General features: G+C 35.8%; 1 protein-coding gene across 1 annotated transcript; it reads left to right on the top strand.

Annotated features, from left to right (window-relative positions):
* Window positions 1-32,393: 32,393 nt before the first annotated feature.
* LOC145693918 (uncharacterized) lies at window positions 32,394-49,121 on the top strand. The gene is made up of 3 exons (XM_081770078.1): window positions 32,394-32,515; window positions 42,246-42,419; window positions 48,858-49,121. Exons 1-3 carry the CDS (start codon window positions 32,398-32,400, stop codon window positions 48,917-48,919), a joined length of 354 nt encoding a protein of 117 aa, XP_081626204.1. The 5' UTR covers window positions 32,394-32,397; the 3' UTR covers window positions 48,920-49,121.
* Window positions 49,122-72,089: the final 22,968 nt, after the last annotated feature.

The following is a 72,089-nucleotide window of genomic DNA, read 5'->3' as shown; positions in this document are numbered from 1 at the left end:
AACACTAACGTTCTCAAGCATATTGGCTTTGCATGTAAGAGAGCCATGGTTCGATTCGCGGTGCAGATTTTGTTAACTACCTCTCCAATATAAGTTTGTAAAATATACCATTTATAACTGAAAAAAGTCTACAATGCAAGCAAGCGTACGGTTTTCCACGTGGGATAGCCCTGGTTCGAGTTCCGGCAGTATCATGGCTCCCTGCTCAATAAAACTTCCCATATACTTTCTAAATACCAGTTATACGTCTTACACAATTCATAGCTACATATAAGTAACAATACCTTCTAAGCAAAATGTTTGTCGTACGGCTTTTCACGTGGACAAGCCCTGGTTCAATTCCCGGGAGGGCATTCTGTTGACTTCGTGTTATGTCTTACACAATTCATAGCTATGTATAAGTAATAAGTTCACACTGCAAGCATACAATTTAGCGTACAGTTCTCCAAATGGGAGAATACTCATTCAATTCCCGGTGCAATCATTAATGTTGATTCCCTACATATTACATTATACTATATCTTAGTCACGTTACAATTCCATAAAAGTACACCGAGTCATATCATTTTTTCAATGCCGGAAAATCCGCAATCAATTCCCGATAAAACCAAACAGTTCCGTCCCCTTATACTCCAAACAATTACAATATGTCCCTTTCCCATATAAAAATGAACAAGTCTAATACAAGAAAACTACAACGTTATTACTTACCAATCTTCCAATCTCTCCTAGTAGTAAAATATCTTCTTCGCAAAGTTAACACTTGATGTTCTTGGTGCCCTCTTCTTTCTAAATGTACACATCATGCAAATGCATCAGTATTTATATGCCCTTCAATCTTTCCAGAAGGTTCGAGTGTGTTCTTTCCCCTATTCCAACAATAATAAGCTTAGAAAAAAGATCTGGAAGTTTCCAGTGCTTTCTTTCACACATACCAACGATCACAATTTCTAGAATGTTCTCCAGCAGCTGTTGCGTTACATGTGCTGAATATTAATGAATTACCTTGTTCTACGTGTGTGATCTGCATATTTTATTTCCGAAAAGGTCTTTTCTGTATTCTGCTTGTCCAATTAACATTTCTTTTGACCGGAAACCATTTATTATGTGTCATGTTACCTCCGGCTGCACCTGCATACATTATGTGTCATTAATATGCGAAAAAAAGGTGTATCCATTTTTCACACTGTCAACCGTCCGTGTATTACCAACTGCTACCATGTCAAAATTATCGACACTCATGAATATTTATGAATGTCGAAATAATGCCAACAAACTACTAAGCTGTTATACTTTTTCAATCGAGTGTCTTCACCGGGAATTGAGGTCGGGACCGCCTAACATTTAAGCACTCTTGTTTTATAAGCTGATTTCTAATTTTACTTAAAATGCTTATAACCAGGGCCCGGATCTTGTTGACCTATAATTTTCTAAAAAGTGACCTATAAAAAGACACTAAAATTTCTGTAAAATGACCCTAAAATTCACAAAAATTGACCTTAAAAGTTGCGTTTTCTAAAAACGTTTATTTCGTTAAATATTGACATTTTAAAAATATCTATTAGTTTTTGATTAACGTTTCTTACTCATATTCACAAAGTTTTGTTTCAGTTAGTTGCAGTCCCTTGATCAGTCCATTATACATCATTGTAAGTATTGAAAGCGTCAATTCACTCCCGAGTTGAAACTAGGAAGCACTCTTAAACAATAAAAAGTTCGCAAGTGTAGACTACATGAGAATAATAGACAAAAACTCTGTTTAAAATCCTTGTATGCCTTCTAATCCATTTTTAGTTATTCACGTGATCACATCCTTTGTGGTCAACAACCCAAAACTATCTGTTTGGCCACCTACCAACCCCCACCTTTCATCATCCCGCTACAGCTTTGTTTTCATTAGCTTGTTAAGAATGCAGTTTTTCCACCCCAATAATCAGGAAGCATAAAATGAGATTATTTAATTTCGTCTTTTTCACATCCGTAAACAGTGTTCATTTTAAGATTTACTTATGTAGAAGAAAAAGAATAAAAAGGCCATAAGTGACCTAAAAGTGACCTTAAAATAGTGAAGAATGACCTGAAACTTTAAAACGGCAAAAAGTGACCAAAGGTTGACCCTAGAAAAATATAATTTTAGAACCTAGAGTTGATGGATAACGTTTCTATTTGAACTTGCCTTGTCCTATGCGTAACAGAAAAAAGTTGACTTGTCAACAAAATCCAGGCCTTGCTTATAACCCTCTGGGAGGTGTGGGAGCAAGAGGGAATATTAGCGAGCGGAAAATGACGAGTAATGCAAAGGTTAGTGTGCTGAAGGTGTAAGGCCTAGTGCAATTTTGGTCACTTTCACTCACAGTAAGGTACAGTAGTAAATTAGAGTATCTTGTTAGTGTATAGTGGATGCATAGCTAACTTTATGAAACAATTGAGGAAATGACTAGGTGAACATTCCTTTATGTAGCCGTATATACTTTCCACTGCTTAAGTCATGTAATTGTTGTAATTACATCTACTAAAAGTTATTGTTGTGAAGGAAAATAACAATCATTTTATATATTTTCCACAAATACGCCATTTTCAGCAGTGTTGCGAACTTTTATCAATGTTTATCGTATCTCCGGAACGGTTTGAGATATCAAAGTGCTGTAAACAGAAATAATCATTTGTGTGCCAATTGAAAACGACACGAGTAACTACATAGTGCAATAGATATGAACCAAATAATGTGAAAATAATTCATGACTGGCTACAAACAGGAAATTTTTCAGCATAAAAGTACACTTGGAGGAAGTCTAAAAAACACACACTGGGACACAAGCTAGTAGTGACATCGCATGGCCGCAGTGACGTCGCAAATATGGCCGACGATCTGAAAACTTTAATTTGCCATAACTCTGAAACCATTGATCCTACGGAATTGATTCAGGCACCATTGGAACCGAAATCACAAGCTCTACAAATCATTATATAAGAGTCATATTCGTAAAATAATATCTTCATAGAGAAATTTGAATATTTTCTTTTTTTTGCATCCATTTTAGTTCATATTTTTGCATTGCAACACAAAACGGACTCACAAATCAGAATATCTCAGAAATCTTCAATTACGAACACTTCAAAAAACAATAACAAGAAAAAAAGAATAGAAAATAAGAAGGAACATATATTTAGACCAGATCTTTACCAAAACATTTTTTTCAGTGCAACATTTGCATATCTTGATTTCAGCATGCTTATACTAAACAGTGATTACTTTAACGCATAAGATAAACGTGCAACAGTATTTGGATATGAAATTACAGTTTTGTTTCGTTACGGTAACAGTCTTCTTATTTATTTACATGTAAATATTTTTTAAAAAAAAGTAGAAGTGAGATCACTTTGTTTTTATCAAGTACCGGTACACTACTCAGGGACAAGCGTCTGCAGATCGCTTTGTTCCCGTATAATACCCATTACCAGGGCCGGATCCAGGATTCTCTGAGGGGGTGCACCAATAACTACCATTACATTTTAATCAAATTTGAGTCTTTTTAAATGTCTGTGATGTGAATGAGGAATTCCTTTGGAAATGCTAAGTGTCTGGTTTCGATGAATTCTTTTCCTTCAGCATTCAGAAAATTGATTTAAACTATTGACTTTGCAAAACTTACTGCTAGCTTCTCACTTTAGGTAGTGTATATTTACAACGAAGGGGGTGCAAGGTGCACGTGCACCTTGCACCCCCCTAAATCCGGCCCTGCCAATTACCATATTTGATACAATGGGGAAAAAAGAACATCAGTTATCCTAGAGCACTGAGCATCGCATGCACAGAAGGCTGTACAAGGGAGAGAATACTTAACACACTTGCAATTTGATTACCACTGTTTCTTACAACCGCACGATATGAATTCCTGACAGAAGTGTCCTTTACTTCCTATTCTCGATAACATTTCTCCTGTGTTATAGACCAACTGTAAACTTGTTTGTCACAATTAAAACATATCATGGATTGATCTACTCATTACTCTTTTCATAACATTCTTGGAAAAGTCTTATTGTTTCTTTTGTTAGGCCATTAACTCTAGTAAATGATAATTCTTGAGTTTTCCGTACAGTCACTAACATATACCCTGTTAAGAAACTATACACCCAATCATATCCAGCCATAAAAAAGTTAGCTAACGTGCTGACGTGACAATATCAAATGCCACGGCGTCTAATTTTAGGAATTTTTTTGGGTACAATCTCCTTCTCTTGCTTTTCTGAGAACGTTGGATAACCCCCGGTCTTCTTCTTATTAGGCCTATCTACTTTGAAAATCTTGTCTTGCAGTTTGTTTTCGGACACATCAAATGCTCTAGTTAGAGGTGATAGTTGCATTCCGTTTCGAGCCTCAACGGAACTTTTCATATAATAGTTGATACTGGAAAAGTATATGGAATGAAAATCAACATTTAAAAATTGAAAGTCATGAGAATATCCCGTGAAAAAGCTCCCTTACGGGCCAGTGTAAAACAAAGAGAACTTAAAGAGAACGATAATTTCAAGCATCTGGGAAGTACTTTGACAAGAGACGCTTACTATACCAAAAAAAAAAAATCATGGTTGTTAGTAGTAGGAAATTAGTGTAGGAAGTTAGGTTAGAAATGTTTAAAAAATAGCACTAGCCAGAAGAAGAAAAGGAGGACGAGAGTTTTTGATGTGGTGAGAAACAGTTGTTGATTTTGAGTTTAGACAGATTGAAGTTTAGTTAATTGATAAACAGTAAATGGAACTTGAAAGAAGTTAGATGTAGAGAGGAATTAGATAAAAGAGAATTAGCAGAAAAGAGAAACGATTGATAGAAGTGAAGTAAGGAGTTCGTAAGAGTTGTAATTGTACTTGTATAAAAGTAACAATAATTAGCTGGAGGCAAGAAACATATGGAGTCATTGGGCGCTGGTATGTTATAAGAGATATGTTTGTAAACTATCTCAGATGATAATAATTTAGCGGGAACCTAACCTAACAGTTGTTGTGTGAATTAGAGAACTTAACCTAAATACGGATTAAAGACTAGTTAAAAGTTGTTGACACCTTTACAATAGCTAAAGAAGCATTGAACAAGAAAAGATCAGTGTTAACTAGGAAGCTTGATATTGAACAAAGGAAGAAGCTGGCCAACTGCTATACATGGAGCAATAGACTATGTGGTTCAGAGAGTTGGACATTACGAAATTTAGAGAAGAAATATTTAGAGAGCATCGAAATGTGGTGTTGGAAGAAGATGGAGAAGATAAAATGGATAGAGAAAGAAAACAATATGTTTCATAACTAGCAGGAGAGACGAGGTCGCTTTTAGCCAGCCTTCCTCGTAGAAAGGCCAATTGGATTGGGCACATCTTGGGAAGAAATTGTCTTCTTCATACCGCCATTCAAGAAAAGGGAGATATAGGAAGACGAAAAAAATCTTATCGAAGATTTGAAAAATAAAAAAATAAAATAAAATAAAATAAAAATGTTGGAAGGTAAAAGAGGATGCTGAAGATGAAGAAACGCGGAAGAAACATTTCCAAACCCGAGCATAAAGTAAATTAATAATAATAATAATTTTGAAAAGAAAAAACAAACATGAAGAGTCGCATAATCTTTTCAAAGGCAGGACACTAAATAATAATAATAATAATAATAATAATAATAATAATAATAATAATAATAATAATAGGTTGCCAACATTGTTAATCGGGTGGCATTCCCATGCAGATGTTTAAATTTGAGCAATTTAAAATTTAAGCAATTTTTGTATGTTAGTTTAAAAGTTACAAGGTTAAGGTAAACCTCTCACCTTCTATTTAAGTCTTACTTCTTGAAATCAAACGAAATCTTCTTCTTCTTTAACTTGATCATATTTTAATTTTTCTTTATAATAACCAACTAATTATAGATCAAATTCTTTAAAGTCGAACTTGATATCTTCTATTCAGTTGAAAGTTATAACACCAAATTTGATATTCCTTCTCATGAAAGATAACGTACAATGATTGCCCTAACGGAAGTGAGACTAATTTATTTGGTTGCGAAAACCACCCTTTAATGTAATCGCAAGCTCGCAAACTGGCTGTGTTTCAGAAAGTTTTCAATGGCTTCAAAACATAATTTTCATAGAAAAAAGATTTTAACAGCTTTGTTGGATGATTGAGAACTTCCTAGCGGTAGCAACATAGCACATTCTTATACTACAGAATTTATCAGTGCCATTGCCTTATTCAGTTTACAGGAGCACGAGACTCACAAAAGATTGTGCTTTGTTCCTTAAGATAGTTAATAATATTTAGAGAATTATATTAACACTCCATTGCTTTTTTTCCTTTTGCATAACATCATACGGCGAAAAATGAGGTGTTCAAACAACACAAAATGACTACCATTTTAGAGTGTTACTTGTGTGACAATTCAACGCCAAGCACATCGCCTTCAGAGATAACAGAAATACCTCCTTACTGGCTGTGAGTATTTGTATTGTTTTTTATTGTTTGGTATGAGCAAAGGAAATATATTTCGCATTTATAACAAGTAACTAATAACATTCTATGTTTTCTGTAATCGGTCACAATAATATTGTTGCAAACTGTGAATCATCTGACAAAAGTTACACAGATAGAAGTGCTTCCATCTATTTTCTTTATCTGTTACTCTTGTGTCTTAGCATGTATGAACATAAGATGGAACAACTGTTGCCTATGTACCTGTTGTCAGACGATTCACAGGTTTACAACAATAATATTGTGACCGATTCGCAAAGCTTTGCTTATATTAAACGATAAATACCAATGCAAATTCAATCAGGAAGTAAAGAGTTATTTCTGATATGCTCGGAAGGCGATGTGCTTGCTGCTGAGTTAACACATAAGTAACACGCTAAAGTTGTAGTCATTTTGTGTTGTTTCAACACCTCATTTTTTACAGTGTACAATCAATAGAAATTTTCTTTAAATTTTAAATCTACCATCACACCACGTTCACAACAGAGCTACGAGCGTGGTGTTCTACTCCGTATGTAGTGCAGAGAGGCAACGAAGCGGAGGGAGTGCGGTCTTCCGACGTTCAAAAGAGGATTTGAACGTGCAGTGTTGACAGCTGTTGTTGACTAATTTCTACTAATATGGCGCTTTAAACGGAATCGAAAAATAAACTCTTTCGGTTGAAACTTGAAGAATATAGAGATATATAACTCATTCTCTCTATCAATAATCTATATTCCGTTTTATTCTTATAAAAATAAAGTAATGGAGCCAAAAAAAAAAAAAAAAGAGCGAGGCATACTTTGTTATAGCATATAACAACCCATTTTTGCATAAATTGTAAGCAAGATGCAATGTTTTATTCTTATGGTGTACATATTTCCTGACAGATGTAATTATCAAATATTTTGTCTAGTTTATTAACTTGTTTTGGTTGTAACCAGAGATGGCTCGTGAGGAAAGTCGTAAAAAGAGTTTTTATCGCATGAAAGTGAGGGAGTAAACGCTATCTAATGTACTAGTTGTTGCATACAACAGTTGAGGCGCGTAGTATAAAAACCCGCCAAATCCATTTTTTAAACCGAAATTAACTTACATATCGCTTGTTTTATGTTAGATATAAAGGAATTCCATGAATTCTGTTTAAAAGCTTAATATTTCATACTATAAAACCAGTACAAATATGGGATTTTGTACTCGTGTATATGGAGCTTCACTGCGAGACTACTCGAAACTAAATGAAATGGATGTGGTGGAGTATGATACTAGACCCCTCAATTAATACAATAAGAAAGTTTCCCTCTCTTAGTTTCGAGTGAGGAACATTAATTTGTACTGGGGTGACTACTTCCATGAGCCAAGCTCAGGTAGTACTCTTGAAAACCCTGATAAATATACACTTATTGTTTCTCCTGTATGTTTAAAGACAAATTGTAGTAAAAGTATTCATAGTTCAAAACATAATTCGAACTCTACATACAAAATCTGTTTCCGGTCTTTAAGTAAGATCATACCGGAAACCATTTTAATGCTGAACATGGAAGTACACAGAAGTACGAAGCAACGCGATCTCATTTATGAGGTTAGTAATATTTAAAGCTCTGATTCCATCAAAATTTTAGGAATTCATTAAGTACATTTTATGTTATTCTATAGAGTTTCTAGTTCTGTGGAGTTTTGAGTTACCGTATACATTGTTTAGAAGGTGATAAACTGTAGATTAAGATACTGTTACAGTTAGTAAGGTCAAAATATCATTTCGTTTGAAAACTAATATATATCTTTTTCGAATAGAGAATCTCTGATTTCCTACACGTACTCTTTCAACTATGTGAGAAACAGATGATACAATTTGAATCAATGACAGCAGAAACTACACCAATTACTTGTACATAAGATTTAGAAACAAAGTAAGGCTTTAAAACTCACACTCTTTTATTGAAGATTCTAGTATCTAATTTTCCATTGCATTTTTCAGCCATCGAGCACTTTTACTATAGGTTTAGTATCTTAAGAGAACACACCAAGGACAAGAAAAGGATCAGGGCGAAAGGATTAAGAACAGACCAAACGGTAGCCATCCAGGGGCGTCATTTAGGGAGGGCAGGAGGGGGCAATTGCCCCCCCCAGTGAAATTCTTATGTCGGTGGTGCTCTTGCCCCCCCCCCCAAGCAAAGTCTGAAATGACGCCCCTGTAGCCATCTACGTTTTCAATCTCTTTTCTCAGTGGCCATTATACAAAATATGAAGTTCAATTATTATTGAATGTGTCATATATGAATATTTCATATTATATGAATATGATTTATCTCATTTCAATCAAGGAAGTGGTTAACTTTGTTTACAACTTGAGGAGTACTGCATATTAATAGAAACGAAATTTGCACCTGATTATTTGCAAAAGCAAGATTGAACTGTTAGTGCATTCATATGCATTTACATTAAATTGAGAAATGTTGAAAACTTGCCCTCAGCATCGCAATGTAGTAATTAATCAGATATTGCAAAGAAGTAACGCAACAGATTTATTGTTACAGTTAAAAGCTCAGAACCGATTGGATTTACTCAATTATGAACAATTAAAATCTAAATTAGTTGACTTAGGTAGACCAAATTACCTGCCTATAGGGATGAGTTTCCAGGTCCAACAGGGCGAAAATGAGTCAATTTATGCATATTTTCTAAGCAAATTGAAAGTTATACGATAAGTTCTGCCTCAGGCCACCGAGGAATAGAAAATAAATTATTTATCACTAGGAGTAAAGAAAAACTTTTTACAAAAGATCGCGTTAGAAACATTCACAACAGTTCAAGTTTTACAGACACACACAACCTGGAAAAGGCACATGACCTAATGAAAAAACCTAATTGTGTAGAGTTACAACAGGCAGTTCACTCTGCGATCACAATTCACTAGTCAGCAGTTTAAACTAATCGCCAGTCCCTGGCGCTTCCTTCCCTATACATCATCAGCTATTAACTTATCCATTATGTAATCCGCCACCTAATTGGAATCAATACCAACAACCTGCCCCAGTATTTCCTGTACCTTCAGCACCGCAGATACAGGGTGCATCACAAAATCAATTACCTCCAAATCCTCTTCCCCAAGTTGGTAATCCGAATTTCCCTCCCGATCCCCCCGTGCCTAGCACATCTGGTACTTCTAGCGCAAATAATTCATTAGACTTCACTAAATTAACTAAACAAATGTCCGAATTATCTCTTCTAGTAGCGCAAAATGCTATTAAGAATTCACAATTTAGGCGGGGCGCCGTAACAACCAGCACAGAAATGGAAAGGAAAACCATTTTAAAAATAATAATAAAAATAATGGTACTCGTAGGCCAGAAACAGTCACGTGCTATAAAAGGCCATTCTTCCAGTACGTGTTATAAGAATATTAAGCAGCGAAACGCCTAGAGGGGCCCCAGGACAAATCCTTTCAAGAACATGTTCTGAGGGTTGAAAATCAGAAAGTAAAGGATCATCAAAAAGTTGCAAGTACTAGCTCTAATAGACAGTTAATGACATCACTTTATACTGTGAATCCAGTCATCGACAGAAGAGAACACATTAAATTGTTAAATCAAGAACATGAATTGTTAATTAATATAACAATTAACAAAGAAAAGTATCCCGTTATCTTTGACACAGGTAGCTCGTTGAGCCTATGGCCCAAATCTTGCATTCCTCTGAACACAAAATTGATTCCATTTAACACCAATCTACGAGAAATTGAGAGCTCCATCGTAAATTTGCGTTATATAGCTTTAATTAAATTCAGAATTGGCTCAACAACTTTCATTATTTTCGAATTTTAGAGCACGGAGACTTTTTGCCTTTATTTGGAGAAGACATTCTAAATCGTTTACAGACCAAAATTGATTTGCAAAATAACACATTATCAGTATATAAGAAGCTACGACCACCGCCGTATCCAATTGAAGTTGACGCTCAAGAAAAGTTATCTGCAAGCGTACTTCATACAATAAAACAGCACAAATCGGCTGATGTATTTACTACTCGAAAGGTTACTATACCAGGCACGTCACATTTCTTTTTCCCCATAAATATCAAGAATCGGAAGATACAGAGTATTTTATTATCCCTCCATTTGAGAATTTATTGAATAAGTACGGGCTACATACTTTGCCTACTAAAGATCATGGACTTTTCTGTGCCAATAGTGCGGACAGACATTCAGGCCACTCCAGCGTCAACGACATTATCATGAGGGCACTAATTTCAGCAGGCGTTCCTTCTATACGCGAACCGTTGGGATGCAGTCGTGCAGACGGGAAGAGGCCAGATGGTATGACTCTAATACCGTAGAAGAAAGGAAAAGTACTTCTATGGGATTTTACTTGTTCCGATACCTTCGCCCCATTAAATCTACATTCTTCTTCAGCACAAGCTGGCAACGTGGCTGCTCGCCGTGAAACAGAAAATCGCAAGATGTACAGCAATTTACTTGACAAATATCATTTTGTCACTATAGCTATCGGATCAGGTACTTCCTGGGGTCCCGAAGGTCTTAACTTTATAAAAGAAGTCGGACACCGCATTTATTTATCGTCAGGAAAAGCTAGAGCAACCTCTTTTCTACTGAGATATAAACAGAAAGAAGTTTGAAAGAAAAGGGAAAAAAATGGTACTTTACCAACCTAAAATAAGCCTGATAAATTCAAATTCGGTTAATAAAAAGAGCGTTCCGTAGGGAAGTCCTCAGTGTAGTGTACTCACTGTTGGTGTGGTGAAAGAATCGAAACATTGAATGATTTTTTTTGAATGCCTTCTCGAATATTTCTCGAACCTTTTTTACCTTCTCTAATATTTCTAATTTCACAATTACAATGGGCACATTGATATCCTCCTTTGTCATACAAATATTTTTTGGAAGAAATTAATTGGCAAGCAATAAAACTGAGGATTAAATTTTTATTGAAGTCTAGAACTAAGCTTTAAAAACAAATGCACTTAAGTTATAAGAGAATCTTAATAATTTATTACATTGTTTAAAAACAAAAGTAAAATACAAAAAAGAAACGAGAATAAACTAATCCTTTAAATATAATTCTTCGTCATCAAAACATACTGATTCAAAGAAGTAGCATAAATATATATACAAAAGCTGGGAAAGACAAAGAATCTCAAATTTAGTTAAATAAGGGTAATATGAACAAAGAATACAAGGTAGCAAAGTACAGCCAAAACAAAAAGAATATAGTTTTACGTTCGATATAGATTACTTCGAACTTTTGTAGGCCATTATTTGTGTTATAATTACTTTATTATTGCTTTTTCTTTACATGTTAGCACACAAAGACGTCATGTCAGATGCTTTTAACGAACGCTGTTAAAACTGTGGAACAGGAACAGGAGTTTTAATCTGATGTAATAGGAAGTGTGTACTTGTATTATCAAAATGGGTTGTATGGATACTTAATTACCTTAATAACTTGCACACAAATAAGAGTTTGCTGCTTTGTGGACTATTGTTGATTTTTGACGTACGATGTAATTGTGTCTAACAGCTTGCTTTGTTTGTGAATTTAGTATTTTCAGATTAGAGGTAACACTGTGACGTTTGGCAGTGTGTAGTGTTAGTAATTTTTAATTTTCAGTGCGTTACCGATACTAACCGTTACCAGTATGTCGAAGAAAAGCACTACTTTTTTGAAACCTAAAAACAGCACTTTGAAAACGTTCACTAGCCAGATGAAACTGATAATCAGCCTCTTTATTTTGAGAGGCTGACTATTTAAAATTACATCACTATTTAAAAGTAAATTATATCACAATTTAAATTGATAAATATATAATCACACTCTGTATTTTCAAACTTAGTAAAGTCTTATATTTGTTTAGCGGTTTAGCCTCTAGTGTTTGACCCGAGAGAAAACAGTATCAATACATACAATATTTAAATCAATTAATCAGTCCAGATTTCCAAGAAAGGCTCTAAATTCCAAAATACATATTGCACTTTATTTTGTCGGAACAGCATTTTATGAAACTAGGCCTGCTGTGGCGAGATTTTTACAAACTAGCAAGAGAAGGTGAAAGCTTCCAGATGCGGAAATAAATAAGGACCAAGAATAATTATATCAAAGTTTCTTTTTCTCAAAGAAAATCCTTATCTAGTGTGAACGATAGTATCATAACTTCACATTTTGTATTTTATTGGATTTTTATTTCACTTTAAAATTAAAAATTATTGTTTCTAATGTTGTTGCATTTGCTTATTATTTTGCATAATGGCTAAGAATACGGTTTATAAAAATTATCGGTGAATATCCGTATCTGCTACGAAAGTTACTATCGTTCTTAATATGTCTTTTTTATCTTCAACGAATTTAAAACATTCGTTACTTAATTCTCTATGTTTGTATGTGTGTGTGTTTCTGTTATTCGCTAACTTTTCAATTTTGAGCCCTTCATTTGATAGAGCATCAAAAACTATCTTAAAGAAGTGATGGAATTTTTTTTTTGCGTCACTCTTACCATTCTCTAGGTATTGACCAAACAAGTTCCTACTTCGGGAGTTTTAAGGATCCATATCTCGGAAACCGTAAGTCATAGAGAGATGATATTGGTGTTGATCAATACCTAAGAGAATGGTGAACATTTTGGTACCAAATAGTAACTGGCGGATGCCGTTATATCTTCATTTTTAGTATATGGTGATAAGACGTGACAGCTAAATATAGCTAAATCAATACATCCCCTAATACACAGGTTCCAAATGGGTAGAGGGAAGATGCCAAAGATTTTATTCATAGTACAATAGGAAGAGAATAATCAGAGTTGAAGACTGAAACTTACAGGATAAGTAGTTTAGTGTGTGACGGTCTTGAAAGAACTAGATACGGTAAGTGATAGAGGGCTGGATAAGTAAACATCTCCATCTTTCCCGTAAGATGCCTATTTCGTTGTGGGCAAGATGCCACACCTTTTTTGGCATGTCTATTACCGTAATGTTGGGTAATAAAAAGATTTCTTGTTTATTGTGAGGTCTAATATGTATCCATACAATACTGAATGCAGCTTACTCTAATGTACACAAACTATATAGAATGCGTGCAAATAATACAACAATCAACACTCTGTAGGAAAGAAACACCGAACGTATAGAAAATCGTACCTTTACTACGAAAATAAAGTAATTTTGATACAGTTATAATAGATTAAGTAAATATTAAGGCAATACCAGAAAGTACAATAAACCTTTGCACAATGAATATCAGGAATGTTAAGCCGTTAGTCACTTGAAATCTTCTGGATACTATAACGTACAAACAGGCATTTGCAAATGTAATGTGGTGCTTTATTTTGGAACATAGTGTGACATGAGCGTATCTGGTCGTTAACCTGTAAGCAAACTCAAGTAGGGTCGAAGATGTCCTTAGCCTGTACGATTACAAACAACTAGGCCAGTTAGCAGGATCTTCAAAACATGTAGCATGAAAATTTCTGACAGGCAATGCACCTTATCCAGTACAGTTTAGAACCATCTGAATCAAAATAATGCAACCCACGAACACTGCAATAGTTATCCGATTATGTAGCACAAGTATTTTTCTTTCTTCCCCTGGTGTTGGTGGTTTTGGGGGAAATTCTTTCGCAGAGGTGTTTGGAACATCCAAATTCAATACAAATGCCTGTCGTTTACGTCGATCGTTTCTTGGTACGAGAACTGGTACAGGACAAATATCATTAAAAGATATTTGCGCAGACGGTTGAGTTGCAGCTTTCAACTCTGCATTTTTCGAGGACTGGTCAGAAGAAACAAAGCTTGTTGACATATCTTGATGTGAAAGCTGGTTAGGCGCTGTCTTCGTAGACCTAACATGGAACATCCGTTAAGTTTTGCACGCCTATTTCAACGAAAGTTTGCAGGTAGATATTAGACACAAAATAAAGTGACCCGTATTTTTTTCGTTTCTGCGGAAAAACGGTTTAAAGCGGCCTAAGCCCCTCCCCAAGTATTTTCAAAAAAGATCGAAATCTCCAAAAGAACATGAGCAATTTGCAGAAAAAGGCGTATACACATACTAGATAGAAAATTGAGGAATACGGTTTTTTATTTTGTGTGAAAAAACGGTTGCAGGAGGACAGCGGCCGCCATTTAAATATCTCAAAAAATAGTGACAAAGGCCAAATTCGACAAAGGAGTACAAGCGATTCCGAGAAAACAATGCATGCAGATAATAGACTTAAAAGTAAGAAATACGTTTTTTCTTATGTGTGGAAAAACTATTTGAAGAGGATTAAGCCCCTTCCGAAATATTTTGAAAAAAAGTTCTAAGTATGCAAAACCTCACAAACCATTTGCAGAAATTTCCAGCATATATTTCACATTCCCAACAAATATTTCTGGGGCAAGTATATCTTTCTATTACGAGCATATCTTAGTGTCCCACTCATTGAAAAACTACACGTAAAAGACAACTTCTGAAACGACATACGAATATCTTACTTCTCACAGACAGGAAGGTGTTAAAGCGCCATTTACTGAACAAATAATGCGAGAGATGTGTAATCGGAAGGACCATTTCATATAATTGGGCAGCAGAAGATATCAAACTGTATTTTGAAATTTACATAATGTTATCTTGCAGTAACAAGCCTACGAGGTGGTCATGCTCATCGCTGCATATGATAAGTTTGAGCCATAGTAACTTTATTTATGTGTGCAAAACATATGATCGATAACTGACAAGGCTATGTGCAATTATACTTATTTGGCCCTTGGCTTGTGCAATAACTTGTTTACTTGTGCTAATGATATATGAATGCCACAAAAGAACACTTCAAGATAGTGAGCCACACATACAAAATTATATATCAATATCTACCATGTGTACACAATATCTAATCAAGAAGTTAAGTACATTGCTTCAGACACTCATATGTGTATGATATGAATTCGTTGTTTCGTCAGCGTGTTAAAGAAGGGAAATCTACCATAAATCCACTAACATTCTGCATTTACTGTTTGTTGCTCTTAAAGTGATACATCGACCAGAGTCGCCAATAACAGCAGAGGAAAGGAATACAGCACACATATCTGCTTACTGGAATACTTTATGGAATATATGGTTAACTTGGACACAGAAGAAATATTAACATTAGCATTTGCGAAGGACGACAGGGAAAGGAATACCACCCAATATTCTCCTGTGGATGACGACATACAAGAGTGCGATGGCGGCAAAACCGTATGTACATACGCCTTTTTCTGCAAATTATTCCTGTCCTTTTCGAGATTTCGAGCTTTCTTGAAAATATTCCGGGAGAGGTTTAGGCCCTTTCAAACCGTTTTTCAGCATAAATAAAAAGAATAGTATTTATCACTTTTAAGTCTAGTATCTACGTGCATAGTTTCGGTCCATTCCTTACTCCGTTACTACGGTAATATTTACTTTTTTTTCGGAGGGGGCGTTATCCCCAAAACTGTTTTCCGCACAAACTAAAAACGCGTGTTCATTTTATTTTTGCACAAAGTTTCGTTGCAGTTCTTCATATCCTTTAGGAACTTCTAACGTACACTTATTTGAACCTTTCATATTCCGCAATTAACAGTTTAGAAGGTCAGTGCCCCACCCATTTTTTTTAAAGGAAAATACGAAACACGTATTTCCTCATTTTACGTCTACAATATCTGTGCATAGTTTCATTCACTTCGGTTCACTTCTTCTTGCCTTTCGGGCATTAACTTTGAAAAATTTTGTTTGGGGCTTTTGCCACCTAACAGCGTTTTTTCACAGAAAATAAAAAAACCCGTATTCATTTATTTTTTGCATATTGTCACTACACAAAGTTTCGTTGCAATTCGTCATTTCCTTTAGGCACTTGTGATATACTGTATTTAGCACTTTTGATATTTCGTGATCAAAGGTTTGGAGGGGTCCGTCGTGCCCCACCGAACCGTTTTCTTCCAGAAAAATAGAAAATACGTATTCTTTCATTTTATGTCTACAAAATTTGTGAACAATTTCATTCACTTCGATCCACTTGTTCTTGCCTTTCGGGCGTCAACTTTCAAAATTTTGGGTGGGTACTTTTGTCCTCTAAAACTATTTTTCTTCAGAAAATAAAAAAACACGGACTCGTTTATTTTATGTGTAGTATCTACCTGCCAAATTTGATCAAAATCGGAATGTTATCATTGGGAAGTGTTACATGTTGGTATTATATGTAAGTGAATTACAAAGAAGTTCTTCTTCTGTACGGAGAGGGTGAAGCTTTTACCTGAAACAGCACTCCCTGCTTGTGTAGTTGCTAGCGCGTGTGACTTGCACACAGGGTCTAGAGTTCCATCCCCATCGAGAGTTTATTATGAAAGTTTTCTCCTCAAATTTACGAATTCCGTTTATATTTGGCACATCTTTAAAAAAAGTAAAATTTCAAGTGTTGTGCAATTTATTAATGTTGAAAAAAGGGACTGTTTTATATAAACACATCTCCATATTAGAAATTTTAGTTTGGAGCTCATGATTCATTCCCGTTCTGCCTAAAGGCTCTCCAGCACTTTGTAGAAAATATTTTAAATGATCTTGTCTTTAGGCAGAACGGAAATTCTCGTTCTGCCTAACTTTTGGAGACAGGGAATTTTATGCTGGAAGGATTTTTAAGGAAAATATAGCACTAAAATGCTTGACTCCTGGTTTTTTTCAAATGCACATCGGAAGTCATGTAGATGCATATAATGGCTGTAGTAACGAGAGCGGGGACAAAACCCAAGCGATATAAAACCCAAGAACAATTCTGACAAGGCGGACAAAATCCTATAGACAGCATTATATGAGTATATGTTTGATTTGCCAGTGCTCGCCCTATATGATTATTTTTTCCCTTCAATTGTCACATTTTCATTCTTTTAAAATACAGAAAACCCAATAAAACTTATTCCTAAAAATATTATAATAAAAGGGTAGATTGGCTTTACTTACTTTCACACACACCCACATGAAAAGTTCTGGGTACTCTTATTTATTATACATTTAATACATTTGAAATACGAACAGCATGTTATTGTTAGACCATTGATTTTAATTGTGGAAACTAACTGTGATGTTATTTGATTATTTTTAAATCTTCATCTTCATGACGTAGCATATAGGTATCTTATTTTGAGCGTTGCATAAATATTTATTTATTTTAATCCTGAAACACTGAACAAGATTTTTTTTTTTAAGCAAAGATCCAAATGTGAAATATAGTCTGTCCTTACTACAGACGTGTTCAAATTATTAGACTCGACATTCAGTTTCTGAATATTCTACAGTTCTTACAATATTACATCAGAAAATTCTTTTCAACTTACAAGGGAAGAGAGGGAGATTATATATCGAAGTGGAAGATGGTTTATACACCAATCGAAAACACTAATGGCAACTATTACGAAATTATAATAAAAAATTTCGAATGCATATACTGTGCGAGTTATATTAATATACAGGGTGTCTAGAAAATCCGTTGGAAACCCTTGAATTTGCAAACGGTATGACAGATGTCAAAACAGGAAAACACGTGAGTCATCATTTCGAAAATATTATAGTATGATTGGAATTAGAAATATTTGTCCCAGGGTCCTCCAGAGGGTCCCAGACGGGGTCCTGCTCAAAATTTTCAAATTTCAAGGGGGGTCAAATAGAATATTGTTTGAAAGCCGTTGTTAAATGAAACAAATACATATGTATGGAAGTAGTTATTCACTGTGTATGTAAAATGAACTACGATTTAGCACTTTTGTCAAACACAAATGTCTAGAAAATCAGTTTTAGACTTTATTCAAACCATTTCCGATGCTATCTGATACAATATTCGGTGAAAATGGGAAAACTTACAATTAAACATGCATATGACTCGCACCGGACATGCATTCAGAGCAATAATAATATTACAGTTTCTTAATGAGCATAGTTAGTGCTTTCGATTAGTGTATAAACCATCTTCCACTTCAATATCTCCGCCCCTTTTTGTTTTTTGTTCTTGTCGTTTCTTTTCTTTCTTTTGTTCTTTCTTTCTTTACACATTAATGGGCCCCGAAGAGCAGAATCTCATAGTAGGCGAATTTCCTTTCTTTACGTTGCGCACATGAATTAAAGTGAAAACAAACGAACAGGACTACAGAAAAAGAACTAAAACGCAAGACGTTTGCACAGAGTTATCGTAGAACGTCCAGACTTCTTCCATCTACTTTCATTTCCCAACAGCTTTCCAACGATATTCTACTTGATCTCGTCACCATTTGCACATTTTGAGTTGAACCCCGCCTGGGTGTCCCTGGAACAACAATACTTGCTTTGATACATTGTAGTTTTAAAATGATCAAACACCTGTTTTCCTGTTTTGGCATCTGTCATACCGTTTGCGATTAATAGGGGTGGCAACGGATTTTCTAGATACCCTGTATACTAATTTAACTCTCACAGTATACGCATTCGGAACATTTTTATTACAGTTTCGTAATAGGTATCATTAGTGCTTTCGATTGGTGTATAAACCATCTTCCACTTCGATATATAATCTCCCTCTCTTCCCTTGTTAGTCCAAACTACTGATCTGTAATTCTGTTCTAATTTCTTTTGGTCATGACACTTCTGGTCATGATACTTTTCAATATCAATTAAACAAATGCGTACGTGACATTAGATATAAATAGAATAAGTGTACGTATCTAAATCGGAAATAAAATATGAAATGAAATACTTAGAAGAAAATGATGTCTCACACAAAGATTACTACTTCGTATGAAATCCGTTATTCTTTATTAAGTCTTTTATCCTTTGTGGCATGCAATACACGTATACGAGTTTAGCACATTTTGACTTCAATTCAGCATCATGATACCACAAATTGTTTATCTCCTCGATCAATTAATGTTTGTTTGTAATATGCTTCTTCTTAGCTTTTCCTTCATGAACCTCCAGGGGTTTTCAATCGGTTTCATATCAGAACTACTGCCATGCAACGGAAGAACACTAATTTCGTTGTTCTCGAAGAATTTTGTCACAGTTTTACCATGTGGCATGGTGCTCTATAATGCATAAAGATCAAGTGTGCGTCATCATACCATATTGCAGTATGGGGAAGCAGTTTTTCTTGAAGTACGTGTAGGTATTGGTCATGCTTCATTGTTCCTTCTAATATAGGGGAGCTTACCCCAGTACCGGACACCTAAGCTTTTTTTCCTATTTGCTTAAAAACCAATCAACAAATCGATATAAGAAAACACACTGACAATAATCACAGCATAACATTTTATTATAAGATTTCAACATTAAATTTTTTGATTTTCTAAAATGCTCAAAACGGCGTTGATCAAAAAACTGTTCCCAGTGCCGGACAGATTACTATAAATATCAAAGCGAGGGGTGGTTGTAAATATGCAAGCAAATGATATGTTGTAGTTATGAAATACAATTTATTTGCTATGTTAATAGTATTACATAATTCACTGCTTACAATATTAGCTGACGAGATGAGCTATACCCTCTATTAGTACTTTCGGTTTAAAAGTATGAAAATTGAGTAGAAAATTTATAACCGCTTACCGTGGTCTGTCCTCCGTTGTCCTGGCAATGAATATTTTCAGGAGACCTGGACTTACCTGGTTAAGACATTGAAGGACATCTCCAAAAAGGAATTACAGAATTATCCCCAAATTGCTCGTCGGTCTCAACAACGAGATGAGCATTAGGCACCGATAATTTCGGATGTCTCGTCTCTAAAACCTCACGGACGATCAGACGGTCACTCAGACCACAACGCACACAAACATTACTCATACACAACTGCAACAAAAACATATTGAATAAAATGCCACTCTGCTTATTTATTAAAACACTATTAAAAATAAATAATGTAGGAGAGAAAAACAGTCTCAACACTCAACACTGAATATATAATTATTTTTACTAATAAAATCACACTTCGCTTTTTCACTACACTATTATAATTAGGATTTCACTATAGATACTTTACTCACACCGTTAATGTACATGGGGAATTAGGACAGTGGGAGCGACACCGGCATAATCCCAGGAAGTAATTCCACAAAAATGACGTTAGTCTCTAGCAAAAACAATGCAGACAATTGACAAAATAGAATGAAAATGTTGGAGGGCGAGTTTGCAACTGATACGCACTGGGTTTGCGAACCCGGAACTTCACTGATTGGGGCTAGACGTAAGATACGTCCTTTACTGGCTAATTAGCTTGTGCCTCTTAACATAATGTTATGCTCGATGCCACGGACGTGGTGAGCTCCTCCGTGGCTAAGCGGTTAGCGTACGCGCCTTTGGCGTGGTAGACCCGGGTTCGATTCCCGGCGGGAGCTCATGTGGTTCGGATTCCACGTTAATCAGTAGGTCCACGTCTCATATAGCCTCGCTGCTGAAAAGGACGCTAAACTAAAATCAACTCAACTCAGCCACGGACGTGGTGTCTTCTTGGCGATACGGAGTAACACTCCTCGAACTCAGAGGTTCGAGAAACGAGCTGCGCTGGCCGACTGGTCAAAGTTGGCAGTTCATTCCAAAATCCACTCAGGTTAAATCACCTGCATGTATATACAAATAGAATATAAAAAAGAATTGACGTTAATTTTTTAGTCCATTGGCTGCGACGCACAAGACATTGCGATGTCTTGGGTGTGGGAACATTTAAATAACGAACTGGCAAAGCGATGTGGTTGTAGTCGTTCTGGAGTTAGAACATCTGGTCAGCTAATATTTCCATAAATGATTGAAGAATACATTTAATTCAGTTCCAAATAACTATAGAACATATTTTTGCATATTAATGTGTAAGAAAGAAACACTGAGAACCTTTGTCGCTCACTAAAACATTCTCACCACAAAACAACGTTTATATATATATATATATATATATATATATATGTGTGTGTGTGTGTGTGTGTGTGAGTGAACGATAAAAGACTCCTTTGTCCTGATGCGTGTGAAGAAAAACAGTTCCCATCGAAGAAAGAAGTTATTTGCGTCGCAGAATAAAGTATAAATCGTAAAATAATTACTGTTTTTACGAAATATACGAGCGTCCACAAAAAAATACTTCTACAACCCATTGATGGTTATAAATTAAAAAAAGTAAAATAAAATAGTACTTCACCGCAACAATGTTTCTATCCCTACTAAATTGTACACGAAAGTGACTACTGTTACAACCGTTGGTACAAGTAACATACTTATAAACTTCTACAATAATAATAAAACTAAGACTATAGTAACAATAATGTGTAGGAAATTAAACGAAAAGATTTTTCAAATTAAGTGTTTCATCTCAGTAATCTCACTGCCTACAATTTTCACAAATGAAGTAATCAATACACCCAACATGTGACCATCCTCGGCAACTGCAGCACTGTACTCAATCTTTCATCGAAACTTCCACAAATAAGACACTCCGTAAGAGTATTTTCCTCTGCTTTGTCCAGAAGCTCTCCGAACACTACAGTTTCCCGCTAACACACTATCCACAGCTTTCTTCATACTTTCATTATCCCATTTCCCTTTCTTGTATGTAGCCATCCTTGTACCAAGTTCCTAGAAATCAAGTCCACCCTAAATATCTTCTCAACTAAGACTAATTGGGGAATTTCTTCTGTCCGGTACTGGTAATATTCGGAGTGTCCGGTATTGGAACGACACGATCTATTAGAAAAATGTTACAACCTAAAGACCATGGGAATTTTAGTTAACGCTTCTTTAATTATTAAGAAATATTATGAGAGTAAGATATATTTAGTTAACTTACCCGAGGAAGTTGCAAATCTTCTGTAAAAGTTATAAGGAGTGCGATTTAAGTTAAGGGAACTTTGAATTTTTGTAATAACTTTTTTATTTCTTGAGAAATCACAACACATTTTAATATAATAAACAAATGATATTTGAAAAAAGAAGTAGTTTACTATTTGACACTGTAGACACCCTTGCGGCCGATTTCTCGAAGCTTGAACAGCAACTTCTGGAAAAGCGCTTGTCCACTACTTCTTGCCACTTCTTTTGATATTTCCGACCACTTTGTTTTGCATATCTTTCACATCCTTGATGAAAGTAAGCTTTTTAGCCATTTCGTGTTTAACTAGAGCCCAAAAATGCTCAATGTTTCTAGCCTGAGGAAATTCTGGCGTTCTCGTTTTTACTGACAAACCTGATACCAGCATCAGTAAGCGCGTCTCGCACTTTTTTCACATACTGCGAGGATGCCATATCGAGCCAAAACACAATGTCATGTCCGGTGAACTCTTTTTGTATCCATAGAAACAAAACCTTTTCAATGTACTCTAAATACTGGTCACCGTTGATTGTCCCACTTCGAACAAGAGCAGACGAAACTTTACCGTTTGCCGCGATAGCTTGCCAGATCAAAAACTTTTTCGTATACCTGTCTTTAGGTTTCACGAACTTGCTAGGATTAACTTTACGTTTACCAATGTACGATACATACTTGGAAACAGGTGCGAACGCTAAGTTTTGGTAATAGTAAGTTTCATCATCCATGATCACAATCTTGTTCGCGAACTTCTTGTCGGAGAGTTTGCGGCAGTTGATCTTAGCGCGCTTCTTCTGTTCGTCTGTATAAAATGGTGCACTTTTACATGTTTTAACCTTGAATCCGTATTCTTTCTTGATCTTCCTTACACTGAATTCAGAAATTTGATATTTTCGTCCTAAAAAACTGTCTGACAAGTTAGGGGTCTTCAAGAGTTCTCGTCTAATCGAACTTTTCACTTTTTGTGTACATTTTGAAATTGATCAACCAGATTTCTTCTTTCGTGATGCTTCATCAGTCTCCACATAATTTTTCAACATTCTATGCACTGTACTATAAGGATATTCACACCTAAAATGGTTTAAAGCAGCCGTAAAATCACATGTCCATTGGTTCTCGTAGAATTGGATAAGCCTCTCGCGCACAGCCTTGCCCTGTTGAGCTGTCATTCACTTCCCGTTTATGTTTACGCGCTCACACTTAGCATACACTCGTGAGATACTATGACAAGCAAAGGGTGAAACTTTCTTTGAGATCGAACGAGTGGTTTTCGTTTTATGCATGCTTTCTGCCAATAATCTTAACTTAAATCGCACTCCTTATGTGTGAGCAAAATAGCAGCAAGGATCAATGTTCAGCGATTTAGTTAAGACTGGCGCACACGACAGACAAGTGGCGCCAAACACTTACCCCTGCTCATAAATGCTACAGACACATGTAGAACAGCTACTGCTCTCTAATGCCGGAATGCTAGAATTAGTTCTGTCCGGCAATGGGAAGAGTCCGGTACTGGGGCAAGCTCCCCTATACAGTTTCTCAGGCCCAAAGACAAACATCACACCCCAGACCATGACTGAAATAAGATGCTTCACTGTTTGTTGGAAGCATTTCAACCTGAATTCCTCTAGAGGCAGACGTCGCACATAGTTTGAACATTCATCAGACACGAAGACACATGATTCATTACTGAAACTCCTATTCTCAAATCATCAGCAGTCCAATGTTCTAGGCCTCGTGCCCATTCGAGGCAATTCTTTGCAATGAATGGAGTAATTTTTGCTTTCTTTCTTGGCCTGAGTGCTTTTATTCCCTAAACACAAAGAATCCTTCGAACATTTTCAGGCGAACTGTCTACACCATATTCAGGCATTTTTATGCTTAAGTCTCTAGAAGCTGCGTTTCTGTTTCCCAGAGCCAATCTTTTTAGTTTCTTGATACCTCAATTTGGATCTATCCCACACTTCCAAAGCCTATTTTGCTGATACACTTGCTTCTTGCTCATTGCAACGGAGATCTTACTCACAGAGTTTTGCCCTACCCCAACTATAATAGTAATTTGTCGTTGTGTATATCTTCCTTCCGCCAAAAGTGTTTTGACAACTTCCACTTTACGGGAAGAAAGGTCTCTGGCTTTTCAAATTATGCCGTGATTACGGGACTTCATAGAACAAAAGATTAATACACAAAATACGACAAGATCACTTTGAACTGACCCATTTGAACTGTTGAACGCTTTGATTGTCGTAACTGCTTACAGCTGCAAGCACTATATTTCAGATTGTAACTTGTTGTTAGAAACTACAATAGCTGTATACAACTGAAATACCACTTTCAGAACTCTCTCCCCTCTACTAATGCTATCTGTTGTTCAAGGGTGATATCACCATTTTAAGTGTACAGTAAACAAATGAAGGATCCTATATTGGTGGTTTAAACCATTAAATTACATGTTCAAAAACTAGGACTGTAGCATCAATTTCGCTTTTTTCGACGGTGAGTCTAATAATTTGAACACGTCTGTATATCAGTCTTACATGTTTTATTGAGTTTTTAGTACTTTAAAAAGGTTGCTTCAATAAAGTGAAGAATTACAGATAACATTTTAGGTGCATGACATAATCATCATCATAGGTATTCTGCTATTATTGGTAGGTCACTTGCTGCAACTGAGAAGCTTCCATGCTTAATATTCTTCCGCTAACCTCTTTCTCTTCACGTACGATTTTTCTGTTTTGACATCTTCCATCAACTGTAGTCTCCTTCACCCCTCCCTCTGCCAAAGACGTGTAACAGTTGTAAAAAAGAATAACCATCCTTCTATTAGGCTGCGCCTATGATTCTGTCCCTTGATTTTAGTTCGTTTTGTCAAAATTTTCAAGGTCTTGTCCTCTTGGATTTTGTCCTGAATTCGTAATAATCTGTTTAGTAATTCTTACGAAGTCTGTAAGAAGAATAACCATATCTTCAAGTTTCATCATAAAGTTTAGATGTTATTCTGCTTGTTATTTTCGGGAAAATGACTAGGATACAGTTCTGTCATTAGCACTGTTATTCACATCTACTTTAGTAAAAATGAATGTAATTTTTTAACATCTGCAGGGTATTGGAAAACTGATTGATTCAGTTGCAGGAAAGCCGTCCGACATTGTGACTGAAACGAACGTAAAACAAATCTAATTGGCCTAATATAAAGTCATTTCACATCAAAATTTTATACAGTTTTCCAGAAGTTTATTTCCAATATGCTAAGGCTCTCAGTACGTAAAATGTGTCACAGTTCGGATCCTCCAGAGTGTTTGGCCACATATTAAGTAAACAATGCAAGAGAACGCATAAGGAGGACCTTAAGAAAGAGTCTTAGTCTTGTACATCACAACTCCTTTTTCAGCATCACCTTATCAGCTGATTTGTGTTCTATACATAATTCTATACTATATGCGATAACATATTCCCATATATATATATATATATATATTGTGAAGTATCTGTCTATTGGAAATGAAGTAACTATGTAATTGATATAAAGAAACATGAACTTTTGAAAACTTGAAAGAAAACTTTGTTTAGAAGTGTACATTCTCAGACATGTTGTAAATGCACATTTGTTAAATAAACTCGACTAGCTTCCTTCTTTCCTTTCCGCATACCTTCGAGCACAGCCTGATACTTCCCGATTAGGTCATCATTCTTGAATTGATCAAAACCACGAAGAACAGAACAACAAGGGGTATTCAATACACGATTGGGACAGGTGCAGGATCATCGGAGAGAAGCGGATCCCACCATTGGAGGACCACCGACTCCAAGTCAAAGAGTACCATTCTGTTGGTTTATCACCGCAGATTCAACAAGTTCCAGCAGTCTAGTAGAATGAAGATGTAGAAGGACATTATCGTAAAGAAGCATTATCGACGCCCCTTGCAGTTCAACAGAATTAAGATCCAGATGTTGACTGTCACCAGCTAATCCAGACTTCTCCAGATATTCATTCCAGATGACCAGGACGACACCAGCTTCGTTGGATATGTCAGGCTAGTGCTCATTCCTATTCCTTAATTATAACCTTTCTCTTTCTCTCACCCTTTCCCCCAACTAGTCATTTTCTAAATTAGAAATATTTGAATTTTATTTAAATTCAACCACAATTTTACAGTTAAGTACCGTGTTGTGCATCAGTTCCATCCCCATTTGGTTGCATTTATTTATTTCATATTCTGAGCTATAACTGATGACACAGCACCGGCACATGATGGAGATGCTGTGAGGCTTACGCCTTTGTTATGATCCTAAAATTTCGATAAATTACGATTCTAAATTTTCGGTAGATGCTTTAAGATCCCAAATTTTGAGTAATTTGTACTGTGTAATTTTAGTTTGTCGACAGAAATTACGTAGAGTTATTTTTAACCCACCCGCCCAATGTACATTTTATATATATATTTTGCCAATGTACAAATTTGTAAATAGCACCAATACAAAATATAAATATCACATATTCAAATACTTGTATGTTTTTTTATAGAGTTCCAACCAAATCAAGAGGTCAGGTAATCGAGGATAAGGGCCATCTTATGCACCCTCTTGGATTATTTGTTTAATGTATGGCCAAACAAGTCTTGGGGATGTGTAATATGATACCTTTTATTTACTGCTAACCTTAGCATATTCGACATGAATTACTGGAAAACTGAGAAAAATTTTGTTTTGAAATTACTTTATATTAGAACGAATAGTTTGTTTTATGTTTGTTTCAGTTACAATGTCAAACGACTTTCTTGCAACTGTGTCAATCAATTTTCCATTTCTCTGCAGGTATTTAAAAAATCACATTCATTTTTACTAAAATAGATGTGAATAATACTGCTAATAACAAAATTGTATCTACTCATTTTTCCGAGAAGAACAAGTAGAATAATATTTAAAGTTTATGATGAAACCTGAAGAAATAGTTATTCTTACAGAATCTCTCACAATTAAGAAGAAAAAAATTCCTAGAAGAAATCCCTCCCTGTACAGAATTCCCCACCTCCAAAGATTAGGCAGAAAGGGAATTATTGAACCTTTCGTAATCTGGAAATAAACTTTTTGTTTGCTTTTAATATCCAAAAAGCCTGCTCCCCTAGAAACTTTTGCAAGCTACACCCCTAAGTGACTATGTAGTGGTTTCTGCAAACGAATTGTATTGCATATTACATTAATAATTTAGCGTTATTTGTTGATTTTTTTGCTATACATATCAACTTTATCAAAGCACACTGTGAAATATAGTAACTGTATTGCATAATAAATGTTCTTCGTTCAATTTTAAATTTACTGTGTTCTTAATGTATACAGTTGGTATTTAATGTTCACTCGTGAAATGTCTAGTGAGCTTTTGTCCTAATTAAGTAAACTAAGGTGGATTTCTTCCTACTCTTAATGAAATACACTCTACACAGTATATATTACAATTCTGAATGTTTGCTTGGTTACAGAAGTCTGGTAAAATATGCTTTTTAAATATTTTTATTTAATTATTTATTTATTTTAGGAATTTCTCTTGAGATTCTCGTATCTCCATTTGAAAGAAACGAATTCCTTAACCAATTATATAATTAATTCTTAATATGAAATAGATTATATTATGTAATTCGTGTATAAGTGCAGAACAGATAATGAGAATAATAATCTTAGTAGTACAAATATTGTTGTTACCGTTGGAGTTAGCTACGTTCGTAACATTATCCCTACTAGTTGCTGCATCGTCGCAATTTCGTGTGGTGGTGGCGAATTTCAGAACTAAAGCAAGTGAATGAAAAAGGCACAAGACCTAAACGGCACAAGACGTAAAAATCATTTCACGGCACAAGTCTTAAAAATCATTTCGGAGCAGAAGTCCTAAACGGCAGAAGTTCTTAACGGCACAAATCTTAAAAATCATTTCGGAGCACAAGTCCTAAACGGCAGAAGTCCTAAAGTGCACAAGTCTTAAACGGCAGAAGTCCTAAACGGCACAAGTCCTAAAAATCATTTCGGAGCACAAGTTCTAAACGGCAGAAGTCCTAAAATGCACAAGTCTTAAACGATAGAAGTCCTAAACGGCACAAGACCTAAAATTTAGGTCTTGTGCCTATACTTTTAGGACTTATGCCGTTTAGGACTTATGAATGTCCCCCTGTGTTGCTTGGTTGCTTTGCCGAAACACATTTGAAACAAACAATTATGTTTTAGAGGTTAGAAATTTTAACTTCCATTTCGGTGTTGTAATTGCCTACTTTTTGAAAATGACAGGTAAGAAATATTTAAGTTATTTTGTTTCTAGCAAAGTATAAATCTTGTGGGAGCGACGCATTCACAAGTTTATTTTTGTGCGTGCTGGAGCCCCGGAGCATTAACGTAGTCTGTGCGCATGACTCCCTGTTTCATTTGCACCGTTTTCAAGATATGATTATATCTAGTAGCTTCGTTGGATAAGTATGATAAGTATTGCAACTGAGACGTACTAAAAGAGGACTTTTGCCAAATGATACACAACCCATTTTTTGACTATATTGTTGTATAATATAGCCATTACATTCAATTTTCGTTACCCCTATAGGTAAATTATCAAGTATTTCATAATTTATTAGGTCATCAGCATAAATATATGAATTAATTTTCTTATTCAACAGATGAGCTAAATAAAATATAACTAACTAACTAACTCTATGGCCTATGGAACCCGGAGGTTCAATGCCATGTTCAGAAAAGCTCTCCACCGACTTCTGTCCTTAGCCAATTGGATCCAGTTTCTACTTTGTATTCCTATCTCTGCGAGATCCATCTTAATATTCTCCTCCCATCTACGCCTAGGTCTTCCTAATGGTCGTTTTCCGATTGGTCTTCCAATGAAGACTGAAAGCGTTTCTAGTTTCTTCCATGGTAGCTACATGACCTGCCCACCTAAGTATCCTAGACTTGATGATCCTAACAATGTTGGGTAAACCGTATAAATTATGTAGTTCCTCGTTATGATGAATTTTACGCCATTCCCTATTCCCGTTCCTCTTGGGTCTGAATATTCTTCTCAGGATCTTGTTCTCAAATACTTTCAGCCTATGTTGTTCCCTCAGAGTAAGCGACCATGATTCGCTTCCATATATAACAAAAGGCATGATTATCGTTTTATATAAAATATAAACAGAGTTTTAAAAAAATACGACTTTATTTGATTCCTTGAAGTAGACCAATAGATGTACGTCTTACTTTTGAATAAGAGTGATTAATCTTTAAAAACACGATAATGAGACAATTGTGGAAGAGAACGAAATAAGTACGCTATGTTGTCCATCACAAACTCACATGTCCTGGGATCGAACCAGAGACCCTAACACTAGAGTTGATCATTGAGTCACCGCGCCCCCTTTTTTCAGCCTGAAAAGCGTAAGAATGATACACAAACATTTAATTTTTTTTTCCTTCGTCAACAATTTGATGAAGGGTTGTATCTCAAAATCTCACTTTTTCAGACATAAAGAAAGAAATAATTACGTGGACAGGAAAGCAGTAGAGATGGCCATAAGGTTTCGGTTTCGTTGGAACCAGTTCCACGAGGAACCGGTTTTGGAGATCTGATTTTCAGAACCGGTTCCAGACCTGGACCCGAAAACCCGATTCCAGAACCGGATATTAGGAACCGGTTCCAGACCTGGATCTGAAAACCCGGTTCCAGAACCGAATCTTAGATACCGGTTCCAGACCTGGATCCGAAAGCCCCCAAAGAACCGTAAAGGAGGCACAAAGTTCACCTTCAAAACACTGGAAAGGGGACCACGTGCTTGTGCCCTCTCTGCCCAGACCCGTTTGTGCCTCCCAGAAAAACAATTTGGTCCATCAGTGGGTGTTTAGCCAAATGAGTTTGCCAGTTACACAGTTTGTTTAGGCAAATGAGACAAGCAGCCGCCTGCCTGTCGCTTCCACCATTTCATCTAGCACACTGTTGAGAGCCTGCCAGCAGCTCGGGTTTAGCGTAAGGATGGCCACCGGAACCGGTTCCAAGCCTGGATCCGAAAACCCGGTTCCAGAACCGGATCTTAGAAACCGGTTCCAAATCTGAATCCGAAAACCAGGTTCCAGAACCGGATCTTCGGATCTTGGGAATCGGTTCTAGACCTGGATCCGAAAAACTGGTTCCGAAACCGAATCTTCTAGAACCGGATCCGTTCAGAGCCGAAAACCGGTTTCGCCAGGAACCGGTTCTGGCCATCCCTAGAAACCAGTTGAATACGTAATAATTCGTCACCTATTCCGGATAATAATTATGTGGAATTATTTATCAATTATTGCATAATTAACATTTTCCTTCTCTGTGGAATTATATTTCTTTCTTTATGTCTGAAAAAGTGAGATTTTGAGATACGACCTTTCGTCATGTTGTTAAGGAAACGCATCCACATCAGTTTTCCGTTTCAACGATTTACATTTCTAATCATTTCATTCAATTGTCAGATTTATTTTCAAATTTGTAATATGAATGTTTCCGTATCTTAAAAGTAGATCTCTAGTATGAAAAGCAAACTAAAGTACAAGAAATGACAAAGTAGTCCTAATTACTGTACTAACTCTTTTCATTCTGCAGGTTGTATAATGTGATATTCAGTTTTTTATGTGACCACATATACATTTCTTTCTTTAAGTGCTGAATCTGTAACGCCGACAAGAAACGAGGAATTGGCCTTCGTCACCAAACGAAGTCAATTTCTGTTGTTTTATGAGAAAAACACAATACCTTAATTTCATACAACAAATAATTTCCTAACTGAGTATTCTAGTCAAATTTCTGCCCGGAAAAAGTTTGATTTTCCAGATTTTAGAAGTTGTAAACCGAAACTACTTTTCTTTCACCATTTTAATGAAAAGTCAGCGGACGTAGGAGAGACTAGTCCTACTTTTGGATCAATACTATAAAATAATTATGCAGATGTGTCATTCGTGAAATTCCTACCTCAGAGCTTAACAGGACAGAAGAGGGAATATTGTTGAAGACCGGTGTTTTTTGCTAATTATCTAATTTCCAGAAAATATGCTGAGGTCTCATACTCCTACTCAATAGTCGAAGCGCTTTATTTCCATATACCAAAAATGTCAAATGTACCAAATGCTGTGTGTCGTAAATTCTGCGGCTAGTCTCCAGTAATATGCTGTCCAGTTCATAGTGGATTGGCATGTCTTATTAAGAACCAAAAGGGCACCTAAAAGAAAATGTGTTTTTCAAGGTAGATTGAATATAGCTAGATATATGAGATCACGAGAAAAACATTCTATAATGAAACAACAACTGTATTATGATGCTTTCTTGTAAAAATAGCTCAGTTCGGTAATAAACTTTGATTAAAGCTGCATCGCATATTAAGACAAAATTTTTCATTTCCATCATAATTTTATAATATTGTGTAGCAAACTGTGGTGCCTAAATGTGTTGCGATGTTATACCGTTTAATAACGTTTGTTGTCAGTCTGGAAATGTTAGGAATTACACGGATAAAAGATCTAGTTTGCTATAGGCAAATAATTTAAACTTCATCTGTTCCCAGTAAAATTGAAATCGAGAAGAAAACAACCTGAGATGAAATAATAATATAAAGATAATAAAAGAACACTGTTCTCACACAATAAAGTTAGAAAACATTCGTTAGAGTAATGGATAGTTAAGGACTCAATACACAGATTGCTTTAAAAATCATGTGATAGTCATCAGCAATTAGCCACAGTACATGAAAACCGATAAATTTAGCGAGTTATTTTTATGTATTTTACTCGATTTTCATGTTGTCGAGTAAAAATGGAAAAAATTCATTACGCTTGAGCACAGAATTGGTTTAACGGGAATTTAGAAACAATCATAATACAAGTGTAGTTTAATTTACATTGTCTCCTGATAATATGGATAGGAAAAAATATCTATTTACAGTATGTAATACATATTCTTGTGAAAATACCATGGAAATATCAGTTACGCATGATATATATTGGAATGTATTCTTTTTGTTACTAGAATATGGCATAAAAATATTATAGACCATGACTAAGCTATATGTGAATGCGCTGTTAATAAGGATTTGATAATTTCTAACGTTCAGAGAGCAAGTACATGCATAGACCAACGATGGCTTCCATCATAATTGGAACTACCTCCTTAATTTTGGTTTTACTGACTTTAATAATGAACATTACGGCTTCTCCACAATACTACCTTGGTCCGCCACCAGGTAATTTGCTTCATTTGTATAAGATATTTAATCATCATTATCATAAATTAATATCTTTCCGTCATTTATCTGGATAGGTATATCAGGTCCTTACCCTGGTAAAATCATTTTTCTCTTTCTTTCAATTTTCATGTAACCTAAAATTTTGTTATTTATAACTTATCAATTCAGTGAAATAATGTTTTATGTGATTTAAATTACTCTTGAAGCCCAGTAAAGTAAGCATATAAGACCAGTGGTGTTATGCACATAAGATCAGTGGTGTTATTCAAATTCTTTAACAATCTGTATATATATTAACAGACGAAAATCATATATATGAAGAAATTAAATGTCGACTAAAAGCAGGGAATACGTGTTACTATTCGATTCAAAATCTTTTGTCGTCGCGAATTCTGAAGAAGAATTTGAAGCTTAAAATGTATAAAACGATAATCATGCCTCTTGTTCTGTATGGTTGAGAAACATGGTCGCTTACTCTGAGGGAACAACATAGACTGAAAGTATTTGAGAACAAGATCCTGAGACGAATATACGGACCCAAGAGGAACGGGAATGGGGAATGGCGGATACTTCATAACGAAGAACTACATAATTTATACGGTTTACCCAACATTGTTAGGGTCGTCAAGTCTAGGAGGTGGGCAGGTGATGTAGCTAGAATGGAAGAAAGTAGAAACGCTTTCAAAGTCTTGACTGGAAGACCAATCGGAAAACGACCATTAGGAAGACCTATGCGCAGATGGGAGGACAATATTAAGATGTATTTCGCAGAGATATTAGTACAAAGTAGAAACTGGATCCAATTGGCTAAGGATAGAGGTCAGTGGAGAGTTTTGTGAACGCGGCATTGAACCTCCGGGATCCATAGGTCATAGAGTTTTATATATATATATATATATATATATATACAGAGAGAGAGAGAGAGAGAGAGAGAGAGAAAGAAACAAACTTTACAAGGCAGACAGAAAGCAAAATTTTTAGTGGATACCACAAGTGACAAACAGAGACTTCTACAGCATCCTAATGCAAGGTGGTGTGACGTAATTAGATAGAACTGCGAAAGTCTTAGAAACGAATTACCCAAGATAGATGGTTGTCAGAAAGCATTGAACAGATCTTAATCCAGCAATGGATCGAAAGTTGTTGATAATGATATGTATGCGTTTCAAATATAAATAACCCTCACCAATATACTCATGTGATCCCAGTTCTCATTCTTGATATCTGAGCACTTGAGATTAAGAAATGAACGCTTTACTTTGTTCTGAGAGATCGTGTGTTTAACCTTGTAGCTGTAAGGATTTTTTTCAAAGTTAAACTAGAATTTACTGTTCCTGGGTGTAACTGGTAAAATTTACTGTTATGTTTGGGTATAACAAACGATTCTGCGAACTCGAAATATTTTAGGAGCCGGTTGTGGTGAACCGGTGTGAACCGGCTGAGTAGCATCACTGCATTAGATAATTATAACGAGAAAGTGGGTGAGCTTTAATTGACTTTGTGCACACGTATATGTAAAGCTCTTTTAATTAACTTCGTGCACACCTGTACGCAAGTTATTCGTAAGTTATCTTGATGTTCATTCATATGAAAAGTGCTCTTTCAATTACCTTTATATATACCCAAATGAAAAGTTCTCTTTACATTAACTTAGTGCAGATCCATATCAAAAATCTCTTTTATTTACCGTTGTACAGACTCATTAGAAAAGTTCTCTTTTAATTAACTTTGTGCACAGTAATATGAAAAGAGCTCCCCTAACTTTCTGCACATCTATCTAAAAGAGCTCTTTCAAATACCTGTATGTTTACCCATATGGAAAATTCTCTTTACTTCAACTTTGTGCACATGTATATTAAAAATTTGCCGTTAATTACCTTTGTACACATTCATATGAAAAGTTCTTTCTTAATTAACTTTTTTCACACAAATATGGAAAAGCTCTTTTAACTTTGTGCACACCTATATGAAAAGCTGTTTTCCAATTAACTTTGTACATACCCATACGAAAATGTTGAATACAATGTTCTTTTTCCAATTAATTTCGTACAAACCTATATGAAAAGTTCTACCTTATATGTCTTTATTTACACTCATATTAAAATTTCTGCTCTAGTTACTTTATGTCCATCAATACGAAAATTTTGCTTTAATTATCATTCTTCATACCCATATGAAATGTTTTAGTTTAATTGTGCTTGTGCACACTGATGTGAAAAGTTCTTTCAATTACCTTTGTCCGCATCCATTTGAAAAGGTTGGCTTTATGTGTATTTGCAAATGTTAGGGTTGCCAACTGGCCGGTATTTTAAGGCTGACTGTCAGGTTTAAACTTCTAAGTACCATTGCTCTTCACCTGTTTTGAGGATTTAAGCAGATGCCGATAATTTAAATTTTCAAGTTGGAAACCCTAGTGCACACCCATATGAAACATTCTTGCTACGCTTGTGGTTATCGGAACTTTTCATGCACTACTTTCTTTGCTCAATCTGTTCGTTTTGGCGTAAGAATTACCAAACTCAACGGCTTATCCTTTCTTTTAAATTAGTGACACACCACCTGATTCTACGTACATCTACGTACATGTGTTCATTTGTAACAATAACTTGTAGAAATAGATATATGGATAATGGTCTATATGTTATGATATCATCTCCTATGGTCTGTATCGTATGGTATCATTTCCCTTTTTGTGGCCAGATATGTAGAAACTTGTTATTTCTGGATAGTTCTATATATAGTATGTGAGGAAGCCATACTGGATGTTTGTCAGTTCGTTTATGAAGAAGATTAATTATAAAAAATAATAAGTTAAATGAAGAAAATCCACGAAAAATACAGCAGTCAAATAAATTCTATTTCTTGTGTTATTATTCGAATAGTTGGTATTTGAATTATTTTTGAAATATTTACATAATTTTAATACAACAAACTCAGGGCCATTATATATCCTAAAACGTTTTACATTCAACTGAAGTTTACATGTACTTAATTACATTACAAGTTGAAGTTTGTGGCTGTATTTTGGTTATTTCACATTGAAAGTATTCCGCCACTTTCAATATTAAAATGTAGGCTGATAGTGGATGCTTGTATGGCATTAGTGGTTAGGAAGAGTATTGCTCCGTTAGCCGACACAAGGACACTAATACGCCTTGTACCATGGTTTACCTTGTGAGTCCCCCCAGCTACACCCCACCCGAGTCCACCATGCAATAGTACCGTAACTTATTGCATATTGGACCCGCGCACAGATCCACCTAAAGGCACAAACAAAGTTTACCTGTTACAACCATCTCTTGACCTATGTAATCCAGAGTCCGGGGACCAGAGTGTACTGGTGTTACGTTGTGTAAGGGCACAATATTGAGCTGTATTACCAATATATATATATTAACATAACTTATACATTATCCTTTTAGTTTCATGCACATTTGTCGTATTCTATTTTCATGTTTATGGAAAGTCACAAAAACACAAAGATATCATGCATAATTACGCATTTATATAAATATATATTAAAAAGTTTTACACGTTTTGCACAATTATGTTTTACATTAATCACATTATTTCAAGTTTGTTAAAAGACACCTTTTCTTTAGTAACGCGTCGCGAACTATTCTTCCCGGGAAAAACCCTTTCAACCTTAACTTATCTGAATTGTTTGCTTTCTGTCCATCCTCTTCATATTTAGCCATACTTTTGCAGTCTCTCTGTTTCCGTTTGTGACATTATTATTTCTTTTTCGTTAGAATTCACTTATTAAAAGTAATTAATAATTTTCTCACTGACGATTAAAATAAATCGAAGCACTAAGCCACTGTTGAACTTATATGTTACGTTCTTCCTGTTTTCTCCCAGGCTAAATGCACTTTTGCCAGTCTCTCGTCACCGAGGTGCTCCCAGCCACCAACGCAACGGAATGGATAACGTAATAGTTAAAAATAACCATGACGCATTGTGTTTAAGAATGCACAGGGAATAGATTTCCTCTTTGGGTCATATTAGTAGAAGCGAAAGGATTTTTCTGCATCGCAAAGACATACATACATATACACTTTTGTTTGTTTGCGAAGAGAAATTTCTCAGAGCTGCCTTTATACGAGGTTCACTTAGAAAGTTAAAATTTTCTTAACTAATAATAAATGAGTTATCCTTTAGTGTTATATAGGCGCTCGACAAGATATTTGTTTTGAAGGAACTGAAAATTAAACAGAACCCTGCAACATTGTTCACTTCACTGCACTAGTGTGTGAGATATTTAATCAATTCTTCAACATCATTTATCCATTGGTCTTTAAAGAGTTAAGTCATAGTCTGCTAATTTGGGTGACTTGTAAAAAATTATAAAGTTCATTCGGAAAGACGATTAAAACGGATGGGCCATTTTTGAACAATTTTCGGAACTTACGAAAGCCATAAAGTCTTTCAATGTCTTCTTTTTTAAATTATCATGGTAAACACATTAATATTCACTAATAGTTTTCATTCACATCATTTCCTACACAGCATGATATCATAAATTTAATATACTATTACTTTTATTTAATCTTATTCAATAATATTTAGTATTATTTAACATTATGTACTGTTATTTAGTATGCACTAACTCAAACACTTAAAACAATAATTAGTATATTACAAAATACTTAACACTATTACATAACACAATTACTTATACAACATTTAATTCAATTGTTATTTTTTAAATATCTATTATACAATGAATAATAATTTTCCATTATATTCATCAAGCGAAATTATTTCAATACTCTATTTGAAACAATAAAATTCGCATAACTACATGTATATATTTCATTATTTTTTAACTAAATGCAACTTTTATCAATGAAACAATATCATATTTCAAGATATTCGCAATTAAATTTAATCGACATAAAAATCAATAGCATGATACTAATACTACACGAAAATACCACATACAAATCAAATTGCAATAAAAAGACATGTAAACATTTTCAAAATATGAAATGCAACATCACACATTTTACTTACAGCTACAGCAACACTAATTAATCATAATACTCTACATTTATTACATTCCGGTTAGAAATTAACCAGGAATGGATCCAGCAGTGGATGGTTTGTCAGACCATTACACTTTTGTAGTGCTTGCCATCCTAAATTTGGAAGATACCACCCACACTCTTATTATAGTTATCTGTTTCCCGTCCTTGAGATGAGGGTTAAAGATAGAATAAAAGGTTAATATTAAGAAGAACATAGAAGGGTATACTACGAAAATAGCCTACTCCGGGCTTTAAACAAATATAAAATTACTCAAAATAGGAGGGAACCTCATCCCATGCCTTGACAAGCCACTTGGCATATTATTCCTTCTTCAATGAAAGGCATTTAAACCTTTCTAGTAATTTTTATAACGAAAATTGAATAAAACGGGTGGCAACAAGTGGGATAGGAATTATCCATTTAAAATAGCATTCAATACTCGAAATAAGATGATTTTTTTTGTCCTTAGACGTTAATCTCCGTTGTTTTGTCTTGGGTGGAAATGACTGATACAGTTAGTTTCGAAGAATATTAATAACATATAACAGTCTTATTTCATGTGTACAGATGTGGTTTTGCAGCACTTCATTAGTCTGAAGAAAAATACATGGCGACTATGAAATATCCTACTTCCGCGCTTTCTCACAAGAAACGGACAAGAACATGTCATTCGGACATTCGAATCAAACCTAGTCCATTCGATAAACATAACAAAGATGTGCTCATGCACAAAAATTAAGTGCCATGAACAACGGAATGAGTCCCTGGGTCCCATTAACCCTGTTAGTATAAAGAAAATCGTAGACCAGCCCTGCCCACGGCGAGCAGATAGTGGAAACTCTCCTCGTGAACGCTCACGAGCATTCTACGAGCAAATACCATTGTTCGTGCTTCGTGGATCTTCGGGTTTTGCCTTAGAGGAGCGGAAGTGTTGTCAACCTTGGCGGTAATCACTAGCTTACCAAAAAAAAAAAGTATGTATGGTAACTGATTGCCATTTAGTGTAAAGTGTTTTTTACAATGTGGTAACCGTTAACTATAGACAATACAAACTTGTAACAGCAATCAAATGATAAACTATGTACGTTCCTTTTCTTCTTTTTTCTTTCCTTTTGTTAAAGAGGGATGTGGGTTTGTTATATCCGAGTGTGGGTTTGTTATATTATGTTGTTTCGCTTTTTAGGAAAAGAGATAATCTGTTGATAAGAAAAAACTGTAGCACTTGTTTGTAATTATCTAAGTATATCTCCAGAAAATTAGCTTATGCATGTATGTGTGTACGAATAGGCTTAGCAAAGGGTTGGTTGTGGAGATTAGAAGCCACTATTACACTATCAATAGGAAGAATAGTATTTCTTACTCCACTTTTAAAGTTACTTTGATCGCAAAGAATCAAACAAAATATTAAGAGAGCCAAAGAGATTTTCCATTTTTAAGTGTGACCGTTAGTGACTGCAATTAGTTTTTTTTTTTTTTTTTTTAACAAGGAGTGTCTTTTTAATAAGGAAAAATGTATTGTCCCTGGCTGGTTGCTTGCCGGTGGCTTGTTAAAAGTGAAAAAGAATGTTAAATCATTTCAACGACTGAAGCTACACGCTTGTCTTTCTTCGATAGTTACTGACTGATTTTGAAAGTCACAATGTTGTAGGCCTACTGTAATAGCGTAGGCCTACTGTAATAGCGTAGGTCTACTGTAATAGCGTAAATTCGAAAGGAAACGTTCCAACTGAATGATACGAACAATTATTCCCAATGTCTTGAACATGAAACGTGGGTTGCACGGATAACGCTTAAAGTAGGCTGGACTGCACTGGAATTTCCTTCCGGCAAATTAGTGTTTGGTCGAAACTCGGTTCTTCTGTGTAATTGTCTCTTAACAACATTTGAACATTTCTTTTAGATAATAATAACTAACTAACTCTATGGTCTATGGAACCCGAAGGTTCAATGCCGCGTTTACAAAATATTTCCACTAACTTATGTCCTTAGCCAACTGGATCCAGTTTCTACTCTGTACTCTTATTTCTGCAAGATCCATCTTAATATTGTCTTCCCATCTACGCCTAGGTCTTCCTAGTGGTCTTCTTCCAATTGGGTTTTCAGTTAAAATTATGAAAGCGTTTCTAATTTCTTCCATTCTGGCTACATGGCCTGCCCACCTGAGCCTTCTACACTTCATAACCCTAATAATGTTAGGTGAGCGGTATAAACTATGCAATTCCTAGTTATGAATTTCCTCCAATCCCCATTTTCATCCCTCTTTGGTCCGAATAATAATAATAATAATAATAATAATAATAATAATAATAATAATAATAATAATAATAATAATAATAATAATAATAATAATAATAATAATGCGTATTATTATTATTATTATTATTATTATTATTATTATTATTATTTTCAACCTCCCGTCGTTCTCCTATCAATCTAGCAACGACAGGCGTTTACAACTTAGCAAACGTGAAGCGAATGACAAATTACAGACCGAGTGCTAATGTAATACAACGTCACGAATTGTGTAAGCAAGCTAAAAAGGTCTGAAACAATTCGTTTCCGATTTTTGCAGTCGTTTTTACGTCAGTAAGATGACATGTTTAATATTAGTTTCTTTCTTTCTTTCTTTCTTGTTCATTTGTTAGTTACTTCAACGCTAACTGTAACCTCTATCATGCGTCTTCCTCAACCAAAAAACGTACCAATTTTATTTCCTGCAGTGTTTTCGCGTCACTGCTTTCGAAATGGGGAGGGGGAGAGCACACCTGCACATTTCACGCTTGCGTCTGCTCAATGCATATCATCGTGCGAATTTCTGGCCAGGCTTGGCCATAGGTTTTTTGCCATCATGTGTGGTTGGCAACACTTATCGGATGCAGTGGAAGAAGCGAAGCTAGCAGCACCTGTGCTCACCTGTTCTTATCTTCGCTCGTGCCCGCTCACGCTTTGGCTCCGGGAGCCAATTCATGGACAGGCCTGTCGTAGACTCTTAGTGAAAGAGCTATTGCATCAACACTGTTAATTAGAAAGTCATGGTTTATGGTTCATTTTCTTCACAATGAAACAAACTTTTCGGAGGTGCTATCTATTGAGGACCACAACGTATTTGAACAGGGAAAATTGGGTCAATCTCGGAAAAATTCCTTCCAGAAATCTCTTCCATCAACGTTGGCCCCTCTGGAGTGGCCTTGGGTGAAAGCACACACTCCAAATGAATCTCGAAAAATAATATAGGGAACAAGAAATGGGTGTACCAAGTTTTGACGGACGGGTGTACCAAGTATTGATAGACGGAACAGATATCGGGGAAAAGCTTGTATATAAATACACGCTTTCCCCTCATGCCGTTTGCTGATTCAGTCTTGTTCCATATTTTTTTGTTAGTCTTCTGCCTGAAGTTCATAGTGTAATGACAAAAAGCACGGGCGTCAATCCTATCGGGGACGTGTTCCCTGCAATATTTGTATAAGGGTTTCATGCTTCCCGCTTCATACTTCACGTTTTATTTCAATGTAGGAACAACAACGAAAATTAGGGAGAAAGTTGAGAAATTCGTACGAGATTTTGTTGATATGAAACAGTGAACGACTATGTGGTCGGAAGTTTTTACGGGATCAACAAAAACAATCACGTAGACTGTACTCATACGAACGTAGGCGCAGGGAGTAGTGAGGGGATGGATTGGTTGTGGGAACAGGAGGAGGAGCAAGCGTATTTGTACATGTCTATGTATGCGTGTCTTTCATCATTATTTTGTTTTCGACATATTTGTTATCCTTATTTTAAGTTTAATTAAAATTGTAGAACGAAGTTGAATTTTATAGTTTCAATAAACCAACAAAGTGTAAAGTGTACGTATGTGTGTTTCTTTAGTACCACATTTTCGAAAAAGCTAGACCATCAAAGGTAAAAATGAAACAGAATTTATTTTTAGTTTTTGTTTAATTTTTAAATCAAAAATGCTTTAAAATGCACTGTACAAAGACCATTTTAAAAAATCCGGAAGATGACTCCTGTACCACTCGCTTTCTTGGGAGTATTCTATACTAACGTCCCTTCAGTACCCTGCCCCCCCCCCCAAAGTTTGTATGCTGCTGATGCTAATGTTAAAATGGAGTTGTTGGTCATAGACAACAGATAAAAATCCAACAGGTTTAAGATAAGTTTCTGTGGATACATATATTACGTATGCTTTTTATAAGATACATTTATGTGTAACAGATAGAGAAAGGCAGAGAGATAAAGAGATAGGTAGATACATAGAGAGAGATAGGAGAAAGCACGAAAGGTTAAAAAAGAATCATCCTAGCTCGTTACCGTTTTTTTTCGTAAAAATAAAAAAATATTTGAGTTGACTGTACAACGATTATGCCCATTAGGCTAACGGAGACGGAGGATGATGATGAAAGTGAATGATGAAGTGAATGCAGTGAATGGCGGGAAGTGAATGATGATGAATGAATTGGGAGAATAATAATAATACGGAAAGAAAGTACCCCGAGAAAACCCACGAACAAGATGTTGTTCACACACAAACTCACTTGGCATGGGGTGCATAGGAAAAGAAAATACAGGGTTAAATTGGTATTCAAGCCTTCTTGTCTGATAATATTAAACTTTGTGTAAAATGCTTTTTATTATAATTGGTCTCTTTTTGAATAATACTGATTACGGAATATGTTTAATTTCTTTTAAGTATGTGCCAAAAATGAGGAGTTCCGATGGGGAGTACGCTGTGAGAGGGTGTGCATTGAGAACCATGTACCGAGCTGTGAAATGGAACATGTTGAAGAATGCTTTTGCATCGCAGGCTACGTCAGGAAGTTTGATGGAGGACCATGCGTTCCTGAACACACATGCTTTTATCGGAGTAAGTTTATGGAGGTTTTCATATTTAGAATATAATAGAAAGCACGGGTGCCCAGAAGATGGAAAGTAATGACGTAAATTGCATTATTAATGATTTTGAACAAAAACATGATAGATTGAAACCACTTACCAAATTAAAATTTGGATAAAGCTTATATAAATTAGAAGGACAATGGTCTTTAATCAGTACCATACCACGAAGGATTGTATTACTTAGAGAGAACTCTGACAAAATTTAAAAGTAGATTTTGCAATTGTAGGGTCATATGTCAGAAAAATGAATATGTTGTGAATCTTGGGAGAACGGCAGTGTTGAAGAATAAAGATGTTACATTGACAAAGCAAGTCTTGAATTGGAATTTTTCCCCATGCAGAGTCTCTGAAACCGAGAGAGACCATTTCAAAAATCATGGGAGTGATATATATATATAAGGTACTGCCTTCTTCTACGTCACATCATATCCTAACGAAGAGTTTATTGCAGTTGTATCAATCTATTTTTCTCTTTCATTTTAATGCAAAATAATTCCAAGCTTTCTTATCATCTATATGTTTTAAAATTTGTCTACTCTTTCATACCTGGTTTAAGTATTTTGATTCTCATTACTCTCTCATACCAAGTGATATATGTTCCAGGTAGAAATTAGCTTTCTTATCTTCTATGTTTCTACATAAATGTTCCAGGCAGAAAATAGCTTTATCTTCTTTGTTTCTACTTAAATGTTCCGGGCAGATTAGCTTTTTTCTTCTTTGTTTCTATAGAAATATTTCAGGCCGAATTTAGCTTTCTTATCTTCTTTATTTCTACATAAATGTTCCAGGCAGAAATTATCTTTCTTATCTTCTTTATTTCAACATAAAGGTTCAATTCAGAAATTCGCTTTCTTATCTTCTTTGTTTCAACATAAGTGTTCTAGGCAGAAATTGGCTGTCTTATCTTCTTTGTTTCAGGCAGAAAATAGCTTTATCTTCTTTGTTTCTACTTAAATGTTCCAAGCAGACAATAGCTTTTTTTCGTCTTTGTTTCTACAGAAATATTTCAGGTAGAATTTACCTTTCTTATCTTCTTTATTTCTACATAAATATTCCAGGCAGAAATTGCTTTTTAATCTTATTTCTTTCTACTTTTCTCTACTTGCTTATACCTAGTGATAAACGTTTCAGATAGGAATTTGTTTTCTTATCTTCTTCGCTTTACTTCTTTCTATTCACTCCATAACTAGCAATAAATATTTTAGGTAGAAATTAGCTTGTATATCTCCACTGTTTTCACTTCTATTCTCTCTCTTATACCTAGTGATAAATGTCCGAGACAAAAATTAGTATTTCTATCTTCTTTGTGTCTTTCTACTGACGAGCACTTAGTGATAAATGTCTCAGACAACTTAGCTTTATTATCTTGTTTGTTTTTACTTTTCTCTACTTTCTCATACCCAGTGATAATTGTCTCAGACAAAAAATTCTATTTTATTTTTCTCTTTGTACTGTCTAATTCCTAGTGATAAATGTCTCAGACAGAAATTAGGAACTCTATGTTCTTTGCCTCTTTCAACTGACTAATACGAAATGATAAATGTCTCAAACAAATTAGCTTTATTATCTTGTTTGTTTTTACTTTTTCTAGTTTCTCATAGCCAGTGATAATAGTCGCAGACAAAAAAATAGTATTTCTTTTTTTCTCTTTGTACTGTCTAATGCCTAGTGATAAATGTCTCAGAAAAATTAGCTTTATTATCTTGTTTGTTTTTATTTTTCTACTTTCTCATACCCAAGGATAATTGAATCGCTCATTGCAGAAAGGCACAGGTAACATTTTGGTTGAAATTGTGGTAACAGTTGTTTCAGAATCCACGTAGGTAGGCCCGTTATTTGCCACAAAGAGATCTCAAGTTTCGCCTTCTGAAGGCAGTTATTTTGAATATCAAAACTGCCTTCAGTGCAACAATGGCACATGTGTAACACAAGTGCCCTTCTTGCACTGAAGGCAGTTCGTAACACACGCTACTACTGAATGAAACTCTTATATTGAACGCGCTGTAGACAGTCATTTGCTACACTTTTACCGCTAAATTGATTAGATTCCTTGTACGACTCAGTGCGTCGTAATAGTTAAATAGTTCGTTCGTCGTTTATGTTGGCGATTTATTGAACGTGTTCATCTTGTGTTGTGATTAGCAGTGCTGACTATGTCATGTCTAGAAGTAGCGACGATGAATCTCTACAGACCAAGAAACGGAAAGGAATTCGGCATACTGAGAAGTACTACCAGAGAAATGCCTTGAAACAAGCTAAAGTTAAAGGACTGCCACATACATCATATTCTGCCAAGTATATTCTAGATTTAAGAACAGATGATGATTGCAGGTGTAGATTAAAGTGTTTTTCAAATTTCCGAAAGTGAAGGGCTGAATTGATTTTGAGTTGATCGTCCCGTTCAGCAACGAGGCTATATGAGACGTGGACCTACTGATTAACGTGGAATCCGAACCACATGAGCTCCCGCCGGGAATCGAACCCGGGTCTCCCGCGCCAAAGGCACGTACGCTAACCGCTTAGCCACGGAGGAGCTCTAACCCGAAAGTGAAGGATCCAGTATAAGTGGCATGTTTCCTTTCATTAGAAACCAAAGATTCCCAGGATATCTATCTCCAAAGTCAGATATTCCGAGTTTTATTATAGATTGCAGCAGTGGTCAAAAACTCATGAAGATGTAAAACAACGTATGAATGACGACAGTGGGGATGAAGCGGAATGGAGAAAAAAACTTAAATCCAAAATAATGTTATTATTCTCATATTATGAATCAAACGAGTTTTGTTTCTTTTATTCGTTGTGTATTTCGAATATGTTCTCTTGACTTTCTACACGTGGCCTTATTACTATGTTTACTTAGTCGACTCGCAATGTTTTCAACTGTAAATTACACGAGTAATGAACCCATGTGAAACAAAAATCTCTACGTTTATTATTAATAATTACCTACAGTATTGTTGGTCTTACAATAACGTAGATTGGTCATTGTATTAGTGAGTGATCTTTAAAATCGTTTCTATGTTAAAGATTTATTAGAATACCTACTTTCATACCTCTACTAAATTGCCTTAGATTATGTTAAGTTAGTCTTTATTTATTTCTCAAAGCAATTCGCGCAACAGTATATTGTTCGTGCTCTTTGTAGATCATATAATATTCGTAGGTTAGTAACTAATAATAGTTTGTTGCTTCATTCTCAGTTCAGTCAGTACAGAATGATCACATGTGCAAAAATTCAAGCTTGTTTATTAGAAAAACGAACAACGATCGAGAACTATTGTTTTGCATAACATAATAGCGTACCTTCACTATTAAACCACGTGCAATGACGTTTCGGTAGCATCACACACGTACGAATTAAATGTTTTTTTATTGCCTTTTTCTTGAAAACATAGTTCTGTTACATGTGCCCTTTCTGCAATGACCAATTCAATTGTCTCAGACAAAAATTTACTATTTCTATTTTATTGTTCTCTTTGTACTGTCTAATACCTAGTGATAAATGTCTCAGGTAGAAATTAGTATCTCTATCTTCTTTGTCTCTTTCTACTAATACCTAGTGATAAGTGTCTCAGACAAATTAGCTTTATTATCTTGGTTGATGTTATACTCTTTTCTACTTTCTCATAGCCAGTGATAAATATCTCAGACTCTCATTAGTTTGCCTGCCTTCTTTGTCTCTATTTGTTTTTACTTGCTCATAGGTAGTAATCAAGGTCTCTGGCAGAAATGAACTTTACTGTCTTCTTGGTTTCTACTACCTTCTATTGTTCCGGGTAGTAAGAGGGAAGTCAATAAAAATTACGTGCAATCTGAACTGTAAGAAGTTACATTTGAAACGTTAGAGTAATAATTTCAAATTGAACTGTGGCAGCCAGTTGTCCTGCATATATAAATACAGGTAGAATGTTTATAGGGTTTACAAATTCAATCAGTTATAATTCTTTATTGCAACCACATACAGACTAGGTTTATATGCTATTATACTTAAAACATTTCAAGTTTGACTCACGTAGTGAGTATTTGCAGTGTAGACCGCATGTGGTCTAACAGTCAGTCGTTGAAAATAGAGACCTTCACTGGCGCGGAAAGAGCTAAGTGCGTTTTTTGGTTTTGGGGAAACGAAGTTAGCAACGAGTGTACAGCGTACGTTTCGCACACAATACGGCAAGTAACCACCCAGCAGACCAACAGTGTACGACTGGCAGCAGACATTTGTTGAAACAGGTTGTTCTCTGCGACATGCAAAGCCTCCAGGGCGTTCGCTAGTGACTGACGATGTGGTGGAAATAGTTAGGGAGAGTTTTGTCCGCAGTCCTAGAAAATCTACACGACGTGCATCCCAAGAAACTGTCATCCCTCATACCACTGTTTGGCGTGTATTGCGTAGACGTTTGTCCATGAAGCCATACAAACTGTCCTTAGTTCAAGCACTGAGTGAAACGGATAAAACATACCCGACATGAATTCCGAGTTACCATGTTGGATCGCATTAGTGGTGATGAGCCATTATGGAACAATGTGGTTTTCAGTGACTTTTCACCTTTCCGGCCGAGTCAATACACACAATTGTCGTATTTGGGGCACGGAAAATCCACGTGCGCACGTGGAACTGGTTCGTGACAACCCCAAAGTGAACATGCTTTGAGCATGGAACATTCTTCCTTGCTGAGAGCACCATCACCGGCATCGCCTATCTTGATATGCTCCAGGACTTCCTTGTTTCACAGTTAGATGAAGATGACCACGATGTCCACTTATGGCGGCAACAAGATGGCGCCCCGCCGTACTACCTGATAGACGTAAGGAAATTCCTTGATCAGTTTTTCCCATCTAAGTGGATAGTGGACCAATTGCTTGGCCGCCACGGTCTCCAGATTACTCGCTACTCTACTTCTTTCTGTGGGGGTTTGTGAAAGATACGGTGGAGTAACCTCCCCTACCCGATAATGTTAATGAACTGAAATATTGCATCACAACAGCCATCGCGGACGTTACACCCGAAATGCTGGCTACTGTTTGGCAGGAAATCGACTTTCATTGGGATGTGTCAAGGGTGACCGCAGGTGCACACATTGAGCCATAATGGATTTGTCACAAAACACTTGAAGTGTTTTGCAGTATAATGACATATAAAGCAGGTCTGTATGTGGTTCCAATAAAAAATTATAACTGACTGAAGTTGTAATCCCTATAAAGAATTACCCTGTAGTGTCTGGAAATAGTTCTTCTTTACCTTAGAAAATGAAATTTTAGAATAACTGTACGGTTATTTTGACTTTTCAGACCTTATTTTCAGGAAAGAAGTCTTTATTGAGTTCACTCTTACTACTCGTACTTGGGACACCTTGTGTTCTCTCTAACTGAATGAGGAGAGATATGTAGAGTTTTTTTAATGATATCACTCACGTAACATATGTTTGTTTCCTCAACACATATTTCCTATTTCCTATCCAAAACTATATTTATTTAGGGCCACAGAGTAAATTTATGGAAAACAAGGCATCCCGCATGATACTGGATTTAGAATTCAGAAGATACTAAATTCAGTACTGCATTTAGGATTAGTGAACAAGCTTGAAACGTTCGAAGGTACTGTGATATAATTTATAGTCAGAAAGAAAAGGGGAAAGGAAAACACGATATATTGAAGTGAATGATAAAGGATGTACGTAGTTGAGTAAAAACAGAGTCAAAACGGAAAAACGGTGAGAGAAAATGTACTTTAGGCTTTACTCTACAAAATTATATAGAGTAAAGAGACCTTAAGGCAAAATAATGAGACCTTAAGGCAGAATAATGAGATCTTAAGGCAGAATAATGAGACATTAAGCACGAATGATGAGACCTTAAGGCAGAAGATATATGACCTATGATCAAACGATATACCTTCTGCACTTAAGGTAAAGTATCACATCAGCGAACTACATTGCCGAACTTAATTTCTTTGAGGTATCAGGTTGTAGTAATAAGATCATGAGAAACATATTAAAGTGATATCACACAGCAAGTAATATTTTCTGTTATTGAATAAAATACTGATTTGGTGTTTCCGATATAATAAAATGTACTATTAAGTTCTGTAGGTTTTTAATGTTATAATTTTAAAGTCTCTGTTTTTTTTACTGCTACAGATATGTTTTTTACTGGTTTTATAGACTGGGAGTCTCAATGAAACAATGCGCCAAAATTGATTAAAATTTGGATACATTTTTAGAAACGTTACCGCAGAACAGAGATAGGCCTACATATTGTAGAATCGGTCTTATGTTCATTTCAACGTGTGAAAGTAAGTGAAAGAAAAATTTGAATATAGAGGGTGGGTATGTATTTCTGCCGAGGATGTCACAAAGATCTTTTCTTGTTTAGTAATTTGTTATTAATAATGATTTATTTTCCTTTCTAGGAAGACGTCCCATCAGAAGAATGATTCGTTTCCAAATGCCACAGAGATCTTTCTTTTTCTAACAACAATCAAGTGGAAAATAGAACATAAAAATATAAATACAATAAAGATGTTTTTTTGAACATTCTACGCTTCCATATGTGTTGCATGCACATATGATATTTGTTGTAACCTTAGTATATGGACATGCATGTAGTTGAATATTGAGAATGATGTATCAATATACGAAGGTCGTACGGAAAGTAACTTGCGATAGACTATAAAATAAACAACAAAGTTAATAAGACGACTTTTATTATATACTTCTTTGGTCTATTTTTCATCATAGGTTTCATAAACATTCAAGTGCTTATCATATCTCTGCACTAGGTTACAAATTCCATCACTCCTGCCTGTGCCTTGAGCCTGTAGCCTAACCTTTGTGTCACTACGTCACTACAATTTGTAACATATAACACATTCCTGAAAACTTATGGAAATACATCTGAAAGCTCCGAGATTGTGAAACGTCGAATTTCACCAAGGTTAGTAGAGAACAGGTTGCCTCTTAACCATGCTGCACGGTCATAGGCTGTCCCGGAATGACGTCACTTATAGACCCGTGAAGCGCGCAAAAACTTTGTCGTCTGTTTTTTCCCCCACTTAAGAATAAGGAAGAGAGAGGGTCTTCGCGTGAGAAGTCCCATACTGAATTAACGTTACATAGTGAAATCCTTTTTTTTTTACATGCAGAATCAAACTTAAGTGTCTGTGATTTAAAAAATAAAAAAAGTCTTTGAGTTTTACGTCCCACAGTTATGCCGGTTAGGCTAAAGGAGATGTCTGTGATTTACTAACTAACTAACTAACTCTATGGCCTATGGAACCCGGAGGTTCAGTGCCGCGTTCACAAAAGCTCTCCACTGACTTCTATTCTTAGCTAATTGCATCCAGTTTCTACTTTGTATTCCTATCTCTGCGAGATCCATCTTAATATTATCCTCCCATCTGCGCCTAGGTCTTCCTAATGGTCGTTTTCCTATGGGTCTACCAGTCAAGACTTTGAAAGCGTTTCTACTTTCTTCCATTCTAGCTACATCACCTGCCCACCTCCTAGACTTGACGACCCTAACAATGTTGGGCAAACCGTATAAACTATGTAGTTCCTCGTTATGAAGCTTCCGCCATTCCCCATTCTCGTTCCTCTTGGGTCCGAATATTCTTCTCAGGATCCTGTTCTCAAATACTTTCAGTCTATGTTCTTCCCTCAGAGTAAGCTACCATGTTTCGCAACCATACAGAACAACAGGCATGATTATCGTTTTATAAATTTTAAGTAGTCTGTGATTTACTACATAGAATAATGATCGAGAACAGAATTTATAACAATGATTGTGTTTTACGATAATATTCTATTGTTAGAAACCTTACCTCACAGGACAAGTTTCCTGAGCTTTTTCTCCCGTTTGTCCTGAAAGCTTCCTTCTCTTTTTACAGAAACTTTAACACTTTTCTGTTTTGCGAAATTATTCAAAAACTTAATTCTGGCATATGTTCTCATTCGCACAAATGTAGTCACTATTTCAGAATTCACATTAGCATTACTCCCACAAATAATCCTCTTTAGACATTTCATGGTATCTTTTCCCTTACGCACTGTTCTTTCATGCTAAAATGAAAACTGTTCTTGCATATCTTTTACATACGAAAGCACTCTTCAGTGGGCTGTGTGAGATGGCCATGAGACAAGCTTTGAATCAGAGGTGTAGCCAGCAGGTTTATCTAGGAGGGGTCCGTCATTTTTTGGAGGGGGGAAAAGACAGCTACAATTTACAAAGCCAAAAAAAAGTGTTATTGTTAGTGATTTCGAGGTCTGAAAAAACCGGAAATTTTTCGTTTCCGTCCGGAAAACTAAAAACACCTTTATTTTAAGCATTGGTTTTCGCTTTTTCCCCATGAATATTATGCACCAAGTACTTTTTATTATGCTTAACCAAGAACTACAGCTCCGAACCAAATGTTATGCCTTTGTGCATAACTATTACAATTTAAGCCCCTTTACACAGAACCTATTTACATAAGAGTGATTTTCTTCGAAATTTCGCTTAATTTCTTTAAGATTTTCTGACAAAAATATTTATTTATTATTCTTGACTAAAAGCATCATACAAATTCCGTTTTAGCATAGATTGACAATTATTTTAAAATAGGCCTATATAAAATATTTTCATGCTTCATATTGGACATGATCCGCAGAGGAGCACTAGATCAATCGATTGTAATAAATGCGGCAGCAAGCTCTGCATTTGGTCATTCCTTACACGGAAAATACACCATACTATTTTTCGATCGGTAAGGACCGGTAAATAATTTACCGATTATTATTAATTATATGTACGTTGTTATTTTTAAATGACTGAAGCAAGGTAATCTGACGATGGTGTTTTAAAAGCTGGTCATTTCGGTGGTCCAGGAGATCATTTGGGGGGTCTGGCCCCGAAGCCCTCCGTGGCTACACCACTGCTTTGAATCGATGATGGTGAAGAGTGATGAACGGAAACATTTTTATTGTACCGATTACTTAAATGAGGGTGTATTTTTGCATTTTCTTTATTATTATTATTATTATTATTATTATTATTATTATTATTATTATTATTATTATTATTATTATTATTATTATTATTATTATTATTATTATTATTATTACTGCAAGCCAACCTGCTATATACGCCAGCCCATCTTCTTCTATTGTGTCTCAATTAGTGCTTTCAACGGGTCGGGTTGAAGACCGACCCGACCCGACCCGCGACCCGAATTGACTGACCCTACCCGACCCGAGTGACCCGACCCGTGATCCGATCCGATTGACCTGACCCGACAACCCGACCCGAGCTGACCCGATTGACCCGACCCGACAACCCGACTCGAATAATCCGATCCGAGCTGACCTGACTGACCCGACCCGACAACCCGACCGTTGACCCGACCCGACCCGTTTGAGAGCACTAGTCTCAATGTAGCACACTTGACTTAAGAACACCTCTGTCTTCGGTCATTGTCTTCAGCATTTCATCAGTACATATAAGACCACATTTTAAAAGAAATTTGCTTTAAATAAATTCTTCATTTTCGACAGTATTTGTGTTTTTGTTAATTCTCAGTACGCCAGGATTATTGCCTAAAATAATCATTCTAATTCTATTCAGTGCATTTAAAACTGTAGGATGATCATAGAGTTTTCAAGTGTCTTCAAAGCGTTTGATCTACGGGTGACGTATTACGATCTCCACTGACTCTCTCCGAACGAAAACCGAAGTCTTTCGAGGCAACTTGTACTCTAGTAACCTTGGAATTTCACGACCATTTCCTCAATTTTCGGAACGAGTTTATCAGTGACCACTGATGGCCCTACCATTCCTCTCTTCCTCATGAATGTTTGTTTGTTCACTTTTACATTAACTAACCCATTCACGGACAATAACTTCACTCACCACACTTGATTCATACACGGCACAAAGTTTCCAATGAATTAGCTTCTACCGAACATTGTTTTTTCGCAAGAAAGTGTATAATAGCTTTTACCTCGCACTGTTTCCTATTGCAGCACACATTTTGGGACTCTACAAAAGTCGAAAAAGAGATCAAACAACCTTCAATTTACTACGGCTGGATGCAGACTGACCTACCGCGCATAGATTTAGGACATAGAAAAAGTAGGCTCATTATTCCTCTATAGCTAAAATTAATGTTGAGTTACAATTTTGTTTCATATATTTGTATTTCGTTATAAACAGAAATCAGAAAACTTATTTACTTATCAAAAATTTGACTCAATTCCATACCCTATCTCTGTGTATGATTGCATATAAGACATATTTTATTTAGTTCTTTTCCCTTTTCAGAAATAAATAAATATTTCTATTGTTTTGGGAAATTGCGAACGTATAGCCTATATAAATTGAATCACGCAGAAGGGATCCGAAGATCCTACTGGACACCAGCATGACTAGTGACGAACACTTTGTGTATTACAATACAATAAAACTCTGTTTCATGGATATCGCAGCATTGCACTTACGGCACACGCTTTTCTGGAGTTAGTTCTTTGTGATCGTAACCACTGCTTGAAAAGTGCCTTTGCGTTCCCACTCGTATCGCTATTTCTAAGGATATAATTAAAAAAAAATAGCTTTGAATCACCCCACTCTATTCTTCTAACGGGTTTTGTATGTGAAACAGAAGGAATTCTTTTTGTGAAATAATATTTCCCAAGACGGAACGACCTACGATTTGGATCAAAATAAGGTATTAAGAACATAATTCGTGGAATATTCATATCGTACTGAATTTTTGTACTTTTGGATTTGAATATTTCTGGACAAGTCGAGGTTATTCGCATTCTGGCACTAATTTAGGACAAGAAGAATTTTAAAAGGGGTAAACTGAAGTCCAAATTCCAAAGAAGGTACTCGAAAACTTCTTCTCAAAGATGCTTCTTCTCTTTCAAGTGTAGAGTCACTTCGAATCTGTGTTGGATGAGGAAGAGAATTTCTTTATATCGTCAACAAATGAAGTCGACTTAAGTTATTTATATCCTGTCTCACCTGCATTTTGCGGCAGTATTTTATCCTCGCCAATCATTGATGACCTAAAAGGATGGGTACGACCTTCTTGGGAAAACGACAGTATGCAATTTCGAAGACTTAAACTGGTTAATTAAACAACCTTACAGGATTAAAATAATATTACGGTTTCTCATTTTCTAATACTTTGATTTGCTTGCGAAACAAACACTAAAAATATATTGAGAATACAAACATTTTGTAATAAAAAGTTCTAAAAAGTTTAATTTTGTTGTAATAACCTTCAAAATAAGCAAAATTAGTAAAAAAAACAATCAAAATGTGTTAACGTAACAAAGTGGGAAGGGGTTCTGCCTTGCCTTACGAGGTTTGACGAGGGATAGGGAGGCGTTAAATTTAGTCAAAAAATAGCGTTACGCAACATGTGAAAGGCTTCTTATGAGGCAGTATTTTGAGTTTTACATGTAATCGCTACCATATTTGTGGCAGTGGCACATTCAAGTGTTTCACAAGTTCACTGTTAGTCAGATTTGTTATCGTTAGAGCTGTAATTGTTGTTTCACTGCAAATTTCGATTTTACTTTTGATTTCCTCCAAGGAAATCGTTAAAAAAAACAAGAATTGTTACGTTCTTTCAATCAACGTGTATACTTTTCTTTATTTGAAAGTTCTGTCTCTTTAGGAAACCAGGAAGAAAAAGTTGTATGGACATTAAAAGAGTCAGTTTGTACCTGTTTAAAACGGAATTAATTGTACGGTATTAGGAAAAATAAACGTATAGAGATTATGTGCGTTTGTAGTTTTATTTCATTTCTAACTATGATAATTATTAAGACAGAAGCGGAAAAGAGTCTTATTCAGGTGTTCAAATTACTCACTTTAGAGCTGCTTTTAAGAGTGAAAAGAATAATTGAGTATAAACCATGACGGTAGTAGTTTGTGGGCTGATATCGAGCCTTTTACACTTTGATGAAAGGATGTTCTAAAATAGAGAATCTGCACATACATTTCGTCATCCTATTAATTCAATGAAGCCATAAAACATCCGAACATCTTCACGCCTGATTGGCTACTCTCGTTTCCGGCTGAAAACATTGCGATCTTATTGAGCGGGGCGAGCAGATTGGGAGTGGCGAAACTGTGACGTAGTTCTTTACGATTTTGTTGTTTAGGTAGATCGTCTATTTTATAACATCCTTCCTTTGATGGTTCATACCTTTAAAAGCAAAAAAAGAGTGCTGTCATAGTATTGCATATATACACTAATATCGTCAAGATATAGGCATACCACCATATTAAGTTTGTTCGTTATCGTCATTATTCGTGGGATGAATTGCTGTGCATTCACTTTTACATTTCCATTTAGAGAAGAAACAATCTGTTGAAACAAGAAATATATAGCAACTGAGAGATCCGATTTTGTTAGGTACTGTTACGAAACTTGTCACGCGTTACGCATCACGTTATTCCGTTACGTTACATTACGTGCGTTACAAACATATTACTCGTAAAATAAAATAGAATTGACCGATTTCAACCGAATAAAATGATATGGTGAATGTAAAACTTCATGCGTCGTTTTAGAGAAAATTAAATAACGCTGCCTTTCTACAACATCAAGAAAGAATATTGAATGAATTAAAGAACTGAATATTTTTCTAATAAAGGTATTATTACTCAGTTCTTAAACACGTGGTGTATTACTAATTCTAGCTCAAAATGTATTTACGTTTTCCTACGCATGTTGTATCTATTTCTAACTCATTCTTTTAGTATAACTTAATAATTTGTAGTTGTCTGATCCTTCCGAACCTCAGCACAGAGATAAATAACTACTTTCCTCCTTTGCATTATAGAAACGTCTACGCGTGTTACATAACTAAGCTAGAACATTTCTTTGCATTTAACACACGGACAAATTAATTTAGAGCAGGTACATAGCCAAGGGGTGGGTCCGGGGGGTCCGGACTCCTCCTTTCGGATCCAGAAATGAAAAATATTAAGGAAGGATGAAACAAAAAGAAACAAGGAAAAAGATGAATCAGCGTCAAAAATATAAAGCTACAGCAAGTGTTTGCATACCCTTTCTTATGAGGAGCTTTGTGTGGAGGAAACCGGGAGGGAGGAGTTGAAAATTGGTATTCTTGTAACGAAGCATTCTGAATTCCATCTATCTGCATGGATAATTTAGACTCTCAGGTAGAACTTAAGAAATGTCCAGAATCACCAATAATATGAGCCATTTTGAATTTGAATGAGCACCTCTAATCCATTTTATAGGATGTCTTTACTCCCGAAAGATTATCTCGTTGCTATCCTTGATGACATTAAACGAAGATAAAAAAAGAAGAAAGAAGACAAGTAGAACCGAGTTCGAATGACCTCGGAAGTCTATATCTTTTCCAATAATTTTTTATTTTCTTTTACTTGAGATTTTTTCGTAGTCTTTCTTCTTAAAATATTAACATATCCTCATTTTATTGTCCTAGAAGACCAATGTGGGTGTGTTGCCAGTAAAATAGTTTAGATTGATCGATCCTTTGGTGTGTAAAAACAGTATTTTATGTCAGCCCCCCCTTCCACATGATTACGAAATCCTGGCTAAACGAACGAATATATGTTGTCACTAAAATAGTTTAGAATGATCGAGCCCCTGGTGTGATAACCACAGTATTTCGTCATGGACACCACCCCCTATTTCGAAATCCTGGCTACGTGCCTGATTTAGAGGCTATACATTTTGAACTGAAGGGCATGATTGATTTTAAATTATTATTGAACCCTTCATAGTAAAAATAAAGTATCGTGTACAATCTAGACTTTTAGGTCTCCTATATATAATAGTTATTTTTAATTTCTAACATTTCATGACACACCTGGTGAGATTGCTACCATATTAAATGATACGACATTTGAAAGTAATTATCTAATGCAGAGAATCTTATTATCAATATTATAAAGTTCTGCTTATAAAGGTATAGGTAGGGCAAATTATAGTCCGGAATCATTTTCTCTTACTACCAACTATTATTACAAAAATCCATTTTTCTATAAACAGTGTGTTACAAAAATTACTAGGATACAAAACTTCCTAATAGTTGAGTAAAATATATTATCCCAAGGCCAGCAGTGTAGGGAAAGATCTTGACAGATCTCCGCGCAAGCTAAGTAGAGTGGATTTAGGATCCCAAAGCTCCACGCAACCAAAGTGGTTTAAAGGCACAAAGCTCCATGTAGCTGGGAGGCTGAGGAGAGAAGTCCCACAGAGTTCTGAGGAAACTAAATGTGCAGGAAAAGGGGCCTAGAGCTCCCAGCAAACTAAATGCTTTAGGTAAGGTTCCTCTAAAAGCTCAAGGTAAGCTGAGAGAGTCGAAGTGACTAGTCGTAGACTGATAATTGTCTGTGAGATTCACCTGGTTACATAAGTGCTCCGTGTGGAGGTCTGCCGTGTCGCGACAAAACGCTGTAACTTGAGTTACATTGTTTTATCGCTATAAGCATTTTTAATTTCCCGCCACCGATATTTATGTACACCAGGCCCAGCATTGGGCTGAGTCAAATACTTTTGAAAATATATCAAAGAGAATTTCGATGTAAGTAGGAAATTAGCCGGTCTGTAGCGACTTTACGGCTCTTTTTCTCAAAACTGCTCCGCCAAAGTTACAGCGTTTTGTCGCGACAGGGCAGCAGGTGCTCCGAGTAGTGAAATGAAATGAAATCTTTAGTCTAACGTCCCACGATTATGCCGGTTAGGCTAAAGGAGACGGCGATGATGAGAGATGAGTGAAATGGTGGAATGAAGAAAGTGGGAGGAAACGGGAGAACCCCGAGAAAACCCACGAGCACGGTGTTTGTCCACCACAAAGTCCACACGGCGCGAGCTGGGAACGAACCAGGGACCCCAAGCACCGGAGGTGAACGCTCTACCACTGAGCCACCGCGCCCCCGTGCTCCGGGTAGTCCTCCATCGTCATAAGACTAGTGGTAGTGCGGTGTTCCTGTTGTCTCCCACCGTACTAAGTCATTGTAGGACAACAAAGCCAGGTGCGGGATATTACATTAAAAAAAAATACCTCATGAGCAATTGGCCGCTAAACTTGACAGCTAATTATCGATCGGCGACTGGCATACGGCAATAAAATCAACTCCTTGTCAGGTTGATGCCATGGTCATGTGGCATGGAGAGAAAGATAAAGAAAGAAAGAAAGAGAGAGAGCGAGAGAGAGGGAGAGAGAGAGAGAGAGAGAGAAATGCAGATGGAATTTTTATGTGTGGTAGAGGTGTGGGAACAGTATAGGAGCGGTATCACTTTGAACACGCAAAAGCCGACCCGCTACAGGAAATTTTAATATGTTGGTAGTGGCCGACAGTAGATCACCGATAAATTTGATGATCAGTTGCTAATGGGATCTATTTCTGTTAGGCCATTGAAACGGGATATTTTGGTTCTCAAATCATCATGTTTATAGCTTAGCAAATATTAATTGTTCACTTTTTGTTTGACTCAGGTTGTTAAATTGTATGTAATATCAATTGCACTAAGTTAAATTACATTAAGAAAAGATATTGCCTCATTCAAGAGTCGGATTTAGGTTTGGTGGGGCTATATGCTATCGAAGGTAATGGGGCCCTTTAAGTATCAAGGTTAACGTAGGCATCCTATATACTGAAATGAAGAAACTAGTGATATTTTACGAAGCAGGATAGCAGAAGGAGCTTCATTACTTACATCATATGAGTGTACACAATACGAAGCACTGTTGCTATATGTAGATTTTAATTTATTTATTATTTTTCTTTTATTTTGGAAATATACATCCAGTTGTTTTCTTTAATTTTGGGGGCCCTAAGCTGTAGCTTATTTAGCTTATACGTAAATCCGACACTGCCTCATTCGTATATAAGAATACAAGCAGAATCAACAATACCTTTTTCACAGTTGGTTTTATCATTAACAAGAATGTATGCAAAATTGCTACATGGTGAGTACAGAATATGAAAGTATAAAACAAATAACAAGTTGGCATTGGACACTGTATACAAGTATATAATTCCATACTTCTTGTTAAACATTATTGTAAAATTATTGCAGGCAGCAACTTTGTATTGTCTGTTAAATTACTGTAGAATATAGTCTGCTGATTCCACATGATTTGTTTTTAACTTTTCGGTTTCCACTAATATCATTCTCAAATGTGGATTTCAAAACGTATGTGAAAACAACAGAGAAGTTAAAACAGAAAGTAAATGCAAAAAAGCATACGTTATTCTAATTGTTTAATAAGTTCTGACGGCGCATTGGTTTTTTAAATGAGAAAGTAGTCATTTAAATTAAGTTTTGATTAGCAGAAGCATTTTTAAAGATTATATAGTGACACCTTAAAAAGAAAAACATTTCCTTAATTTTAGTTAAGGAAAAATCAAACATAAGATACTAAAATCACTGAGACAACATTTCAGGTTCTTTTATTACTTCTTGGAATAGGTTATATATATACTGTTACTGGATACCATACTTTCCTCCCGAGGTGAACTCAAGTAAGTACTTATAGTTGGTTATAATATTATTATTGTTGTCATGTTCACATGGTGTAGAATAAATTGTCAACATATCAGCAGCCATACTATGGTACCATATCATGGAATGGCGGTACCATGAATGGTCTCGAGAGAATAAATATGCTGGAGACCAGTCGTTCTTTCAGAAAAATACCGTTCCGGGGGGGGGGGGCACACGTAGTATTGCCTGGGGGCACTACTGGTACTATTTTATTTATTATTATATCGTAGACGTATTATTTTGGTCTCGTCCGGGGAGGGCACTTTCAGAGCTCTGGAATGGCAGTGGCCCCCAAAAACATGTCTGGAGGAAACACTGCTGGAGATTGATCAGATTATATTTGATAAATTTTCAAAGGGTATTTAACGCTTTAAAAAATCGTGCTGCCGGTTCCAGCGGGGTTCAATTGAATTACCAGTCACATAGGCTATCACACGGCATCAGTTTTCACCATAAAGAACCACGTAAAAGCAAAAAGCAAACGGAATTTCATCATATTTCTACCTGCAGATTCTTCATAGATAAGAAAACAGATGAACAACAATTAGCATAAGGAAATAACGTTTTATATCATTGTTGACACACAAAAAAACTTTAGTAAGAGCTCGTCACCATTATTAACATCGTAGCTATTATGAAGTCATTAGCAGGTCACTTACTGCAACTGAGAAGCTTCCATGCTCCCCGGTCTTCATCTAACCTTTCGTCTTGAAGTATGAAGTAAGAGTTATATTTATGAGCTAATAAATTATGATAGATTCTCAAAGAATTATATATATGAGCTACTTAGCTATAATACTATGTTCTAAAGAATAGTGTGTAATTTGTTAAATTATCTCCGATATTGGAAGAAATTATATTGTGAGCTTATAAGTTACCGTTTATGAAGAAATATATGTGTGGGCTAATAAATTATGATAAGATGTTGGAACGAACTGTGACTTGTAGTTAAATATAAACACGAAAATTGTTATGAAAATATTAGTAGAAATTCTTCCGTGTATCGAGAGCTTCAAATAAATTGAAATTTATACAAAGTGAAATGTTTTCAAAATATCATAAACAACATATTATATACTCGTAGAGTTATAATATGTTGATCAACTTCCAAATTAGCGTTAAAGATAAGTATCAATCTACGTGTGGAAAAAGTTTTAAACAAAAAAGTGCGGCACATTACTATACACATTAAACATTTATTACATTAAAACTTCCCAAATACGAGGGTCACTACGAAAGTTTTGAGATACGCATTGTTGTGGTACAGTATTTGAATTCCAACAATTGCGTTCAGTAGTGGTATTCAGAGCGAAGAAGCGAAGCAAATTTCAACTCGCCTCGCTTATTGGCGTGTCCGTATCGCCTTCACTTGTTTGTTGATGTGAGCAGTATTCGGCTGTCTAGAATGGAGCTCGAAAGCGAACATTTTCGGGCAATGATCCTTTACGATTTCAAAGTGGTTTGAACGAGACACAAAGCCTTGACCGTTTGCAGGGGGCATTTGGGGACCTTGGTCCTTCCCGTGCTATAATTTTTCGGTGGTTTAATGAATTCAGAAGAGGGCGGAATCGCTTAAAGATTAAGAGAGACTGGACGTCCGGCAACAGCTGTGTCAGATGAAAACATTGCCGCTGTGGAACAAATGATTCGAGAAAATCCTCGAACAACTTTCAAGGACATTGAATCTACAGTGAACATTGGATCGCCAGCAGTAACAAAAATTCTTCATGATCACCTTCGGCTCAGAAAGGTTTCATCTCGTTGGGTACCTCACACTTTGACTGAACAGCAGAAGCGCATGCGTGTGGAATGGTGTGAAGAAATGCTTGCAAGATTTGATGGATGCAATGCTCGACGCGTCACTGACATTGCTACTGGTGATGAGACTTGGATCTATCAATTTGACCCTGAAAATAAACGCAAGTCTGCAGTTTGGATATTTCCAGACGAAAATCCACCGACGAAAGTGAAGCGACCGCGAAGTGTGGGGAAGAAGATGGTCGCAACTTTCTTCTCCACATCTGGCCATGTTGCAACTGTTCCACTTGAAGAACAAAGGACTGTTACTGCTCAGTGGTACATCACTGTTTGCCTAACAAGTGTTCCAAAAGCTTCGAGAACGGCGTCCAAGAACTGGATTGCGTGGGATCGTCAACTTGGGATTGTCAACTCTTAAAGCTCGTCTCAAATGACTTCAAAGGGGATGTTTGGATGTTGCGCTAACAAAGCATCCCATCACTTACAAATCGTACTGGAATCAATCGCCTACGATTGTAAATACAAACAAGAATTATAAAAATCATGTAATAGACAAATGTGATGGAAGGTAAAAAATGGAGGTGAAAAAAGTTTTTTTAACTTAAAAGAAGGATATTTGAGCACAGTATCTTAATTATAGGTGATATCTCCTCAGATGTGGCACTCGTTTTTGCTGATGTTGTAGTTCGGTGTAGCAACATGGGCTATGGCCGGACATAAATTTTACGAATTCTCCCGGTTCCTTGAAATAGATCTATCAACTCTGTCTAGATTGTAGAGCTAGGAGTGAGCACATTGTGTTATGGAAGGTTACCCTACTTTGGATAACTGGATTCTTCTTTGCTCCCACTTCTGGGCTCTGCTTCTCTTTTGCTTTGATAACTTGATGGTTGTTCCTCTAGGCATTGCTGCCTCGACTTGGTTCTTCGTCTACCCGAAGGCCGGTTTCTCTTCAAATTTACTCTCACTTTACTGAAAGTCAATTTCTAATTGACTCAACGTGTTCAGAGTTTTTGTTCTCTTAAGAACTTTGATGTCCTGGTTTAAACCGGTTTATATAGGCACTAATAGGAAGTTTACAAAGGTTAGACAAAGGTTTTTTCCAGGTCTTACTGTGACAACACTTTAAAGGGACTTACCTATTTTTGTAGAAGTTGGGTTACCTTCTGGGTATACCTTGTAATACGTTATATTCGTAGTATTCAAGAGTAAAGATACTTGAAATGTTCATTATCTCATCTATCTTATTAACACAATTAGTGTTGTGCAAGTCTTTAAATTTTGCTTGTAATCCTGTTGCGTTCTTAGGCTCTAACTCTGAATAATAAGTGTGATATTGTAGATTTTGGTTCAACATAGAGATTTGAAATATGTAATAATATCAAGAAGTGCCACTTGAAATTTTAATATTTTACCTTGTGTTGGCAACACTCTTAATCTGGTGGTATTTCTAAGAAGATGTCTCCTTATTAATATTCACATGGTACAAAGCTTCAACATCTTGTATTAATTTGTTAAACAAGTTAGAAGGGCATATTAAGATAAATGGTCCACACCATATACGGGGGTGATTCAGAAAGTAATGCCTCCAAGGTGATAATTTTATTTATCTTTGATAGATAGCTCCGATAAGTATCAATGGAAAGCTTGCAATGCCAGCTACAAATGGTAGCATCATTTTTCAACATAGTCCCCATTACGGGCAACACGCATGCGCCAACCCGAAGCAAGGTTTTCATGTCGCTGGCGAAGAATTGTGGTGACTGCTTGCGACACCATTGTCGAACTGCTTCTTCCACCTCCGTGTCACAACTGTAGCATTCGCCCTCAAGATGATCCTTAAGTTTGGGGGAAAGCCAAAACTCTCTGGGAGGAAGATCCGGACTATAGGCAGGATGAGTTCAACAACACTTTGCTAGCAAATGGGACAACTTTGATTTTTTTGGCAGAGGAGAGGACTTGTGGCGGTACACCATCGACTGAGGCTTCGTTTCCGGTTCGTATTGGTGTATCTACGACTCATCACCGGCGATGAATGTTCCTGGACGCATAACCTTCCACGGTCAGAAATTTACAACGACAGTCCGCTATTTCAACTGGACGTCACCACAGGATGCCACGACTTGCTCCATTGCTTTGGAACGAGAAGAGATAGGCGGTTGAAACAAGTGACATTCTATAGCTTAAGCATCAGTGCATTAATGATAAACAGTTCAGAATGTTTAAAGTATTATTACCCAAGTGATGGGCTTAGAGGCATTATTTTCTGAATCACCCTCGTGTAATGCTCTTTACTCTGAGTGGTATTCTGAAAGATGATATACGTATTTGACATTGATATATTATGTGTACTCAGTTATCGTTTTGTAATTCAATTCATCTTAAACGTACCGAACAAGAATTCTTATATCACAAGGAAACAAATTATTTCAACAGTTCCTGCTGTGAATAAATAGCCAAAACAAGCAGTAATGTCCTTGTTACGTTCAATTGCCTGAAAACAAAGCGAGTCGTTATATGATAAGAAAGAAATGTAAACACAGAGCTAAACTATTTCGATTAATGTAGCGGAGTCTAATTGTTGTTGTTGTTATGTTATGGAACAGGCAGTTTGATGAAAGGAAATCGATTGATTTGTTACGTTGTAGAACGTTTATGGATAATTTAACTTATCGTAAGTAGAAGGTTAAAAGACTTGTGCACGATAATCCAGAGCATATCGTGTTTGAACACGTTTTCTTCTGTGAAGTCATTGAAAAGAAAAGTACACGTGCAAACAAACAAAAAAATTCTAAATCAAGTTGCTTGACTTGTGACAGGTTCTTAGCGTAGAGGAAAAAGAGGGTTGCGTAGCATTGCAATAAACCTTATACATGTAAATTCAACTTCACTACTAAAAGGAACGAAAATCAAAAAAACTATTCTGAAACACGTTTCAACTACGACAACATATAATAAAATGCAGCCATACAAGGTTGACCTTGAAACATTCCCGTAAGTTTTAAACTGATGTAGGAAAGTACTGACATTTTGCATGAAGTAAGCACGTTGGAACTTTGTTGCGACGAATATGGCGCTGTTTCTTTTGACGTCATACTCTCAATGCTGACGTCATGTCCTCAACATGTGTAGTAGAGTTGTAGAAAGAAGAACAAGCAAGTTTTTTCCGTATTATACGTAGAACTACGGTAGAATTCTAAGCCTTAAGATCGAATATTCAATCCGTAAGTAATAGATCTTCATTTTCTGGTTTCAATAAAAGTGTAAAGGAGATACAGAAACATTATTGTTTGGGAGGGGGCGTTAAAGGCTTATAAGAAAATTATTTTTTTTCAGCTCACTGTTTAAGCTAACGTTCTAAAGTTCAAATCGAATATGCAGCATATGCGCTATTTCTGTTTTATTAGAGACTATAATGTAGGAAATACAATATATTCTTTTGAATCCACATCTTTTATAGCATTTTCTTCCGTTTTCTAACTGATAAAAGTAAACAGACTGACGTACCAGTGTTGCCAACAAGTTGAAACAAAAAGTCGCTAAATTGGAGATGAAATGACTCCAATTTTAGGTGAAAATTCGCAAAAAAAATTTTCGATGAATTTTTTTGCGACACACACACACACACACACACACACACACACACACACACACACACACATATATATATATATATATATATATATATATATATATATATATATATATATATATATATATGTGTGTGTGTATAAGATACGTGTTCAATTGAAGCCATAGTACTATCTACGCTACAAGAACGCTCGAAATCATATATAACTAACAATGATTTCACTTTTATATATTTTAAACTTTATGATCAATTTTGCTTCAACAAAATCAAAAATGAATTTAGAAAAACGAGCAAAATTAAAAGGTCTAGAAAAAATCTTGGTCTAAAAGGTCTACTCACGCTTCTACAGATAATCTGTTTGCTATCGGTAATTTATTATTTTGCCTCTAAACGGAAGCTCTGTAAACTAAAGGACATTAAAAGCTGGAGTTCGCCCCCGTCGTTAGAAGGTAAGAGATAACAACAATCAAAGCGGGAATATAGAGATAAATGTTACGTACTTTCCCAGCTCGTCAACATCTGCACTGATTCAAATAAGCAAAAGAAAAACAAACAGTATATCTGAACTGATTCGAGTTAATAGTACTTATTTTAGGATAAATTGTTCGCAGCGCAAAAGTCGCTAGATTTGTAAGTCAGTCGCCAAATCGTCATTCCAAAATACAAAAAAAAAAAAAAAAAAAAAAAAAAAAATCGCTAATCGGAAAAATTATTTTTTGTCGCTATCCTGGAAGGCGAATCCCCTAGATTTAGCGACTTTCCCCCCAAATTGGCAACACTGTGACGTACGGAGTTCTGTAAAAGCTTCATACATATATACGTAGGAATTTGGAACTTAGAAAAAAAAAGTACACTGCAATATACGAGGTATGTTCGAAAAGTATCGGGGTAGGATTCGATTCCTGGAGGGGCTTTATGTGGTTCGCTTCCCATGTTAAACGTAGTTCCAGGTCTCATATAACCTCGCTGCTAAAAAGGACGCCAAAAGCAATACAATCCAATTCACATGGTATTTCGTCAGATTACTAATATCAAGTGTATATGTTAAATTGAAACATAATGCACGTACTATTCAGTGTTACAAACGAAGAAATTCAAAGTGTCACAGAGACGTATATTTTTGATGCCTTACAACACTAATAACGGAAGAGGGATAGAAAGGGCAATACAAAAGGAAAGTACCTAAATGTCGGATACTTCAATCATTCTTAGTAAATAGAAGGTAAGGTATAATAGATCGAACTTTCGATATTTATAAAAAGCTGTATTTTGAAAACTTGCTTAGGTAAGTACTACATTTAAGGATTTGCATTGTTTCCAAACTTTCTACATGAAAAAGAAAGTGACTTTGTATGTCGCTTCATATCTCTTGAACTACCCGATAGATGTAGATCAAATTTTCAACATAGATAAGATTTACACCTGAGATGGATTTTATCATTTCACTTTCATGGTGGAACTTACAGGTGATTGGGAGGAAGATTATACATATATATATATATATATATATATATATATATATATATATATATATATATATATATATATATATATATATATATATATATATATATAAATGATCGACAATAACCAATATTAATGTTGAGTCCATAGTTTCCGGGGTCGCTGAGATAAACAGTGACACTTCCAATGCCATTTAAATCCAAATTGAGCCCCGCAACTTGATGGAGTGGGATGACTAGGGGGAGATATATGTATAAAATAATCGAAAATGACCAACATTAGTCTAATCCATAGGTTTCAGGGTTGCTACGACGCACAGTAACACTTCCGATGTTTGTACTTTTAATCCCAAAGCAAAACGCATTCTCCTCGTGCGAAGAGCGGATATTCTGTTAATAGACAAATATTAATAATGACTGGTTAGATATTGCTACATTGCTTAAAATGACGTAATTGTGATTATTGATATTGCCCACTCTGAAAAATCCGTCCCCTGACGAAGAAGACAACTTATTTGTGACCCGAAATATTCCTCCACCAACAGCAGGAACGAAATTACTGTCTTTTCTTCAATGTTTACATTCTAACAATGCAATACTCGTAGTTTACTAAGACGTCAGGGGCGGACTGGCTATAGTGGAAATGTGGAGCTTTCCACTGGGTTGGGTGCACCACAATTTCAAGGGGCCGGTAGATCTAAGAGAGTTTCAGACAGCACAAATGACCAAATTAAAAGATGTAGGCTACATCTGTAAAACATTTTTAAAATGTAGGGCTATTGAACAGTCAAAATAATTAATTTCTTAATTTCCAATTGAAATTGATTTCTTTTCTGAGATAATCTCCACTTTCGAAATACAACAATGTACTTTATTTTGCATAATGCTCAGGCAAGGGCTGTAACGTAAAAAAAAAAAAATAAATAAATAAAATAGTGTCTATACCAATATATAATCTCGACTCAGTGGAAAGAAGGTAAACTTGGGATGGAAACGACGAAGTCCTTAGAGCATCGAGTTTCGGAGAAGAGCGACTCGGAAAAAAAAAGGTCATTTGTTAATTTGTTTACAAGTGTAGAAACTATTAGTTACTTGATGTTTAAGACGTCAAATAGGAGTGAAAATGGCTGGAGATTTGGCATCTGATGAACTTGTATCCGATTCAGAAGACGTCTATAAATATCAAGTTTCTAATATTATTGTAGACACAGTAAACACAAGCTTATAAAGGCTGTTTGATATGAACAATAGTGCTTTCTTTGCTGACCTAGCTATAGAGGTCTGCACGGGCCGGACTTTTTAGCCCGGGCCCGGCCTGGCCCGTGAATTTATAATGTGAGGCTCGACCTGAGTCCGAAATATGTTTTAGAATTTTGGCCCGAGCTCGTGTGATAGTCAAATGAGCACTAAGTAAGTCCGCATTAGAGAAACTTTATAATTAAAGGAAAATTGTATTTTTATTTACAATAATTAGAGGTCTAATTTTGCATTTTAAAAGCTTACATGATTCACAGAGAATAACGAAATAAAGGACATCGTTTACACTAACTATGTGAATCCTCTAAAGAAAATCTTCAATCATATATATTCTGTCTCCCTTAGCCTCGGGTGCTTAATTGTGGACGTTAAACTAAAATTTCATTTAATTTCATTTTATAGATTCTCATGAAATGAAATACTTCAAATATTTAAAACAAATTGTCAATGTTTGCAAATTCTTATGCAAATGGACGTATACTGGACTTACTGAGAAAGTGCTCAAAGCAATCATTATCGATTGCTGTGAAGAAAAAGAATGGAATTCACACTCTGGTCGCTCAAACTTTCACTTACAGATTAACTCTGTTACCTTTAGTTTTTATCTCCACTACACAATAAGCTTTACTCTCAATTGCACAATAATAATCAGATTTTTAGTGTGGGCGTCTCAAGTCACAAATTTACATGTGCTTGAAAAGTTATCCAGATAGAATGATCCGATAAATATCGTTCTACATATATTTACAAAGTTATTCCCGAAAAAGCCTGAGAAATATGGTTGTATATTTAAAACTTTACGGCCCGAACCCGGCCCGAACCTGAAGTGATTTATACTTTGTAGGGCCCAACCCGACCCACAGCCTAGTTCGGGTTTAAGCCCGTGGGTTCTGTATGAACCCGTGCAGACCTCTGCTTAGCTAGTATTCTTGATCCAAAATGTTTCCAAGATATTAGAAGCAGAGGATTTCAGACACCTGTACTTGAACATTTAGCTAAGACATTGGAATATTTAAGTCGCATATTACAGCAGATCAGTTAAGAACGGGTTGGCCAGTTTAGCTAATTATTGGAAGAGGTTGAAACAGTCCCTTTTAGATAAGTATGACGTAATTGAATTAGAAGAGGAGGTTGAAAACACACTTATTTCTCCGGATGACTTCACTCTGAAGAAAAAGTGTATGCGTTCATGTTAGGACTGTTGTGTTTGTTGCTACAGACTTTTGTGTATGTATACTCTTTTTGGCATGAACTTATTGTAACATAGGATTTGCCTACAAGTACCGTACATGCTCACTCTTTCTTTTACACAGGTAACATGCGAGAGAAGCTTTTCTGTGTTAAAGTTCAATAATAATAATAATAATAAAAAGACTGAGAACGACTATTAAAGAATAAGTTGGAATCCTTTATGCTTATGTCAGTGGAGAAGGAAATGTTTCAATATATTGATGTAGACATCATAGATAGTGTAGCACAGAAAAGTGATGTCCTAAAAAAAATTACTCATAACTTGAAAATGCAATCTGAAGGAAATGTACGTATATATCAATGTATGGCTGTAGCTATGCTTATATATCTATTTCACTTCATAACTTCATAAAACTTGCTAAAATATATAACAGCCAGCCAACTTCCAAAATTTTATTTTGTATGTAGTTAAAAATAAAAAGCTAAATACACAAAAAAGTCTGTGTCTTATAACACTAGAATACCTATACTATTGTAACGATTGTGTGCTAAAGGAGCATTGAGAATATTAAACACAAAGTAGACCTATCTCGAATTGAATATAGTTTCATTTACAAGAGTGTATATTCCTTAATTTATAAAGGACCAATTTAAAAATATAAAATTATAAAAAATATTATTGGATAACAAAAATATTGGGACTACTTTTTTTTTTGAAAGGGGCCGTTTGGTGGAATTATTTCACAGTGAAATTTTCAACCCAATCCGCCCCTGTAAGACGTCATTTAGTCCGAAGCACCCTCTACCACTGTTAAAAGTGTAAAAGAAAGAATAAAGAATTTTGGAGTTAATTGTTACTTTCATTTCTTTCTATACCATTAGAGCAATATTTTCTAATTCTTTGTGACTAAAATTGGACATTGTTCTCGCAATACATAAATTTAAAGTGTTCCAAAGTATAACAATATATTTTTCAATGTTTATGAAGAGTTTGAGATATCAAAATGCTGTAAACAAAATTATGATTTTTACACATACTGATAACCATTTAGGTGATTGGATATTATACTTCGCTAACCAAATTTTTGATATTAAGTTTTTAAAGAAAATTATACTGTACCATATATATACACTACTGTACAATATTCCATCTCCACTCTCACACCTAAAACCGGAAATGATGTAACTAAATTAACAACTTCAGGTTTAATATTCATTGAGAAAATATCACGCCATGTTAACAGACCAAAACCATATAAACGAAAAAATTAAATGTCGACTCAAAGCAGGAAACTTGTGTGATTATTCAGTTCAAAATCTTTTGTCGTTCAGTCGAGGAATTTGACAACTCAAATACATAATGATAACCATGTGTTTTGCCTTGGAACGTGGTTGCGAAACGTGGTCCCTTACTCTGAGGGAAGATCGCAGACTGAATGTACAGTATTTGAGATTAAGATCCTGAGACGAATGTTGGGAACGGGAATTGAAAATGGTGGAAACTTTATAACGAGTAACCACATAATTTACACCATTTACCAAATATTGTTAGAGTAATCAAATCTAGGATTCCCAGGTGTGCAGGTCATGTAGCCAGAATGGAAGAAAGTAGGAACACTTTCGAAGTTTTAACTGGAAATCAAATCGGAAAAAGACCTTTAGGAAGACCTGGGAGCAGATGGGATGACAATATTAAGCTGAATCTCGCAGAAATAGAAATATAAAGTAGAAACCTCATTCAATTGCCTAAGAATAGAAGTCAATGGAGAGCTTTTTTGAACGCGGCATTGAACCTTCGGATTCCGTATGTCATATAGTTAGTTAGTTAGTTATATTACACAAACTCCTGTACATGGTATATTATTAACATTGCTATTTATTAAGCTAACAAAAAATCCCTTTTATCGGCATCCTCAAAAGCCTCTTATGATTAATTATACTCATCCATATAATTTTGTTACATTCTGTGAGATCTATAGATTATTATATGTAAACGAAGCGGTAATTTGAAAGATGCTATCATTTGGCATTGATATATTTGTGTCCTGCTAGTTCTTAAGTTGTTATTGCTGTGTAATTCATCTTGTGCTACAAGAAATTATCACCGGGGTAACCATCACAAGGGAACAAGTTAATGTTAATCGTTTCTGCTGTGAATATAGAAAGAGAACAAGGAGCTACGTTATAATCATCTTTAATCGCGTGAGTGTAAGAAAAGAAGAAACTATATTTGATTTTAAATAAATGCAAATAGCTAGGAAATTCGTCTAAACTATGCTAAACAGCATGGATTTAGAAAATTGTAAGCTGATTGACTTATGCTAGGGCTGAAAACTGAAAGTAACAACAGTAAATCAGAGATTTACTCTAAGGATTCAGTGTACAGGAAGTAAGGTCAGTTTTGTTTCGTCATGGTTGAGTATTGCGCTGTTTCTAAGTATGTACGTTTCAGAAATCTGCGGTTTCGCCGTAACACGTTTTTGTAAAAGAAGCTGAAATATGAGGATACTCTTTCAAGTGCTGAGGCCGGGAGTAACGTAGTCGCTAACCCTCTCGCCTTTGGTGCGAGAGATCCCGGGTTCGAATCCCGGTGGGGAGTGTAAAAAGCTTTTTCACGCCAGCCATCCTGAATGAGGTTTTCCTCATTCATACCAGGCAAATGCCGGGGTTGTACCTAACTTATAGATCCTAGGCCGCTTCCTTCCTTCCCCAACACCTTCTTCCTTCCCTTTCCCCGGATTGTGTGGTCGCCGAGGGACGTCATCTCTCATATGAGACGGGCTAAATGGTCATAGATGCCGAAAGCCCAGAAATATAAATCCTAATCTTTCAAGTGCTTATTAAGTATACACGGAAAATCTGTCTGAATGAACTTAACGACTTCACAGCTTCTGGTAATTATTTCGAAGACAAAATCAATTATTCCAGGAATAAAATAAATGAAATTGTTTCTGTTTAATTGTAAACAATAAAATGAAATGATAATAATATTACTTTGTACATTAAAAGAAATCTGTTTAAGAAACTGGATATGGCAGCAAATTGATGATTCAGATTTATCTTTGCAATATAATTATTTTTTTACGTGCCGGTATTTGATTCTAACGCAGTAATTTAGATTCGAATTGTTTCCGCACGAAGTTGATACAGGAGTTTTGTACGGCGAATTGATTCTCGTACAGGTCATATCATCACGACCACACTGCGCGTGTGAAAGCAGTGAACAGAGGACAAGCGTACACAGTATCATAGATCACTGCGTCACGCTATGACCCTAACACTTTATATCAGACATTTCAAGGGTGTCTCATAAAGAACGCAAGTTTTGAAATGCCCACCATTTCTGTTCTAGATCCTTTCTAGTTCAACTGCACTCTAGCTGGCGCTGCTATCGATATGTGATTTTCCGTGCCTCCCTCGAAAGAAAAGGAACAAGTTGCTGCGGACGAGATCTTTCAATTGTTGGATACGGAAGCGTTGCCACAATGAATTATTTCAGAGACTTTACTAGGCACTGTCTTGTTAGCCATTCTAAGTAGCCTACGATCTTCACTCGTCAAAACCAAACGACTGAATGACAAGTTGGCAACACAGGTAAGGTCATTCACTTTTCCCTAAGCAAAATGGTTGTTTCCTCCACGAGAGGGTGGCGGGGGTTGGACCAAAGTATAGTTCGCATAGTTTCCGAGGGCACAGGTGGAATAGACAGGCTCTAGTAAGTTGCCAGCACTGCACGTTACATGATTTTTTTTATCTGTCTTTGTGGTTATAGTACGTCCAGTAAGAGAACGTCTCTGACAGCTCGCAGTGACATTGCCACTACTCGCGTGTCAAGGTTTTTTTTCG

The sequence above is a fragment of the Thermobia domestica genome, chromosome 9, assembly GCF_964235325.1.
Source record: "Thermobia domestica chromosome 9, izTheDome1.hap1.1, whole genome shotgun sequence".
NCBI lineage: Eukaryota > Metazoa > Arthropoda > Insecta > Zygentoma > Lepismatidae > Thermobia > Thermobia domestica.
The sequence above is the reverse complement of the archived record's forward strand: the minus strand, read 5'-3'. Positions and strand labels throughout refer to the sequence as shown.

Bases quoted from the DNA above. Each gene is read 5' to 3' on its own strand.
- LOC145693918 (XM_081770078.1), top strand. From the start codon at position 32,398: ATGCATAGACCAACGATGGCTTCCATCATAATTGGAACTACCTCCTTA. The intron at 32,516-42,245 runs GTAATTTGCTTC...ATTTCTTTTAAG, and splicing joins CTACCTTGGTCCGCCACCAG to TATGTGCCAAAAATGAGGAG. The intron at 42,420-48,857 runs GTAAGTTTATGG...TTTCCTTTCTAG, and splicing joins ACACACATGCTTTTATCGGA to GAAGACGTCCCATCAGAAGA.